Here is a 62,661-nt window from a genome sequence, read left to right on the forward strand (position 1 = left end):
TCTGTTTTGTACTGAATCTTACTATACTTGATATGATGTAGCATTGTAATGTAAATCCAAGGCAGGTACATATGAAATCTATTCAGGATTTCTCACCTCAGGAAGAAAGGACCCACTTTAAATTTCAGATCTTTATTGATAAATTGTTTCTTTTTTTCTGCACTTGATAAATTCATGACTAGTTTGTACTTTTTTTTTTTAATATTCCTTCTACCAATTCATTGTTTTTCAAATAAGGAGGAGTTTTATCTAGAGGAAGGAAGACTATGGCTATGGAACCTTGCATATGGAATTGGACTTAATATATGTGTTAATTCAGTAGAACTTTCCTTTCAATTATCCATATAAAGAATGTCTCTTTAGCAAGGGATGGAGGCAGGGATATATTGGGAAAAGTAGTTTATGTAAAATTTACAAAAGAGTCTTTTTTTTTTTTTTTTAAGCAATTGGGGTTAAATAACTTGCTCAAGGTTACACGGCCAGTTATTTCTGGGTGTGGTACTGAGTATCTGAGCCCGGATTTGATCCAGGTCATCCCAACACTGGAGCTGGTGCTCTTACTCCCTGAGCCACCTGGCTGCCCCTAAGCAATTGGGGTTAAGTAACTTGCTCAAGGTTACACGGTCAGGTGTTTCTGGGTGGGTGCTAAGTGTCTGAGCCTGGGATTTGATCTCCAGGTCTTCTCAACACTGGAGCTGGTGCTCTTACTCGCTGTGCTACCTGGCTGCCCCAAGAGTCTTTTTTTTCAAAAGGGAGTGGGAAATATAAAAAATATTGGTTTTACTTAATTATTTTTAAAATCATGTATTCCATTTGATTCAGCAATATCATTAGTATTTCTGTATCTGAAATAGACTTTTTTGAAAAGGAAAAGGACCTCTTTGTACAAAAATATTTAGAGCAGCTCTTTTTTTTGTGGTGGCAAAGAAGTGGAAATTGAGGGGATGTCCATCAGTTGGGAAATGGCTGACCAAGTTGTTTATGGTTGTGATGGAATAGTGCTATAAGAAATGATGAACAGGATGCTCTTCTAAAAATCTGGAAACACTTGCATGAACTGATATAAAGATAAAAGAGAAGAACCAGGGTGGCACTGTACCAAGGAACAGCATTATTACCTGGTGTTCTACTATGAATACCTTACCTATTCTCAGCAATATGGCAATCCATGATATTTCCAAAGGTCTCATGATGAAAAATGCTATACACTTCTCAAGAAAGAGCTAATGGAATATGAATGCAGATTGAAGCATGCTATTTTTCATATTCTACATTTTTTATTGTTTCTTCTTTTGGGGGAACTTGTATTTTCTTTCTTAACATGATATATTTAATATTTTTTGCATGATTGCACATGTATAACATATCAAACAGCTTACTGTTTCAGGGAAGGGTGATGAGGGAAAGAGGGAGAGAATTTGTAGTACAAAATTAAAAAAAATCAATGTTAGGGGCGGCCAGGTGGCTCAGCGAGTAAGAGCACCGGTTCCAGTGTTGGGATGACCTGGAGATCGAATCCCGGGCTCAGACACTCAGCACCACACCCAGAAATACCTGGCCGTGTAACCTTGAGCAAGTTACTTAACCCCAATTGCTTAAAAAAAATCAATGTTAAAGTTGTTTTTATACATAATTGGGAAAAATGAAATATTAAGAGATTTAAAAATAATTTTTCTTAACATTTTTCCTGTCTTTTAGTTGAGCAGTGGAAGAAAACAGATGAACTTGAGAACCCAAAATGAATCCATGTTTCATGTCTCTGTTTGTGATAAAGCAACAGGCTTAAGAGAACATCCATTTTACCTTAAATTGCTTGTCTTTTCCCAGTGTTGCAATAAACAATAAAGAAAAGCATAATAATTATGGCAACTGTCTAGGAGTGATCTTTTTGCGGTATGGGAAGATTACTTGGGCCAGAGCATGTTACCCTCCTAGATCTGCTGGTGCCTGAATTAGACTCTCTCATGCCTTAAGCGGTTTTCCCCAAAGATCCCCAACTCCATCTTGGTGAATTCATGAACATCGGTATTAATTCTGCATAGGTTATAAGCATATGAATTTTGCATTCTTCTTTATTTTTAATTTTATAATATGTCTAAAAATATTGGGGTGAGTCCTGGGACTTGGATGGTCAGTAGGCAAGTGCTAGTTGCTACATATACGAACAAGTCAATGGAAAATTTGGCCAATGTGTAAGGTCATGGAATGAATATTGCAGCTGAATAATTAGGGCCAGGTTGGATTTGGGTTTGAGTTTGAGACCCATACTAAGAGATCCAAGCTGAAGTTATGGGAACAATTAGTCAGAGAGGGAGACATAATGATGGGGGCTAAGCCTGTTCATTTCAGGAGGTAAATCAAATTGTTAAAAAGGAGAGGAAGTTAGGTGATACAGTGGATAGAGCCCTAGTTCGGGAGTGAGGAAGAGTTGATTTCAAATCTGGTCTCAGATGTTTATTAGATGGGTCACCCTGGCCAAGTCATTCAACCTCATATGGCCTTGATTTATTCCATTGTAAGATGGGGATAATAACAACACCTATCTTCCAGGATTTTTGTGAGGACCAAGTGTCAATAAAATTAAAAAGTACTTATCACAGTTCCTGACATATTGTAAGCACTACATCAATGTTTTTAGTTATTATTATTATCATTGTAGTATAGTAGTTGTAGTAGTAGTGATGAAGTTTTTTGATGTAAGCATTTAGAGACATAAATTTCCCTCTGATTACTACTTTTGCTGTATCTCATAGCAAATGATATGTTGTCTCATTATTGTCATTCTTTCTAATGACATTATTGATCTAGAATCTACACTTTGTTCTTTAACCCACTCATTCTTTATGGTTAGATTGTTTATCTCCAATTAATTTTTAATCTATGTTTCTGTGGTCCCTTATTAAATATAATTTTTATTGTATTGTTATCTGAAAATGATGCTTTTAATATTTCTGGTTTTAGCTATAAAATTTTTTTATGTCCTATTACGTGGTTAATCATTGTAAAGTCATCATAAACTGCCAAGAAAAGGTGTATTCTTTCTATTTCTATTCAATCTTTTCCAGATATCTATCATATCTAGTTTGTCTTCAAATTCTATTTACTTCCTTGATGTTTTTCTGTCTTTTTTCTGTTAGTGTTATCTAGTTCTGAGAGGGGAAGATTAAAGTCCCCCACTGTTATGGTACTACTATTCATTTCTACCTATAATTCATTTAATTTTTATTTTAAAAATTTAGATGCTATAGTATGTGGTACATATAGTTTCAGTATTAATTTTGCTTCATTGTCTATGGTACTTTTTATCAAAATGTAGTTATTCTGTTTATCTCTTTTAATTAAACCTATTTTAGCCATAACATTGTCTGAGGTCATACTTGCTACCCCTGCCTTTTTTTTACATCAGCTGAAGCATGTTAAATTCTATTCTAAACCCCCATTTTAACTCTGTGTGTATCTCTCATTCTTAAATGTGCTTCTTGTCAATGACATATTGTTGGATTCTGATTTTTAATCCATTCTTCTGTTTCTGTTTTATGGATGAGTTCATCCCATTCACATTCAAAGTTATAGTTACTGTTTGTGAATTTCCTTCCATTTTATTTTTATTCACTATTGTCCTCCTTTGTTTCTGTTTTTTACATTATCCCAGTTGTCTTATCCTTTCCCTTTACCCTCCTATTTCTTATTTTATCCACCCCTAAGAATCCCTCTCTTATCCTTGCCCTGCTGCTCCTACATTTTAATCTACATTCCAAAAGTCTCTTACTCTCCCTGTCCTCATCCTCTTCTCTCTCTACAAGTCCAGAAGATTTCTACTCCTCTTCATTACTCTTTTTTACCTTTTCCTATCTAATTTTGTTTTTTAGAATCACTCCATCATACACAACACAGCCTCAAATTTTCTTTCAAACAATAGCTAGCTATAATGACAGTCTTAAGAATACTGATAACATTTTTATATATAAGAAGTAAACAATTTGACTGTAATGAGTCCCTTATAATTCATCTGTAACATTTTCCTTATATTTCTCCTAGATCTTTTAAATTGAATTTTCCATTGAGTTCTGGTATTTTTTGTTACAAATGCCTGAAAGTCTTTCAGCTTGTCAAATGTCCATTTTTTTTTTCCATTCAGAATTATATTCAACTTTGATTGGTAAGTTATTCTTCATTGCAACCCCAGCTCTTTCCCTCATCACATTAGTGTTCCAAGACAAATCTTTTACTGTAGAAGATGCTAGGTCTTGTTAAATCCTGATTGTATCTCTGCAGTATTTACATAGTTTTTTTTTTTTTTCTTGTTGCTTGAGATATTTTCTTCTTAACCTGGGAGTTTTGAAACTTGGCTATAACATTCTTGTAAGTTTACCTTTAGGGATTACTTTTAGTCATGAATGGTGGATTTTTCTTTCTATTTCTACTTTACCATCTTGTTCTAGAATTTTAGGCCAATTATCCATAATAATTTCTTGTAATATATCAAAAATTTTACCAAAACTTTCAGGTAGTCTAACAATTCTTATATTGTCATTTCTCAACCTGTTCTCCAGATCAGTTGTTTTTCTAATGAGGTATTCCAGATTCTCCTCTATTTTTCTAGTTTTATTATTTCTTGGTGTTTTATAACATCATTCAATTCCTCTTGACAAATTCTAGTTTTCAAGGAGTTATTTTCTTCCTTAAGATTTTGAACAGATTGCAACATACTTAAAAAAAAAAACCTTTATTTTTTAGAGAGATTTTTGTCTATATTTTCTTTCACAACATCAACATTTTCATTGTTTCAACAACAATCAACATTTTCTTTCAAACATATGGATGTGTTTTACATGACTGCACATGTATAACCTGTATCAAATTGTTTGCCTTCTCAATGGAGGGGGATGAGGAGGGAGAAAGGGAGAGAATTTGGAAATCAAGGTTTTAAAAATGAATGTCAGAAGTTATTTTTACATGTAACTGAGGAAAAATAAGATACTAAGAAAAAAGATTTTGAACTTTTCCCTACTTGGTTAACTTTCTTTTCATAATTTTCTTGGATTGATTTTGTTTTCTCCCTGATTTTTCCTTGATATCTCTTATTTGATTTTTGAATTCCTTTTTAAGTTCTTCCAAGAATTTTTTTTGGTTTGTGACTGTTTAATATTACTCTTTGGGGTAGGAGTGGCTTTTTTTTAACCTCACTATCTTTCCCTGAATTTAAGATCTTTTTAACACCATAGTAGTTATCTATGATTGAGGTTTTTTCCTTTGCTTACTTATTTTTATTTTGTTTTATTTATTTATTTCGAGCAGTTTATTGTTGTAATCAGGATTTAATCCAAATTGTGGATAATGGTGGCCAGGCCTCAGATACTCCTTATTATTGTTTTCTGAATTCTGTGTTAAGGCTCAACCTCTTCTCTTTCCCCACACTGCAGGTAGGGTCCCAGCTCTGTTGTCCTGAAAATGTCATTGCTCCCAATGGCACTGCACTCACTGGGCATGGGTTCACTCTTCCTCCTACAGAGCCACAGTCTGGTATCATGTCTTGTTAGCACCACAAAACCTGGTTTCCAGAAACAGTATGGGAAGGAAGGGGGCATCCTTCAATCTTCCCTTCCTCAGCCATCTTTGTGAGCTGAAAATTCCAGAGGTGAAAGTTCCTGAGGCCCTGAAAGTTTGTGCTAGAAGCCTGGTCTGCTTCCTCTGAATTGCCCTTAGGCCTGCTGCTTGTTGATTCAGTGGTGTCAGGGCCTGGAGGTGTTTACACTTCACTCAAGCCAAACGTTAGCCCTAGGAGGTTGTGTCTTTCCTGAGGTCCTCTCAAGTAGTCTTAAGAGGATAACTGATTTGCCCCTTTATTTTTGCTCCTCTATGCTCATCTTTGTGGTGATTTTCTGGCCATTTGTGCAGGAAATTTAGAGAGCTTGGAAATTTCTTACCTACTCTGCCATCTTCCCAGAATGCCTCATGTTTTCAGATCTTAATGGATAATACTTACAGAACCCCCTTTCAGAGACCTTCTGCTTGGGCCCTCTGGAATCTTTTTCACACAGTTGTAATTTCTTTGCATGTAGGGTCCTGAACTGTTTGCTTCAGCTCAAGGCACGAGATGGACAAGTCATAACTAGCATTTCAGGTCAATCTCTTTGAGTGGCAATAGGTTGATCTGTCAAGTATCTAAAGATGACAACTTAGTGGGACCACCCTTCAGAGACACATTATAGAGCTGATGGATACTTCAATCTTAGTTGAGTTTCAGTGACTTGCTCATAGAGAGATGATAAGTATCAGAGGTGGGGTACCAATGCAAATCTTCTTGGCTCAAAGTCTGTCACTATGTCCTGTGCCATGCTGCCTGGCATATGGGCAATACTGAAGCCTGACCTTAACTCTGTACCACTGAGCTGCCTTAGTCAAAAGGCCTGGTGGTCCTAGAAAAATTCTCCCTCTTAGGATGGAGGCTGAACAGGATCTGTTTTCTATTGAATCCTACTCTAGCTGACATGATGTACCATTGTAATGTGTACCTAAGGGAGGTACCTATGAAACCTATTCAGGAAGAAAGGACCCACTTTAAATTTCAGATCTTTATAGATAACTGTTTTCTTTGCACTTGCTGAATTCATTACTGCTCTTTAGTTTGCTTTTGAGTCAGCTAACCAATCCATAGTCTTTTAAATTAGGAGAGGCCTCTTTACCAAGGAAGGGCAAGTATGGGCATTGAACTTCCATATATAATTGGATTTAGTAGATGTGTTAATTTAATTAAATTTCTTCTTTTAATTACCTACATAAAGAATGTTTCTCAAGGAAAGGGTGGAGGGGGGGGATATACTGGGAAATGTAGGTGATGTAAAAACAAAAAAAATCAGTATTTTTTTTCAAAAGGGAGGGAAAAATATCAAACTATGCTTTTTGTTTAATCATTTAAAAAATCACCTTTATCACCCCCCACATTTTATATATGTGTATATATATGCACACACATATGTATGTATATATTCAGACACACACACACACACATATATATATACATACACATATGTATGTATGTATGTAATATTCTAGTTGACCAGTGGAAGAAGACACAGAATTGAGGAAACCAAGTCATCTGTTTTATTTCTCTATTGATGTCAAACTAGTAGAGTTAAGAAAGCATTAATTTTACCTTAATCTTTTTTATCCTTCTCCAGTGTTGCAATAAATAACAAAAAAAAGCATAAACTATCATGGCAGTGCTCTAGCACTGATCTTTCTGTGGTGTGGGATGATCACTTGCACAAGAGGATGGATGTTACTTTCCTAGATCTATTGGTGACTTTCTTTCCTACCTTAAAGCAGCTTTCTCCAGACCAAGATCTTCAACTTCATATTTGGGAATTCATGATCATCAGCATTAATTTTTAATGTGTTACTTGGGTTCCTTTTTCTTTTAAATTTATGATATATCTGAAAAAAAACATCAAGGTGAGAGTCTCATGACCAGGATGGTCAAAGGCAAGTTCTAGTCACAAGGAGAGATAAGGTTTTCTTAAATGAGCAATGCAAAGAAACAGAAGAAAATAATAAAATGGGAAAGACAAAGACTCTCTTCAAGAAAATGAGAGATATCAAAGGAAAGTTTTATGTAAAAATGGGAATGATAAAAGATAAAAATGGTAGGAATTTAATAGAAGCAGAAGAGATTAAGAAAAGATGGCAAGAATACATAAAACAGCAATGAAGAAAGATTTTAACATTGCTGATGTGTGGTTACTTATCCAGAGCCTGACATCTTGGAGAATGAAGTCAAGTGGGCCTTAGTAACAATTGGTAACAATAAAGCTAGTGGAGATGATGGAATTCCAGTTAAGCTATTTAAAACTTAAAAGATGCTAAATCAGAACAAAAGGGAAAAACCATGAGAAAAAAAATAACAACAATAAAAAAGAAAAAGTAGTATGTTTCGATCTGCATTCAGATTCCATAGTTCTTTCTCTGGATGTGGATAGCACTTTCCATCATGAGACTTCTGGAATTTTCTTAGATCATTGTATTGCTGAGAAGAGCTAACTAAGTCTATCAGAGTTGATCACTGTATAATGTTGCTGTAACTGTGTACAATATTCTTCTGGTTCTGCTCCCTTCACTCAACATCAGTTCATATAAGCCCAGGTTTTTCTGAAATCTGTCTGCTCATCATATCTTATAGTACAATATTTACTACATTACAACCATACGCCACAACTTGTTTAGCTATTCCCCAATTGATGGGCATTCCCTCTTTCCAATTTTTTGCAACCACAAAAAGAGTTGCTATAAATATTTTTGTACATGTGGGTTATTTTTCATGATCTCCCAAATGGATTTTGTAACATTGTATATATAACAGCAATATTGCCTTGAGTGACAAAGTCATTTTTACTATTATGAATATTCAAATTAACTCCAAAAGACCAATGAAGGAAGATGCTATCTATATCCAGAGAAAGAACTGATAAATTGAAGTATGTATAGAATGGTTTTACATACATACATACATACATCTCTATATATTTGTGCCTAATGGTACCCATCTCTAGGAAGGGAGGAAGAAAAAAACTTACATGATAACTTTTTTATATATTTAAAAGCAGTAGCAAGTTGTACACACTAGATTTGTAGTTTCATACGTAATCATCTTTTTTTTTTCTATTTGACTACGTTATGAAAATTTTTGTTTTTTGTCTTAAGTTGAGAATAAAATAAATTAATTAACAAAAAAAGACATTGTTAAGGTACTGCAATCATGCTGCAAGTTTGGGAAACACAACCAGAGGTCACTGGATTGGAAAGATCAGTTTATGCTGCAATCCTAAAGAGTGTCAGTGCCAAGGAACATTCAAATCATTGAATAATCATGCTCATTTCACATGCCAGCAAGGTGATGCTTAATATTCTTCAAGCAGTATGCAAACTGAGAATTACTAAAAGAGCAGATTGGTTTGTGAAGAGGCGAAGGGACTAGAAACCACCTGACAAGATTCATGGGCTTCTGGGGAAAGCAAGGGAGTTCCAGAAACAAACACATCTCCCTTCTGCTTTCTGGAGTATCCTAAAGACCCGGATTGTGTGGATCCGTAGTGTTAATGGGATCTAAGATCCTCCCTGCCCATTAATAGCCTCACTTGGAGCCCATTAAGAGGAGCTTGCTTAGGGGGAAGGCTTGTAGGAAGGCTGTCATACCTTTTGCTAATTTCTAATTAGGCACTGACTCTTGAGCATTGTGATGCCTTTTGGCTCTGAGAAGTGTCAGGGCTGGCTTATGAGAAAGATCTTGTGATTCCCTGGTCAAGATTCTGAGTGGCTATATGTTCCCCAACTGTTAAGATGTAAAGGCTCGCTGATCCAGGTATCAGTGTATAGCAATATTGTAATAGTGTAAAGTGTATAGCAATATTGCTTTGAGTCAGGCAATCAGAGCCCCATCTGTTGGACTTTATTTCTCTGCTTGTATTTTCTCTGAAGTTCTGGGTGCTGACTTTTCCCATGAACTAGTGGTTGTAATTAAAAAAGATTGTTGACCCCTTAAACAGTTATCTTTCCTGATAAAGCAGATCTAAGAACCTGTGCTAGCAGCCATCCTGTGTATGCCAGTGGGGTTTCTGCTATAGGATCAAAACAAAATGTGGTAAACTCTCAAAGAAATGAGAGTACCAGATCATCTTGTCTCCTGAGGAACCTGTACATGGGTCAAAAAGCAACTATCAGAACTGAACATGGAATAATTGATTGGTTTATGGTTGGAAAAGTGTAAGAAGACTACATATCGACACCTTATTTGACTTATATGCAGCATATATCATGCAAAATTCTAGGCTGGATGAATTTAAAAATCAGAATTAAGGTTGCTGGGAGTAATATCAACAATCTCAGATATATAGATGATATCACTCAGTTGGCAGAAAGTGAAGAGGAATTAAGTCTCTTAATGAGGGTGAAAGGCTAGAATGTAAAAGCTGACTTGAAGCTTAACACAAAACAAAAAACTCAAATCTTGGCAACTGGTTCCATCACTTCCTGGGAAGTGGAGGGAGAAGAAATGGAAGCAGTATCAAATTTTATATTCTTGGGCTCAAAGATCACTGCAGATGGCAATAGCAATCATGAAATTAAAAGAGGCTTGGTCCTTGGAAGGAAAACTGTTATGTGTCCTTTTCTCAAAGAGGACCAATGACATCAGGAGGGTGACATCTTGGCTTAAAAGTGGATTTGATTTAAGTGAGCAAAGCTATGTAAAGTCAATCAACCTCACTCTCTCCTCCATCATCATTAATCTGCATTATTAAGAATTTACCCATCACTTTCTTAGGTCTACTCAACAAAATAATAAACCAACCCTGATTTTCGTTTAATCATTTCCAAGGTGCCAATGTTCACACTGAAAATTTAACAATTGACTCTTTTAACTCACTGTGAGCTGATTCTAGGACACACCTAGATGGGGTGGGACACTGGATGAATGGCAGAGATGGGATGGTGTCCCTGTGAAGGGAAGGTGGGATTGGGAGGCGGGATGGGCAGTCACCCACTGTTTGGGGACAGGCCATGGGAAGAAGAAATGCCCAGCTCTGACTTCTCCCATTCTCCAGTACAGTGCTGGGCTAGTCCCAATTGGAGGGGGTGGGGAGACTCCTGCACCCTTGGAGGCTACATTATAGGTCTCCTGATTCACAGTCTGAGGAGGGGAGGCATTCCATCATGCTCAACTGGTGAGACTGTAGCTGTGGCACACTCCAGTAAAAACATCTCACAGACAAGCTAAAGCAGGTTGAAGGTAACTGACAGGCCTCCCCATCTGTGAGTTAGATGGATGTATTGCTTTGCTGGGTTTGGGGCATAAATAAGTACTTTGTCAAAACCTCCATTGAGATACTCATGCAGTTTGGGGTGGCTTGTTTTTATACAATTAAATAGGTTACTTATTTTCCTAATATTCTATCATTACGTTCTTACTGTAAAATCTAGCTGGATCATGGTGAATAATTATTTTTTGATAAAATGATTTTGGCTCTGATTTTATTCACAATTTTAAAATCAATATTCATTACTGATTCATCTATAGTCCTCTTTCTTTGTTTTAACCTTCTCTAGTTTGGGTATTACGAGTATATTGTAACATAAAAGGAGTTGAGTGGCGTTTTCTCAAAATCTGAGAATTTGTGAAGCATCACCATCATTGAATCTGTAAACATTTGATAGATTTCATGTGTAATGGAGAAGGCTCTCTCCCACTCCCCCCATTGCTCACTTCTTTACAACTATCTCAATTTCATTTTCTGAAATGAGGTTTACATTTTCATTTCATGTTCTGTTAATTTGGGTATTAGATTTTTATAGTCATCTGAATTCTTAGCTTAACTGGCATATAATGGTGTCTGGCAGGTTCTTCTTTTTACTCTAGTGTGATTTCATCTAATTGTTTTTAATTTTTGGTTATTTGATTTTTTCCTCCCTCCTCTTTTTAATTAGCTGAGATAGAAATTATAATACGTTTACACTTTAACTTTAATATAATATGCTTACACTTCATTGCATCTTTAGGAAATACAGACAGTTTCCTCCATCGATTCAAAGGAATGGTAGGAGAGTTAACCATTTCATGACTGGAGGATCAGCCATGTTCCTTAATGGGTTTTCTTAATCCAACCTTCTTTACAGACATGATATCCTTGAAGGCGTCATCTGAGAGAGGATCTCTGGCAGTCAAGAAGGGAGTCCAGTTATAGAGTGGAACCGTGAAAAGAAGCAGGCCCAAAGCAGACTAACATCCCCAGCAAATAAACCTTAACCCAGTGGGGAGGGGAGTGATTATATTATGGAAAGATAAGAGACATTAGGGCTCTGTAGCATTGGAGGCTTGTGTGGCCCTGGTCATGTGTATTTCCTAAGTGTTCTCTATTAATATAGTCTTTATATGTGCCCATTCATTCTAGCAATTTTTGTTTGTGTTTATAATAAAGTGTATCTCAAATGTATGGGGAGAGACCTTTGCTACAGTTTTTCCTATAGTATCCCAGTAAATACTTTGCTTGAAGATAATTGTGTCAGGTTAATAATTAAAAGTGAACAAACCTATTGGTGGGGGCTTATGAGATTAGTTTTAGGAGATTAGTTTTTATGAGATAGTTTTAGGAGTGCATTCCCACAGGGTATGGACCTGGTGTAGTTATGCCCCAGGAGACCCAACCTAGCAGAGTAAGTTGGGAGGGTAGCATGGAATGGCCACTTTCCAAAGCTAAATATCAAGAATATGAGAAGTCAAGATTAGGAATAGTGTAGTAAAATGGTGATTTGGGGCATAGAAGCTGCCAAATACTGTAAGGGATCTAAAAGTAGCTAAGGTCTTATAGTAGTTTTACTCATAACCAAATGCAGAATAGCAATATATTTTTCTTTTCTGAACACACCTAAATATAAATATCCTAAACCTAGAAAAAGCTGCCATCACTTGTGTGACAGTATGCATATGTGAATTATCTTCCCAGAGCTAAAAACAAAATGGGGTGGTAATGAACAAGCAACTTCTCTTTCCTTCTAACATCTGGGTGGGGTACACACTCTCTTCTATTGGCTTAGTTCCTGAGGAGTTTGGGCTCAAATTGAACAGACTTTCTACATTGCATTTGCCCTCCCTCTTCACTTCTAAATGCACCATAGCCCATAGATAGCAGTAGCCTGTTAGCACTAGGTTGGGCAAAACAGATCTCTTGAGACTTGAATCCACACAGTCTGGCTCCCAGAAGATCCCAGCATGGACTTTGGCTCCCAGAAGATCCCAGCATGGACTTGGGCTCCCAGAGGATCCCAGCATCGACTTGGGCTCCCAGAGGATCTCAGCATGGACTTGGGCTCCCAGAGGATCCCAACATGGTCTTGGGCTCCCAGAGGATCCCAGCATCGACTTGGGCTCCCAGATTTCTGGTAGCTTATCATTCCAACCTTCTAAAAGCTCACATGATCATTGCTCTCTAATACTTCTTGCTCTAAAGGCAGAAAGAAAAAATACAGGACAGAAGAGGTTAAGGATGACAAGGCAGGTAGGTGGTGAAGTGCACAGAGCAGTGGATGTGGCGTGAGGAAGACTTGAATTCAAATTTGACCTCAGACACTTACTAGTTGTGTGACTCTGGGCAAGTCACTTAAGCACAGTCTACCTGAGTTTCCTCCTCTGTAAAATTGGGGTAAAAATAATGCCTACTTCCCAGGGCTTTTGTGGTGATGAAATTAGATAATATTTGAAAATTGCTTAGACCAGTTCCTGGCACATCATAGGAGCTTAATACATCTTTTTTTTTTTTAAGAGGGCTTTTGGGTAAAGAATCCCCAGTGCTACTTTACATGAGTCTGGACAAAGGAGGGTTAGCTCAAAATTCTCCCCTTGTGAAGCTCATCCTGCTATTATTTGCTGCAAGGGCTTAACCATGTTAGGTCAAAGGATAAATTAGTTATGCTATCTACTTATATGTACTTTTATTTATGAGGCACTTACCTAGGGGTATGAACGTAGTATATCTCTCTTGCTTGTCAGAAATCCAACAAGATCAGTATCAAATTCTCCTCCAGTCCCTTGGCTTTTACCAAAGGAGGGATGGTCTCTTTCTCATTAAAACAGGGATTTCTGGCCTGGGGGTCCACAGATGCCCAAGGCATATGTGGAAAGATTTCAGGGGGTCCATGAACTTGGAAAAAAAAGTTGCATCTTTACTTTTACATTCTAACTAAAATTTAGCTTTTCCTTCAATTGTGAATTAAACAATCACCACTAAAAACAGCAACATTCTGAGAAAGGGTCTTCAGGTTTCACCAGGCTGCCAAAGGGACCCAGAATATAAGAGTTTAAGAAGCCTTGTTTTAGGATCAAAGAATCAAAACCTCCTCCTAATTTTCTTTGTGTAATGGCATTAAGCATACAAGTGTGCAGGTGATTTAAAAACAACTTTGTTCTGTCACATACAAAGACATATATGATAAAGAGAAAGGTTGGAAGGTAAAAGAATAAAAGAGCTGTGGCCCCCTTTGGTCAACAGGTAGGACAGTGAGACTTCTGTCTCTCCTTTTGTCTCATCTTCCCCTAACTGAACAGGAAGTATAGGGAATGTACCCTCTGTTCCAATTACCATGGTCTTGCAACAGCAATCCACTAGAAAGCAGGAGGAAGAACACAGGGAAGTGGGCATCCAGAAACCACATGCAATGCTTGACTCTGCTGGCTGTCTTTCCTCTTACATATAATGCAAGATGTGTGATTCCTCACAGGTTCTCTCTTCCACAAATCTCCAAAGACAAATTCAAGAAAAATTCCCCAACTGGTGAACCCTGAAACAGTCCATTCACCATTATTTCTGGAGTCTGACTTCTTTCTGGAAACATTTTCCTGGTAGTAGCCTGGGAGCTGTGGACCCACATTTGTCCATTGATTGATTGAATAGGAATATAAAATGCAAATAACAAAAGGAGACAAGAGCACAATAGCCATCACAAGATAGGACCCCTTTAGTTTTCTAGTGAGTAGCAGACACATGAGGTAAACCATAGTGCAAGGCATCAGGAAGGTTTTTGAAGGTTTTTGCTTTATATTTGGGAACTGTTCCAAAAGTTTACTAGGTTTCATGATATTAGTTGGTCAATATTTTCTTGGAAATGGGCAAAAAATGAATAACTATCCCTCACTTTTCTTGGAAAAGCAGTTACTTACTTGCTTTCATGTGTGGGTTTTAAGGGAGGTGCACATCTTGTTTTGATTTTAGTGGGACCTTGCCCTGGTAGAAATTCATTATCGACTTACTAGAAATAATGAAAGCATTTTGTTAGTAGGCAAGGAGTGAGAGGAAAAATTTCAGAAAAAGATCCAGCACCTCGGTTGTGCTAAGGAAAGTAAGTGATGGCCAGCAATCACCAAGCAAAGATCTCACATCATTCATTGATGAGGGCAGGGGTGGGGGAAACCTACCCACAAGAGCTCTGGACTCAGTCATGTTCAGTCTTCAAGATGACTGATCCTAAAGAGAGATTATGTTTTTCTCATGTTCATTGGTTCCCACCCATAGTTCCAGGGACAAAAAATTCAAATCCTACATTTGCTCATATCTAGGATTTCCCCAAAATGGATCATCTGGGTCCTTTCTAGAAAAGTTACTCAAAATAATTCAAAAGACAGTTATTTAATTGCCTCCCTCATGAAAGAAATACCAAAGCCAGGTGCTTCATAAATGCAAATTAATGCATACTTGAAATAAGCTACAATCCATCATCTCTGTTATACTCTCCTAGGAGGTTGTCTCCCAGGGATTGTTTAGATCTTGTGAAAAGGGGGGCCCTAGCCCAGTATAGTCCTATAGTCTGGACATGACTGCACTCTTCTGCTGAAGAGATTTTACTTTCATCTCAGTCTGCATTGTCTGAGCAGCAACCCAAATTCCAGATCTTCTGGCCAGTCCGGGCATGGAACCTCATGCTCCTAGCAGCAGCCATTTTCTCACCTGATAAGGGTGTAGCTTCAGGAAGCACCACCCACTGGGCAACCAGAGCTGAAGTTAGATGACTACTCTATTCTGGGTTCTGAAAGCTGTGGCTTCTAACACAAAGCTTTCAACATCTCCATTCAGACCACAGTCAAGTCTTTGTTCTAGACTTGATGCCTCCCTGAGGGGAGTGACTTCTCCTTGCCCTGGGTGCTGTTTGAATCATTGATAACATATTTGAACCATTAGAAATGACTGGTTTTTGTCTTGTTCCAGCATCTGGGCTACTCTCTTGTACCAGGATTTTAATAAAGGGAGTTAGATAGATAGATAATAGTTGAGAGTCACTGGGAAGGGAAAGGTGATGCATGAAGATTTGGCCTCATAGCCTGCCCTTGAAGAAGAATCATTCTTTTCTTCAAGGGTCTCCCCAGGAGAGGAGAAAACACATGGCACCAGCAGATAAGAAACCACATGGCTCCAAGGAAAGGAGGGACCACATGATACTAAGAAATAAGAGTAGCCAGAGGCAGTGGTAGAAGGATGAGACCAAGCCAAAAGCTGTAGGGACATGAAGGAGTAGAGTGGCAATAAAGAAGGAGTTAATGGACCATGTAGAATCTAGAGTCATGGAGCATTGAGGAATAGAACCATAATATGGAAGAGTAGTCTTATACCATGGCTATTTCAACTCATAGTGCAATTATGAGTTTCATGGACCCTGCAGGCTGGGAAAGGGAGCAGACTTTCTGAATCCTGATTGAGGGTGGAGGGATATTGGAGTACAAAGTAGTAAAATAAATCTGGAGGCCTGTTTAGTTACCTGGAAATATGGGGCTTCTGGAAAGGGGGATCCTTAGCCAAGGTAGCACTATAAGACTGGACATTCGAAGTTAGGGAATACCTGGAAAGGGAAATTGCTTAACTCACTAGTAAACCTGAATGACTCTCCTTCTTTTAAGAAGGGGACAGGGTAGGTGAGGGTAGTATCAAGGTAGTATGGAGGTAGGTGGTCCCTAGGAATTGGGGACAACAGACACAACTCTTTAGTGAGTCAGAGTGCTTTCTTCTTTGGAGGAAGAATCTAAATCAATGAAGCGATGTAAGTGAGTCTCTAGAAGATGGAAAGGTCTACTGGATGTAATGATGATGGGTAGTTGTTTTTGAATTTTCATGGGCTTGGATATCAGTCCTGTGTTTTTTCACTTTAATTGAGTTAAATAAGGTCTATGCTTATAGGATTAGCTGAAAGGAAATTTAGAAGGCATTAACTCAAATCCTCTCATTTACAAGATAGGAAACAGAGTCAAATAGAAAGAAGTGGTCTAAAGAGAAAGTGACATGACAATGGTTATACAGGTAATAAGTGTTCTGAGGCAGGATTTGAACAAAAGGTTTCTTAGCTTCAAATCCAGGGCTATTTTCTATACCAAATGGCCTCTTATATCTGATTTATTGCTATTTTGAATGTTTGCATGTGAGTTGAGCAGTCTTTCCTTTCCCCCCTTTCCTTTTTTCCTAAGAGATCCAGACATGAACCAAAACCTGCTGTTTCCAAAGAAAACCCTGTGTTTGTGTAGAGGAATGAGTCAAAAAGATATTTGTTAGAGAGGCCACCAAGTTTGAACCTTGTCTGTGTAAACACATGGTCTTCAGTTCTGGGCCATAGGTTAAATGTAAAGAAATGATAGTAAGTTGTCACTTAGGTGCTTACTTGCTTCAAAATATCAGTTACTTAAAACACCTGGTAAGTTTTTTTTTAACAAACCACATAAATTAAAAAACTACATGTTGAACAATCCAACAAATTAGGAGCAGATAAATTGGGTGCTTCATTCAACAGCAAAAAGATGTATACTGTGTGCCTATAAATATTACTTAATCACATTTCTCCAAGATTGAGTTCCATACCAACAGTTGAACAAATAAAATGGTCTTGTGAGATGCTTGGCAATTCAGAATTTTGAGGAGGTAAATAAATTTTGCTATTTAGACTTCATTCACAATCTTGCATCTCTCAAATACACCATGTACTATCTTTTCAGTATCTTTGCAAAAAAAAAATGGGTTACTAAGCACTTTAGGCAAAAGTCAGGTCTTCTGAGAATAGGACCATTCCCTTTAAAAGAAAGGCAAGACCAATATCTATTTAAATATTATGTGGTGTGATGAGAATATTTGTTGATATTCTAAAAATTGAATGGATTTTTCAAGGTCTTTTTTTTTGCCAAGAAGAGGCCTTTGTCCTTGAAAATAACATGCAAATAATAGTTAGGCTGTTAATTATTGTCATATTGTCCAATTTTCAACCAACAGGCTAAGAAAAAAAAGACGTCTAGGCTAACAAATTGTTAATGGTTAACAGGCATTGCTTCTGAAGAGTATAAAAGGATTTCGGGTTGACTTTCAATGAAGCAGCAAGTCCTCTGGGAGGAACAATTAACATCATGGAGTGGGGAACTTCTATTCTCTTGCTTGTTCTATTAGGTTTTGCTGAATCAAAAATACTACACACGAGTGTAGGTAAGTCACCATTTTGGGGGCATATTTGATTGTTTTTTTTTTTTTTGAGCAGAATTAGCTTCAAGTAATAAGGAAGCTTAAGCAAGATTTGTAATTTTAGATCTTACAGGTACAGTTACTACTCAGTTTAGAATGATGAAAATGTAACAACCCATTCTTGGAATTAGAGGGATATTTTACATAAGAGCATCTGGAGCATTTATGGTTTATGATCTTTTTTCTCCTCTGTAAAATGAACAAACATTATGATGAAATGACTCAAGACATTTAGAGCAACATGATGCAGCTGATAGAGAGTTGGTCTCAAAGCCAGAGAGACCTGGGTTGAAGTCCTGCCCCAACATACATTGGCTGTGGAAGCCTGGAAAAGTTACTTAACTTCTCAGTGCCCCACGTAACTCTCTAAGAATGGAAATGGCAGAGAAGGTGCTGACCAGCATTGGAAGAGAGATTTTCCTCACTCAGGGAGTACCAATGAGATCAATAGGATCACTATATCTATCTATCACTATAATGCAATGCCACTTAAATCCCTGGGTAACCATGGCCAAGTTATTCAATCGAGTTGTTCAGTCAAACTGACTTTCTTCACCTGTAAAAATGAGCCTAGTAAGACTTTTGCTTCTGTAATAGCTTGCATTTATATGGTGCTTTAAGGTTTGTGAAGTACTTAACATGTATTATCCCATTTGGTTTAGTAACCTCAGGATTTCTCCCAATCCTTTGTAAACTTTCTATTAATACAGAAATGTTACATTAGAAATGTAAGTTACTATCAACTGTGACTATGACCTTTAAGGTCACTTGCACCTTCAGAGTTCTGTGACTCTTTTTATCCTGGGTGCAAACTGCAGCCATTTAAATGTGTGAGCATAACAGAAAAAAATAATCATTCAGATGTGAATGCATTCAGAGAGCTACTAAGTATTTTCCTTGTGTTTGCTGGAAATTTATAACACCATAAACTCTGGAAATGATTTATGATAATTATGAAGCTGGGTTCACAATAGATTTCATGTTGATCCTATCTCAAACACATCATGAATCTATAGTTGGTAGGGACTATAGAAGCTATTTAGACCAACCATCTCATTTTACAAATGAGTAAGCTGAGGCCAAGGAATTGGCTGGCCCAGGGTAAGGTAGGCTCTAGGTGTTAGAAGTAGAATTTGAACCCAGTTTCAAATTCTGATTCCAGATCCAGTGTTTTTTCTCAGAGTTTTCTTTTAAGAGAAACCCTCTCTTCCTTCCTGACCCAGCTCAAATACCACTTTCTACATGAAATTTTTAAAATTACTTCTAGTGTCTTCCCTTGCAAATGCTCTTGGATTTAATCACTTTGCATTGATTTTTCTTTATTCTCTTTATATCACTTCTGAATGTGTGTGTGTGTATGTATTGACTCATCTGTTAAAAGCTCCTTGAGAGAACACATTGTTTCATTCTTTGTATCCCCAAAGCCTAGCACTATAGAGTAGGTACATAATAAAATCTCATTGGCTGGTTATTTAATTGATAGAATGCTCCCTCTTTGGGAATCATATCAAACTTGTCAATGAAAAATTCCAGCTTTTTGTTGTTGTTAACTGAGCCCTCAGATCAGTATAATCATCAGTAACAGCAACTCTTGAGTTGTATAGAACTTTGGAATCTTGACGTTGGAGGGCATCTTTGAGATTATCTCGGCCAATCCTGCACATTATGTAATTTAATGAATGTTTGCTGTGTGTCTTTTTTTATGTCAGGGACTGGTGTAACTTAGGACAATCACACTTTGAGTTTATTCTATCCTTGTGGAAGGATATCTGCTTGAATATTTCTAGCAACCCTGGCCCCATGTAAGTGAATTTACATATCTGGGGAAAAAAACCCAGGAACCATGACTTAAAGAGTCTCAGAAAGTTTTCTAGTCCTCTTTTGGATGAAAACCATGGAATTTTATTTTATTATTTAAAATTTTTATTTTATTTTTAGCTTATGGAATAAAAACGAGCATTTCCATAACAGTATAATAGAAAAATGATTACTCATGAAACTGCAAGTCTATTATGTACAACCTGCTATTCTTTTAAATATATAATAAAGTTGTCATGTAGATTTCTTTTCCCCCTCTTTTCTTCCTGTCCCCACTTAAATACATTCCTTAGGGGTAGGTGAAATTCTCTAGCTAAATATGGGGAAACCAAAAGTTGAAACCAGGGGCATGTGTATACGGGGGGAGGGGAGGAGAGACAATAATGAGAATAGAGAAGAAGGGGAAACTAGAGAGGAGGGAAAAAAGAAAGAAGGCAACTAGGGAAACGCAGCATAGCCAACACCATTGTCCCGTTCCTCTATTTCCTGTGGATCTTAAAGATAAAGCTGGTAAGGGAAGCAGCAGTAGGATGTGGCCCTACATTGAAAGGTATGACTTTTACCTGTGGTAGGAAAAGTTCAGTGGAGAGGATCTCAACTCTGTCACTCACTAACTATTCATAGGATAATCGATGGAGATATGGACAGAACTACTTCCATCTTACAGATGAGGAAACTCAGGCTTAAGATCTTATCCAGGGTCCCTCAAGTAGTAAGTGGCCAAGGTGGGGTTTGAACCCAACTCTTCTTACTCCATATTCAGTGCTCTCTCTCCTGTCTCACTAGCTGTGTTAGTCAAGTAAGAACCTCTCTGGGTCTTGGTTTCTTCCTCTATTAAGTGAAGGGATAGGGCTAAAGGAACCCCAGGGGCCTTTCCAACTCTCAGTCTTTCCTCAAAGAGCTGTGAATTCTCCTGTCCAAAAAGGCACCAGAAATTGTTTTTTGAGTATTCATTCTTCATGGATATTAGGATAGTTTAATATTGGTCTAGACCTTGGGGACCTGGCTTCTAGACTCTTCCACTAATTTTCTGTGTGCTTTTGGACAAATCCTTCATGTCCCTAGGCCCAAGTTCCCTCATTTATAAAATGAGTGGGTTTAGATTGGATGAGCTCTAACATTTTATTCTTGCATATTTGTTTATAACTAATACTGTTTTCCTACTTTCAGTGTGATGTCTAAAAATGCCATTTTATACAACTTCAAATAAATCTTGTTTTTCAGCTTCAACTTCAAGTTCTTCCCAATGCACAACAGAAGGAAACTTGGTTGACATGTGAGTTTTGTTCATATTAATTTAAATGCACTATATCCCTATGAATTATCAATATACAGAATGTCCCCAAAGTCTTGGTACAGTTTAAATTGACTAAGGCTGTTACTTGATGTCCTTTTTAAGGCTTAAAACTAAACTGAGACTTTTAAAGCATCCTGTTTGACTGGTTTGCAAAACACAGGTGCCTAATGTGGCAGCAAGCACCCCAAGCACGTCCTCAGGGTTTGCTGCCCATACAGGTTCTTGGATCTGCTTTGTTAAAGGAAAGCAACTCAAAATGGGTTAACAAGCTTACTTTAATCAGTCAGGCATATATCGTTTACCTTGTTCAGGGGAAAAGGTCATCACCCCGAACTTCAAAGTATACAGGCAGAATTATCAAGACAGAAACAGATCAAGTAGACAGATTTCCAAACTGTCCAACCATTACATCCATACCCAGTCAACATCTGGGCACATCTGGGTTTTTTAAAGCGGGGGGGGGGGGCCTGGACAATGGCTTCCCAGAATATAGATCAAATCACAGAATACTTCTCAAAGTGAGCCCCCAAAACAAAGCTACACATCAGGGCTTATATAGCCTTCTCCTGGCTCAGAGAATGTAACAACCTTATTGACTCACTGGCCAATCAAGAAGTATCTACTGAAAAACAAGCCTCCCACCCCAGGCTTCAGGTGCACTTTAGCCTAGGGGCAGGGAAGATCTTCCAAATTTGCATTCCCATTACACCTAACTACAGAGTTTCATAAGAATTTAGCATTGAACTTCAAATTAAATGGTCATGCAAAAGGTCACTCGCTGGTTCTTGCTTCAGATGTCAGACTTCTTGAAACTCAAGTTTAAGGCACCCTTGACTAGGCTAAATGACCCTTGTAGTCAGTTAAATACCATTCAATTGTTTGTATTGTAGATGACTTCAATTTAATTATAAAAATTCAAGACCACTGAATGCCTAATCAACTGTGACTTACTAGGTGAATAATTAGGAGTTTTTGGCACCTAATTCAATTGTATGACAATAGCCATATTCTTTCTTTATAGACATTTAAAAATTCAGGAGTAATTTTCAAAGGAAATGAGATGCCATTTCCTATTACTTGGAATTAATAAATTACTCTTTTGGTTGCTGGCCCCCATTTCAGGGAGGTGGGAGGGGAACGTCCTAATTATTTCCTATGCTCTCCAGGAATTTTCTTAAGACAATTAACACTCTACACCTGACCCAGGAAGTTCACCTGGCATTGACCAAGTCACTTTTTCAGAGGACTGAATTTGGACCCATTCTTGATAGATATTGCTAAGGATTTAATTTCAGGGGCCAACTGAATCAAAGGTAGAAGGAAACCTGGGGAAGTAGGGCACAAAAGAGTGACCGATCTTCACTATGTTCATTTTGTATTTTAGCAAAAGGCTCATTGGGAGTAAGGCAGAGAAGTTTTGTTTTGTTTTGTTTTTGGAGACCTAGAGATTATCATTGACCTGAGGTGACCTAACTGCGCAGGTCTGCAGGTCATTAGAAAGTCAGGCATCTTGAGAAAGCAGAAGCTTTATTCTTTTATCTCTTTGACCTTGTGTTTTTTGTTTCAGCGCCACCATCTTTTTTGCCCAGTTTATTCCAGGAGCCACTTACCAGGAAACAGGAAAACTGGTTACAGATTTCTTAGCTGATTTTGAAAAAATTGTGGCTGAGAAGCCCAAAGACTGTTTAGAAAAACAGGTAGGTATGACATACGGTGTCTTCCTGCTGAATAAAGGAAGGGTGAAAAATTCCAAGTACCTCCTTCGTTCCTAACAAGAGTGCCTTTCTATTTCTCTTCTGTATTAATTTTCTCCCCTTAGTCTCAAGTCTAGTCAAAAGTCTTTAGGTTTTTTTTTTTTACCAGAAATCAAGATTTTTTAAATCAAACTACCTTTTGGTGGTGATATTACTAGGCATGTGTAAGTCTGTGATGCAAGATGGAAAAGAGTCATGATTCATATCCTGCTTCACATCCAATTGCTTTTCTAAGTGAACTTGGAAAATCTCTTCAATTCTCTGTGCCTTAGTTTCCACATAGAGAAAATGAAGAGATTGACATAGATGAGTTCAAAGGTATTTTTCTTCCTATGAGTCTATGATCTTTGGTGCTAGCTAGTTTTCCTGTCTATATATTCAGTTTCATATTATCTTTAGTATGGTATCTTCAGTAACATGTTATCTTTAAAAATACTATTGATGTCTTTTGTTTTTACAACACTCATTTCTAGATATACCTTTCTCCTACCTAATGAGCCATCTTTGTTTGATAATTAATTAAAAAAAGAGAGAGAAGGAAAAAAAGTTCAGCAAAACCATCCAAAAGATCTATGGTAGTGTTAGGGAACCTGCAGCCTTGAGGCCACATAGTCCTCTAGGTCCTCAAGTAAGGGACTTTGACTGAATCCAAACTAAGAAGATTCTGCACCCCTGATCTCTAGTGTCTGAGAGTATACACAATATTTCCATGCCTATAGTCTCTAATCTCTTCAAAGAGAAGAAGATAGTCATATCTTATTTCTTCTTTTGATTGATTTTTGACATTCTTTTTAAAATTTTGAGTTCCAAATTCTCTCCCTCCCTCTAGCCCCTCCTCCCCCATGGAGAAGGCAAGCAATTCCCATTATATAATCGCATATCTTTTCAAAGTCAATCCCAATTGTCCCTTTCTTCTCCCTCCCTCTTCTTTTTGAGCCCCAGGAAAAGTTGCTTACTCTTTCTAAATCCCTACTGCTCCTTCCTCATCTTTGGTTGGAGTTCTTTCACTTTGAAAGGAACTGGCCATGAATGTGGAATGTTGTATGCAGGGGGCCACAGGCATCACTCCTAGGCCCCCAGCAATCACTCAGGGGCATAGGTAGCTGCACTGAAGTGGTGATTCCAGACCTATAAACCATTCCTTCCCCTGTCCCCACCTCCCCACCCCTCCTCATCTGGTCTCTCTAAGCTCAGTCACACCTGTGCCTGAACAGGTAGGTAGAGAGAAAACCAACAGATTGGAATGCCCACAACTCCTTTTTATCTCGAGATATTTTCCCATTCTCATTTGTTTGGGGAGGCAGGAGGCAGGTGGTATATAGGTTTTTAATGAGCTTTATAAAATATCCACTTAAAGATGCTTCTCTCCCTATCTCCCCCCCCCTTTAATTATACAAGCTACCTGCCTTCTTGAAAGAAATTTGTCATGATAAAGACATCTCTGAAAAGCATGGACTTGCTGGCTGCTGCAGCAAAGCTGGAAGTGACAGATTAGAGTGTTTGCTGGCTCACAAAAGGAGGGGCAATGCAGCATCCATCCCGGAATTCCAAGTTCCAGAATCTACCCAGAGCTGTAAGGCACACCAAGAGAATCCAGTGACTTTCATGAACAGGTGAGAAGCCCAGGTCTGGTCACTTACAGAGATGTTGGTGAGTTCTCTGGGAAAGGCAAACTGCTGTGCTTGGCATGTGGGACTCACCCCAAATTATTTCACCCTTGCTCAAAGTGAAGTCAGCAGCAAGGCAATCATCTCACACTAGAATATTATGATGGGTCTTTGTTTTACCAGCCTCTGCATAATACACCAGATGTTAAAACATTAGGGAGGGCTATTTCCTTAGAGGGGCAAATTGGTCTGAAGTCAGGAAGACCTAATTTTCTTTAGGCTTTGGCCATTTATTTACTAAGTAACTCTGGGTGAGTTGGGTGGCCTCTCTGAGGTTCGGTCCCCTCGTTTCTAAAGCAGGGATAAATCAAGTCTAATCAATAGTCAACTGCTACATTCCCAGCACTGTGCTAATCACCGAGAATACAGAGAAAGTTAAAATAAAAAACCAAATCAACATAAAACAAGCAATGATTCCCATGTTCCAAGAAGCTTACAGTGTAGTGGGGGAGATAGTGTGCAAAAAAACTGTACAAACAAGACATAGGATGAATTAGAGATAATGTCAGAGGGAAAGCCTTAAGATTAAGGAGAATTGGAAAAAAAAGCATCTTGCAGAAAGTGAAATTTTTGCTGAGATTTGCAGGAATCAGGAAAAGCCAGGAGGTGGAGATGAAGAGGGACAGAGGTGCAGGAATGACAGAAAGCAAGAGAAAATCCCAGAAATGAGATTTGGAGTGTCTTAAGTGAGAAATAGCAAGGAGGTCTCTGGATTGCACCTACCTCACAGGGTTGGTGTGAGGCTCAAATGAAGAAAGCACTTGCAAGCTATAAAGACACATGATAAAGTGAGCTAAAATGGCCACCCTCCATTTTTCCTTCTTGTTTTTAGACACCAACACTAAGATTCCATAAAAATAATTCAGGCAATTAATAAGTACTTCTGAAAAGCCAACTCTCTACCAGGACCTGTCTGAGGTGCTAGGGATAGGAAGGGAAAACTTAAGAATTGAATCACGGATCAGCTTTGTGTCCAAAAATTGCTCACAAAAGGAAAAATATGATATAATGTATAAATAATAGCAATGTAGCAACAAATAATAAAATAATAAAAACAAATATATTAATAACGAAATATAAAAATAATAAATATAAAATTTAAAAATATAAATAAATGAGGTGCTAGAGATGTAATAGCATTAAATTAACCTTCTGGGGTCAATGAAATGTCAGTCTGTCAACAAGCATTTATTAAGCACCTATTGTATTTCAGGCACCAGGCTAAGAATTGAGGATACAAAAAAGGCAAAAAAAATCCTTGTTCTCAAGGAGCTCAGAGTTTAATGGGTGAGACAGCATGCAAACAAGTTAGTAGAAACAATAAATTGGAGAAGTTCAACAGAGGGAATGCATTAGAATTAAGGTACAACAGGAAAAGCTTCTGGGAGCAGGTGAAGAAATGGCTCTTTATTAAATTTATTCATTCAACAAATGTTTATTGATCATCTACATACAAGACACTGCAGGGGGCAGGATATTAATGGATGTAAAAAATCTTAAGTTGGGCACTTTGTCCTTCCACACTAGTGGAGAAGATGAAATAGATTCCCAATAATTGTCATACTAAATGTAAGGGGAGATTATGCCAGGGAATTCGAAGAAAAAGGGGTTGCTTTTGGTAGGGGGCCTTTGATTTATTGATTTCAGTTTGATAGACACTTATTATTTGACCTTCTATAGTATGGACCAGGCACTATTAGGTACTGGGAGCATAAAGAAAAAAAAAAACCAAGGCAGTTTCTGCCCCCAAGTGGCTTGCATTCTAAGTGAGGGAAGCAAGAGGGCAGGCAACATATACTCTGATAACTAAAGACACTATGTATACAAATGTATTATAAACATATATATTTACACACATATGTGTGTATGTGTACATATATACATATATTTAGGGAAAGTTATACAGTGGATAGAGTACTGAACTTGGAATCAGGGTGATTGATCTTTCTGAGATAAAATACAGCCTCAGATACTTTTTAGCTGTGTTACCCTGGGCAAGTCACTTAACTCTGCCTCAGTTCCTCACCTGTAAAAGTAAGCTGGAGAAGGAAATGGGAAACCACTGCAGTATCTTTGCCAAGAAAACCACAAAATGTGATCACAATGAGCCAGACAACTGAAATGACTGAATAATAACTACAACTCTACATATCGATCTCTATCCATATGGAGAGGGAAGATAAGGAAGGCATCTACAATAGCTAAACCTCAAAGGGAGCCAGGGCTTCTAAGAAGAGGTAGAGAGAGTTTCCTGGGGAACTTTGGAGCCAAACTTCGAAGGGGATAGGAGAAATTCAGTACTCTAGGCTTTGTGGGCATGGAGGGAAGGGTCCTATTAGGTAGGGGAATGGGATTCTAGGCAAAGGGATCAATGTGAACTGAAAGTGAACTGGGCATGGATAGTGAATGGTAAATAGTTCAGTTGGACAGTAGTGTTGAATCATGAAGAGAAACAGTGACATTTAAGAATGAAAAAGTAGGTTGGAGCTCCTCTGTGGTGGCCCTGAATGCAAGTCCAACTACCAATTTTTGTTAAGAATGCCTACTGCAGGGTGGCTAGGTGGCACAGTGAATAGAGCACTGGCCCTGGAGTCAGGAGGACTTGAGTTCAAATCCCGTCTTAGATACTTAACACTTACTAGCCATGTGACCTTGGGCAAGTCACTTAACTCCAATTGCCCTGCCCTCCCTCCTCCAAAGATAAAAACAAAATAAAAAGAATGCCTAGTGCATTCAGATAGGTACCACAAGACTGGGTCTGACTTATAGCCATCATCATGGCTTGTTTCCCCAGTTCCATTATAACTGGGGGCTTAAGCAGCACAAACCAAGGATTGATATAGATGACTGTGGGTACCTTCTCCTACCAGACACCCTACACTATGGTCTGGCACAACCCCCTTCTCAGACTTTCTTTCTCAATCAGTTTTGTCTAGCTCTCATTTTCACCCAATGCTCTTCCACTACCATCATGATTGATCTCTACTGGATGCCAGACTACCCCCACTGTCCTTTACTCTCTGGTGCGCTCAGATTGCATAGAGGAGGGTCCTATGCTATGAATGAATGAGGCATTTATTAAGCATTTACTGTATGTAGAGCACTGTGCTAAGGGTTGGAGACCCAAGAAGAAAAGAAAGGCAGTCCTTCATCCCAAGGAATTCTCATTCTATAAACTCATTACAGTAGTTGTTTCTTGGCTTCGGTGAAAGTCAGGGATTCTTAACTTTTTTTTTTTGTCATCTGATAAAGCCTACATAATCTTCTTAAAATCATTGTAAAAATGTACAAAATAAGATACATAAGGTAACAAAGGAAGAAAATTATATTGAAATGGTTATCAAAATATTTAAGAACAACCCCACCCCCCAAACCAGTTCAGAGACACAGGTTAAGAATTCTTGGGATTAGTGCTCTAAGCGGGTGAGCCTCCCCCAGGCTATGCTTTGTACTTATGCCTGCCTCCCAGCCTCACATAGTCCTATCTCTGGACAAGCTAGATAGTCACATCCTGTACTGAACATGCCAATTCAACTCTTTATTTCTTTACCAGAAGCCTGAATTTGGTGAACCATGAAGAATGTTCCAAAGCCTTCCTACAGAGAGTGATGTAGTTAGCGACAACCATCTTGCCTATGCAGGGCTCACATAGAACTTAATCTTACATTCTCTATTTTACTGGTTGGCTGCTCTTACATATTATTGGTTGTTATTCAGTCATGTCTGACTCTATGCAACCCTATGGACAAAGTTCATGGGTTTTCTTGGCAAATATGATGGAGTGGTTTGCTATTTCCTTCTCCAGTGTGTCTCCATTTTACAGATGAGGAACTGAGGCAAATAGTAGCTAGATGTCTAGCCCAGGATTACACAGCTAGTAAGTGTTTGAGGCAGAATTTGAACTCAGATCTTCTTGACCCAGTCAAGGTGTTCTATCTGCTGTAGCACCTAGCTGCCCATTATGTATTATAGTTATTGATATTTGAGTCTTATTTCCCCCTCTTCACACCAGACTGTGAACTCTAAAAGTCTAGCATCTACTACACAAATAGTAGATGTTTAATATTTTTGAATGAATAAGAAACAATCTGAATTTTTAAGTTATTTTGCTTTTATTAAAAAGATATCAGGGAACAAAATCCTACAGGTGGGATCTAGAGAGAGAATAAGCTTGTTTCTTCCAGAGTTCCATGATAGGCATTAAAGTTGAAATTATCTATATTTCTGGATCAGAAACTTTAAAACAAATCCCAGAATTGACTGAATTCACCTTTCCCTTTCACATGTGATTGTAAATCTTGTTGGCATGTGTGCTTGATTACAGATATATCTATGAAATATCCAGAAGGCACCCATTCCTCTATGCACCCACAATCCTTTCTCTGGCCTCCCGATATGACAAGATAATCTCCAATTGTTGCCAAGCTGAAAATCCAGTTGAATGCTTCCATAGCAAGGTATGGTTTTGTTGTGTCTATATTAACTCGATACTGTGTTGATGAAAGTCCCTGGCTTGATATTATCAAAGAGGAGTTCAAAGATAAAATTAGAACACTACTTTCACTCTCTAGGAGTCATGTCTTGTTCCAGCAGCCAGATTCTCATTCTCTCTCTCAAAGACAGAGAGTTTGAGAGATTACAGAGAGTGGAAGGGATAAGTAAGAAAAGAGAAGGAAGGAGAATGGAGCCTAAGAGGAGATGGGGAAGGAGAAGGAAAGGGAGATTTAGGGAAAGAGGGAGGGAGAGAGAGACAGAGATGAAGAGGAGAGAGGGGAGAGTGAAAGAGATTGAGGAAGAGAGAGAGAGAGAGAGAGAGAGAGAGAGAGAGAGAGAGAGAGAGAGAGAGAGAGAGAGAGAGAGAGAGAGAGAGAGAGAGAGAGAGAGAGAGAGAGAGAGAGAGAGAGAGAGAAAGAGAGAGAGAGAGAAGAAAGAAGAGAGAAGATAAGAGAATAGAGAGACAGAGAGAACAGAAGAACATGAGAACAACATATACAGGCAGAAGTTAGAGACAGTGGGTATTCATGGACTACAGTGTTATGGTCATAGACTGAATAGCTCAGACATCACTGGTAGCATTCTTTTCCTACTCTTATTTTCACATTCTGATGCCTCCTTGGAGTGTCAGACTCTGACCCTTGTCTTCAGCAGGTTTAAAGGGGATTTAATGTAAGTTAACTAGACATATATGGAAATAATTGCTAGATTTAGATTTGTCCTGAAGATGCGTCAGTTCTCTCATCTATAAAATAAGGGGTTAGGCCAGACAGTGAGTGTAGAATCAGGAAGAACTGAGTTCAAATCCAACCTCAGATACCTAGTAGCTGTGTGACTCTGGGCAAGTCACTTAACCGTTTTCTGCCTCAGTTTCCTCATCAGTAAAAATGTGGATAGCAATAACACCAACATCACAGGGTTGTTGTGAATATCAAATGAAAGAATATTTGTAAAGAATTTAGCATGGTGCCTGACACATAGTAGGCACTTACTTTGTTTTTTCCTTTCCTCTCCCCCTTCTAAGGTCAAAATTCTACAGCTCTGTTTATTTATATCTGTGTATATATCATTGTTTTTCTCTGAATCCCAGCAGCAATTAAAAAACACCCAACATTAACCATGAAGGTTAATGATCTTATTAATTAAAAATTATTCTAAACAATGCTATGTACTTAGTGTCCCAAAAGTCTTAGAGCAGTTTTAAGCTATTAAAACTTTAAAGTTTTGAGGAGGAAGAAAGTGGGGTTCAAGCAGGCTGATGATAATAATGGTTAATCTTTATATAGCACCTACTATGTGCCAGGCACTGTGTTAAATACTTTATAAATGTCATTTCATTTGATCCTCACAACAACCCTGCAAGGTAGACACTATTGTTACCCCCTCCTATTTTACAGCTTAGGAAACTGAGGCAAATGGGGTTAAGTGACTTGCCAGGGTCACATAGCTGCTAAGTGTCTGGGGCTGAATTGAACCTTGTGACTCCAGGACCAGTGCTCTAAACCACTGCACCATCCAGCTGCCTAGCTGATGACCTGGGAAGGTAGGCCCAGGCTATGGAGTGACTAGAGATTTGGTGAGGACATTTTCAGCTGGAGGGAAATGTAGAATTATTAAAGCTTAAAAGTGCTCTAAGACTTTTGGGTCATCTTGTACACATGGAAGAATAATAACATTAATAATTACTAGCCAAAGAGGTACCCGAGTGGTGGTGGTGACTGAGCCAGCTTTAAAGCCAGGAAGACCTTGGCTTAGTGCCAGCCTCTGACACACACACTCTGGGCATGTATGTGTGGATGAAAAAAGAGGAGGGTGTGCTGATTGTAGGAGATGAGGAAGTGATAATGAGGGGGTCAAGGAGTCCCCTGTGCCCTCTGCTGGTCCAGTATGTGTGTGAATATGTGTATGTGAGTGTGTATGCACGTGTGCATGCATGTGTATGTGCATATGTGTGTGCACGAGTGTATATGTGTATGTGTGTATGCATGTGTGCATTGTGTGCATGCGGGTGTATGTGTGTGAGTGTGTCTATGCACACACGTGTGCAAGAGTGTATGTGTGCACATGATTATGTATGTGTGTGAGTGTGTATGTGTGTGTGTGTGTGTGTGTGTGTGTGTGTGTAGGGAAGGTAAAGAGGGAAGGGAAGAATGAGAGAAGGTACATTCCATATTGTAGAAAGTAGCCAACAGCGCAGTATCTTCAGAGCAGTGCCAGTTTTCTGAGACTGTGAGGAGATGGGCAGATTGTCAGAAGAAGGGGCACTAATGTGAAGGACTGGATTAGTGTTACAGGTGGGATGTTCCTTCCCTTGTTATCAAGGCCACCGAAAGGATCTGTGGTCTTCAGTGTGTCTCCAGACCTGTTCATAGGAGCAGCAAAGAAGAAGTGGATAAGAAAAGGTTGAAAATGAGAGAGAGACAGAGACAGAGACATACAGAGACACTGAGAGAGGAGATAATAGAAAGATCAAGCTCCTGGAAGAGATGGGGGAAGAGGAGTTGGAGGGCACAAGTAGATGGGTTGTCATTGGCAGCCTCGTCCTCTGAGCCTGAGGCAAAGCAGGGAAAGATGTAGGGGATAATGCTTCAATGATTCAAAGTGTGGAACTGGGGAGTAGTGGGAGCTGACACTGGGGTGGCTTCAGACCTTTTCAGTGAAGTATGAAGGTCCAGGGATGAGATCCAGATAGGGACCAGGAACAGAGAGGGTTTGTATAGGTGGGGGCTTTCAGCATTGAATGACTGAAAAATAATTCCCCAAACATTTTCTCCTTCCAGGTCTACCTGTGTCTCAATCCTACCAAATCTGTTCTCACTGCAGCCTCCAATCATTTCTACTCTGGGCAACTTTCCTCCTTCCAAAATCTTGAACCCTTGGTTAACCAGTTCAATTGCATACTGTTCTTAACCGTAGGATTCCTTATCTCCTTGTCCTACCACTACTCATTCCTTTCAAACATGTCTTATTTCCACCATTCACCTTCTTGATGTCTGCTTCCCCGAAGCTAAACACAGCTGGAAAAAAAATCACTTAAGAAGTTGACCCATCACAATTCTCCATTATCTGGTCTCAGTTGGAGCCTCAGTAATGAACACTGATGTGTTTCCCCTTCCCTGACTGTTGCTCTATAGCATGCCTCAACTGCTGTTCCAAACCTGCTCTTTTCTCAGGTCACCCACACCAACTCTCGCTATTCTTGGACCTTACCTTATACTTCATTGAAAAGAATCTGAAGCCATCCAAACATTCCTCCCTTCCCCAGTTCCATGGTTTGAATTACCCATCCTTCATGCCCCAACCCCCAATCCTTTCCTGTTTTGCTCTAGTCTCAGAGGAGAAAGTTGCCACTGACAATCTATCTACTCTTGCTTTCCATGCCATCTTCTTCTACTTCTTCCAGGAACTTGTCCTTTCTATCATCCCTTATCCATCCCCAATATTCAACCTTTTCTTATTCATGGGCTCCTCTGCTGCCCACAGATATGCCCAGATCTTCCCAACTTTTTAAAACACCTTTGCTCTACTCTTTTGCTTTCATAAGTAAACTCCTTGAAAAATCTGTCTACACCTGTTTCCTCCACTTTTTCTTACCTCCCATTCACTTCTCAATCCTTTGCAGTCTAGATTCTGTCCCCCATCACTTGACTGAATCTCTTCTCTCTAAAATCACTGATGGTCCCATTATTGTTAAATCCTATGGTGTTTTTTAGTCTTCTTCATTCTTAAATTTTCTATAGTACTTAACCACTCTTTTCTTCCATTTCTTGGATAAAACTTCTCCCTTATGGTTAATTTTTTGCTTGTCAGACCTGTCTTTCTTGACCAGTTTGGAGTTGAGAATGCTTGTCCAACCCTCTTTTATGTAGCTCATGGCTCTGCACCAGGTCCTCTCTTCTTCTTTTTCTCTATTCCCTCTTTCTGTGATCTCATCAGATTCCATGGGTTCAATGATCATCTCTGTGCATATGAATCCAAGATCAGTATAGCCCCTATTTCCCTCCAGCATCATTGACTCTCTGATGGATATGTCCACTTGCATATCCAATAGACACTTAAACTCAACATATCCAAACAGAATTCCTGATTTTTTTCTCCTGAACCCATTCCTGCTCCTGACATACCTATGTTTGTTGAGAACATTGCCATTATTCCAGTCATTTGGTTCACAACCTAGAATCATCCTCATGTCTTCATTCTCACTAACATTAATCATTTGGCAAGTTTTGTCAATCCCTCCCCTTCAATATATTCTATTACCTGTTCCCTTCACTCATACTCACTACCTTCACCTCAGCCCTCAACATCTCTCACCTAGATAAAGGCAATTATCTTTTAATAGGTCTCCCTGTATCTGTTCCCTCCTGTCTCTGAACCTCTACCAAATCAATATTCATAAAACATAGGTCTCACCATACCACTCCCCTGATCAAGAAGATTCCATGGCTCCCTATTGTCTTCAGGAAAAATACAAACTTCTTTGTCTGTCATTCAGAACCCTTCATAGTTTGGTTCCATCTCCTTTCAGGCTGATCATACCTTATTTCTCTAGGCACTCTCTCCAAACCTGTCCATGGCATACTATATCTCTACTCTTTGTGCTTTTGTACAGGTTGCCTCCGATGCCATGGTTATGCCATCTTCTTATTATCTATGGCCTGAAAGCTCTAACTCCTTTCAAGGTTTAGCCAGGGCCCATTTCTTTCTTTCAATAGCCTTTTTCTGATTCTTTTCAGTTTTTGGTCCTCCCCTTCCCTCTCTGCTCCTCTGTCATTATATATTTATTTTGTACATATTTTTATATTAGCTGTAACTTTATTTTCTTATTGTGCAGAATGTGAAGAATAAGAGTACTGACCTCATAGAGCTGTTATAAAGGTCAAATGTGATAAAATAGAAAAAAGCATTTTGCAAAATTTAAGCCCTATATTCATACTAGCTATGAGTACTATGTTATTGATGTTGTTAGAACACAAGCTCATTTAGGGCAAGGTTTTTCCTCACTCTTGATAGGCCCTTAATAAGTGTTTAGTGATTGATTGAATGACACCCCCAAGGGGGCCTTAGCAAAGGGCAGGACAGGGCTAAAATCAGGGATGTTCTTAGATCTGGTTCTCTCACATTGGCATACTGCTCTTCGGGCCAGAGGGGTGCAGTGAGTGTATAATTGTCTTTTAAGAGGGTACTTCCAGCACTGCATGCATGGTCACTCCCAACTCTTCCTGGGACTGCCGGGTTCATTCATGCTCCTGGGCCACTCAAGTGTTAGATCAGGAAAACTGGGTTCCTGCTCAGATCGGCCTGAGTGACCTTCCATCTCTGAGATCAAAGGCAAGGAGAGAGCAGTCAGCTCTGGGGGTGAGACAGGAGGGAGAACAGACAAGAAGGGTCTGACACAGAAGGGAGGGTCATAGAGCAGGGATACTTTGTCAAAATGAGACAGATTGGGTCTGAAAGAAAACATAGAGTTTGTTTTTATTTTTAGTCGAAATACTTTTCAATTGAGTGATTGATGGCAACTGACCCATTAGGTGTATGCATCATGAATCAGAAATGCTTATTAAAGGATTAACTTTGTCCCCATGACCATTTTATAACAGATTTTCAGTTTAAATCTAGGTCATTAACTTATAAAGGGCAGGGAGGTGTGGATGGAGTGCCAGACTTGGAGTCAGGAAAACTCCTCTTCCTGGGTTCAAATTCAGTCTCAGACACTTAGCAGATGTGTGACCCTGAACAAATCCCTTAACGCTGCTTGTCTCAGTTTCCTCATCTGTAAAAGGAGCTGGAGAAGGAAATGGTAAAGCGCTCCAGCATCTCTGCCAGTCACCAAGAGTCAGACTCACCTGAACAACAAACAGCAACATAAGCTTCTAAGCAGTCAGTCAATCAGTGTAATTCCTAGGTATGAGGGACCTTAGGGAGGAGGTGGTGCAGCCCCCCAATAACTGAAGCCCAGAGGGATTTGCATCAATGCCATCTTACTCTAGTCAACACTTTTTTGGGGAATGGGCTGGGGTGGGATTAGTTTTATTCATCACTTTAAGTTTTGCAAAGCACTTTACAAACCCTGTGAGGGAGGTGCTATTGTTATACCCATTTTAAGAATGAGGAAACTGAAGGGGCAGGTAGGTGGCACAGTAGATAGACCAGCGGCCCTGAAGTCAGAAGGGATCTGAGTTCAAATCCGGCCTCAGACACTTACTAGCTATGTGATCCTGGGCTAGTCACTTTAACCCTCATTGCCTCCAAAACAAACAAAACAAGAATAGGGAAACTGAGGCAAACCCAGGGTCACAGAATTAATAAATGTCTGAGGCTAGATTTGAACTTGGGACTTCTTGAGTGTCCACTGAGCCACTCAGTCCCCTTTGCCCACTGTGCCATGCTACATTCCTATAACAATAGTATTTTAATTTAAAAAATAATTTACAAAATGGACACACTAGTTGTTTTTCTGCATAAACCTCCATATTTTAAAATGTGATTCCTTGTTAGCTTGTTATTCTTGTCCTTGAAAATGTGTTCCTTTGACATCTGATGTCTTTTGAATCCAGGCAGCCCCGGTCACAAAAGAATTAAGAGAAAGCAGTTCTGTCAGCCAGCACATATGTGGAGTCCTGAGGAAATTTGGAGAACGGACTTTCAAAGCCATGTGAGTTTCTAGCTCCTATTTCTGAATAGGAAAGAATGGATTCTTCACTGATTGCCTATTGAAAGTTAAATCTTTGGTTGTCACATAGTATAGGAATTCTAGTTACTCTGCTGACTGCCAATTTTTTAGGCTAGAATCATTCCCTTCATCTTTCAGTTTTCAGTCATGTCTGACTCTTTGTGACCCCATTTGGGGTTTTCTTAGGAAAGATGCTGGAGTGGTTTGTCATTTCCTTTTACAGCTCATTTTTTTTAAGCAATTGGGGTTAAGTAACTTGCTCAAGGTTACACGGCCAGTTATTTCTGGGTGTGGTGATGAGTGTCTGAGCCCGGGATTCAATCTCCAGGTTGTCCCAACGCTGGAGCCGGTGCTCTTACTCACTGAGCCCCCTGGCTTCCCCTTACAGCTCATTTTTACAGATGAAGAAACTGAGGCAAACAGGGTTAAGTGACTTGTACAGGGTCATACAGCTAGTAAATGTCTGAGGCCGGATTCTAACTCAATTCTTCCTCAATTCAGGGCCAGTGTTCTATGCAGTGCACCACTTTGCTGCCTCTGGAGTAAGAAATAAGTCCAAATTTGGCCTCAGTTGCTAGTTGTATGGTTCTGGGGGAGTCATTTACCCCATCTGTCTCAGTTTTCTGGACTGTAATATGGAGATAATAATAAAACCTACCTCTCAAGTTTGTTGTAAGGGTAAAAAGATCCTATCCATAAATTGCTTAGCACAGTGCCTGGGACATTGTAGGCCCTTAATAAATGCTTCTTGCTTTCCTTCTCTCCCTTCCCCTTGCTAAAGTGGGGGACATGTATGCATTTCCTAAATGCTTATTAATTGATTGGTTGATTAATGATAATTAACTAATTGGGAACACACACACAAAATCAGAAATACTTATCAGGACTGTTCTTATGCCCTTTCTATAATGAATTTTTAATTCAGAGGAACATATTTGCATAATATTTTAAATATTACTACTACCAGTGGCACAATTAGGTGGTACAGTAGATAGAGTGTCAGGCCTGTCATCTTCCTGAGTTTAAATCTGGTCTCAGACTCCAGCTGTGTGACCCTGGGCAAGTCACTTAACCCTGCGTGACTCAATTTCCTCATCTGTCAAATAAGCTGGAGAAGGAAATAGCAAACCACTCCAGTATCTCTGTCAAGAAAACCCCAAATGGGGTCACAAAGAGTTGAACATGACTGAAAGGACTCACTACCAACTATTGCAAATAGCTGTCATTTATATGGCCCTCTAAGGTTTGCAAAGTACAGGATGTATGTCTATATCTATATATGTATATATGTGTAGATGTGTAATCTGTCTCTCTATATATCTATATAACTATATCTATTCTCATTTTATCACCCCAATAACCCCAAGAGATAGGGGTTATTATTTCCATTTGATGATGCCATGATATATCTTCAGAGAAGTCCAAACAGAGACCCTTGAGAATAGAGAGATGGTTTATAGTTAAGAGAATCAGGAAATGCTTTCTGGTAAAAGGGATGTCTGAGCTGGGTTTCAAAGAGTAGATTTCAGTAGACAGAGATGGGAAAGGAGTGCATTTGGCAGAGTCAATTAATATGCATTTATTAAACTCCTGCTGTATTCTTCGTACTGTGCTAAGTGCTGGACATATAAAAAGAAGTAAGACAGTTGCTGCCCTCAAGGAATTTACATTCTAATGGCAGAGAAAACCTGCAAGCAAATCTATACAGGGCAAGCTATATACAGGATATATAGGAAATTAGGAGAGGGGAGGCCCTACAATTAAGAGGGATTGGGAAGAACTTCCTGTAGAAAGTAGGATTTTAGCTGGGACTTTAAGGGAGGCAGGGAAGCCAGGAGGTGAGATGAAGAGGTAGGGCATTTCCTGAATGAGGGGCCACCAGAGAAAATTGTGAGATGACACATTTTGTGCAAGGAGGAAGGCCAAGGGGACAGGGTCACCAGATCACACAGCGGTAGGGTGTAAGGTATAAGAAGATCGAAAGGTGTATGGGGGAGATGTTGGTTATGAAGAGCTTTGAAGGCCTGACAGAGGATTTTAGATTGGATCCTGGAATCTACAGGGAGCCACTGGAGTTTATTGTGTAGGGGTGGGTGAGGGGGTGATATGGTTGGACCTGCAACTAAAGAAAATCACTTCTGGGGCTGAGTGGGGAAAGACTACTGCAGCAGGCAGATTTCCCCCTCCCCCAGCAGTTATTGCAGTAGCCCTGGTGAGAGGTAATGAGGAGCTGCCTCTGAGTATCCAAGGACTGAAGCGGGTGTTTGAGAATGGTTAGGAAAGTCAAATCCACAGGCCTTGGCAACAGATTCGATATGGGGAGGTAATGAGAAAACAAGGCATGGAAGATGACATCTAGCTTCCAAGCCCAGGGAGTGGGGGATAGTGACATCCTCGATTGATATAGGGAAGTTTGGAAGGGGGCAGAATTTTTTGGGGAAAGGTAATGGGTTCAATTCTGGACATGTTGAGTTTATAATGACCACAGGACATCTAGTTTAAGGTAGCTGGAGATGTGAGACTAGAGGTCAGCAGAGAGCTAAGAGCTTGGGAGGAACATAAAATAAGAAAGAAAGGATCCAGATTGAGAAGACCGATGTGTTGATAATTGTTCATGAAGATGATGGATCTGAACAGTGGGGCCCTTGGACTGATTCCAAGTTTGGCCTCAAGGCCCTGCCTAGTTCCACACATGGCTTACTACCAAAAACCTACCGATCCAACACTATCCCTTATGTAGTATCAAGCTGAGTTCCAGTTAGCCATTTAGGAGAGACATAGCCCATATGTCAACAGTAGGAAAAACACTCTGGGCTTGGTTGGAAGCCTGGTTATACTTGGATAATAGAACATTGCCTTGAAAGAAATATATGTGATCAGGTTGCTTACCATCTCAAGGAGAGGGGAGGGAAGGGAGGAAAGGATAGCACCTGGAACTCAAAATCTTAAAAAAGCCCAGATGTCAAAAACGATTTTAATATGTAATTGGGGGAAAATAAAATACTAAAAAAAGAAATGTATATGTATCCTCCCCAAACCGCATAAGACATTACATTTTTGTTAGGCTGTGGAAATAGTTAACTGCAAATACTATTGAATTCTGAGAAATGAATGTTCTTTGTTGTTGATTCTTTCTTTCCAGAATACTTACCAAGTTGAGTCAAAAGTTCCCGAAGGCCAACTTTACCGTAATTCAGAATCTGGTGTTGGATGGTTCTCATGCCCACATGGAATGTTGTAATGGCAATGTCCCAGAGTGTGTGCAGGACAGGGTAGGTAGTCATGCTGTCCATGGATGGTGGTATGAAGATTCACAATTTCCCCATTGTGGGGGAACTCCACATTCACAGTCTACCAACTGACCACTAGTTTATGACCCAGGAGATAAATGTTATAGGACTGTGTGAAGTCCCCTTAGCCAAGAATAGGACAGTAATGAGCAGGAGAACTGGGTTTCTAGACTTATTACAAGATAGCTGAATTTCTGAACCAAGTTGAGAGACAAAGAATTATGACTTAGGCAGTTATGGGACAAAATCAATCAACTCTAAACAGCATCAATAAAAAGAGACACAGATTCATTTTATTATTTCACTGAAGACTACTTAAGCAAAGGCTGAAGTGACTTGTCCAGAGAACCATAGCTAGTGTCAGAGTCAGGAACAGAACCCAAGCCTTTTTGGCTTCAAGACCAGCAATGTAGCCATTACACCATCTTGCCTCAGAGGCAGCTGGGTGGTGCCTGGAGGCAGGAACCTGGTTTGGTCTAGGTTATTTCTGTATTTTTTGTTGTTTTTTTGCTTTTTGGAAGACAGAGGGCAGGGAAATTGGGGTTAAGTGATTTGCCCAAGGGTCACATGGCTAATAAGTGTTAAGTGCCTGAGGTCAGATTTGAACTCAGGTCCTCCTGACTCCAGAGCCTATGCTCTATTCACTGCACCACCTAGCTGCCCCTCTAGGTTATTTCTGAAAAGAGAATGTTCAAGAATTAGCTGAATGGAGATAGTCTAATTATATTGTGGGACCTGAGTTTGAATCCAGCCTTAGATATTTATGAGCTGTGTAATTCTGGGCAAATCACTTGAACTCTGTCTGCCTCAGTTTTCCCAACTGTAAAATGGAGATAATAATAGCATCTACCTCACAGGGTTTTTGTGAAAATGGGGTGAGATGATATTGGAAAGTGTTTAGCCCAGTGAGTGAATTCCTCCATTAGACTGTGAGCTCCTTGAAGGCAGGGACTATCTTTGGTCTCTTTTTGTATCTCCAGTGCTTAGTTCAGGGTCTGGCACTTAACAAATGTTTTTTGATTGATTGGCACATAGTAGGCTCTAAATAAATGTTAGTTTCCTTTTTGCCTTCCTCTCCATTGTCTAAGCGCTGTGCTTAACATATTTGACTAAACCGATTTCTGCAGTCGACACTACAAATTTATCTGGTATCTCTAAGCGGGGATACCTAGGCTGAAGGTAATGAGAAATAGAATGATACATTGGAAAGATTCTAGGTTTTTAGCCATAGGACTTGGGTTCAAATCCTGGTTTGGTTACTTACAAGTAATGAATCCTTGAGTAAGACACTCAATCTCTGCTTAATTTCCTCACCAGAAAATGAGGCTTTTGGACCAGATGACTGATTGTTTCCACCTCCAGCTATAGTCATTAAGCACATGCCAGGCACTGTGTTAGGAGCTGGGGGTACAAAGGAAGGAAAAAACCCCCACCAGTACTTGCCCTCAAGGAGCTTACAATTTGAATGGGGAAGACAATTATGTACAAACAAGATAGAGACAGGACAAATTGGACATAATCAATAGAGGGAAGGCACTAGCTTTAATGGGACCTATGGGGCTTTTACATACTTAGACTACATTCATCCATCTAATTCTTGACCACATTCTTTTCAGTAATAATTTAGGCTATGTAGCTTTTACCTGCTTGTAGCTAGCTTCCATTTGGGGATGTAATAAATAGATTGTTTCTTTCAGATTTTTCAGTCATATGCCATCATACCATCTATTGGAGAGAACCACTGGGCCCGTGGTTCCAGGCATAGAGCGAGGTTTATATTCTGCCTCCTAGTCACCAGTGCCATGCCCATTGGAAAGTTGACTTTGCCTCTTTGGAGATTCTCACCTGTAAAGTGAAAGGATGAATCTACCGGAGCTTCAAATCCCAAGATCTTCTCTGGGTCTTAGCTTGAATGGGGCAATGTCATCTGGAAGTGGCTCCTTCAGCAGCATGTTAGGATGTCTTGGTGTGTCAGGCTAGCTAGCGGATACCTTGGGTCGAGGTGGAAGACAGGTCATATCCCATGGGAACTGGGCATGGGGGTGGCTCATACATAACATGTTTACCTGAGGGAACCAACCAGAGCAGGCAAGCCTAGGCAGCTGCAGCTGGATGAATTAGGGATGAACCAGACAACTGGAAAATGAGGTGAGAACACACAAGGCAAGCTCTGTTACTTCTTAGCTTTGCCCAAGACTAATCTTGTCCCATTTTTGCAAACTAGGAATTTAAAAAGTGAACTGCCCATATGAACATTGCTTCATTATTTCCTGGGGATTAGGAAGAGCCAATCAAGTCAAGTCAACAGGCATTTATTAAGGGCTTACTATGTGCCAGAGAATGTGCTAAGCACTGGGGGTATAAATACCAACAGAAAGAAAGACATTCCCCACCCTCAAAGAACTTACACTCTAATGTAGGGAGAACCCTGCATTGTGGAAGCTGAAATGTAGAGTGGGATGGGTAGGAGGTAAGAAAGAGATGAAGGTACCTGATGTGAAGGGCAATGTAGAGATAGTCCAGGGAGAGTCAGGAGTGGTGCCTGGAGACAAATGGTTCTCTTCAAAATGGAGTTTTTAGGAGGAGCCAACCAATCACAGGGCAGGCCCCCAGGGAAGGGGACACTTCCAGAGTATGAAGTCCAGGGTAGAGCAGAGGCCATCATTTTATTCTATTTTCTAGTCAGATATGTTCCTCATATTCTGATTTGATGTCTTGGATATTTTTGTACTTTTTCCAGTTTTTGGTGAATGTAGTGAAGTTGTTATTTTCATATCTTCCAGGTTGTAAATTTCTTTTCCAGGGATACCCATTTCAAGGTTCCATTTTCTTGCTCTGTTTATTTAGTTCACCACATGAACCAACAAATGTTTATTTATTGAGCATGCCTCAGGTACTCAGCTCTGGGCACTCTTATGACCAAAGAGGTTTATTGAAACTTTTTCTATATCAAAGCCAAAAATTGACTATGACAGTTTTCTGATGTTAGGGAAAAAGAATGTTTGTTGGAACTGTGATTTGAGGTTAACTAAGCTACTATATAGATGTGGACATATAGATATAGATATCTATCTATATATCTCCATAATCAGAGGAATTAATGGATAGGGAATCCAATTCATCTTTTCCCTTTATGGTGCTTGAAATTCTACAATTAGAGATTCATTTGTTGGGAATGAATGACTTTGTTAATACTAACCCTTAATAATGATCTTATGGAATTGCAAATAACCATATGAGGGGGTCACCCCTTGGGTTAGCAATCAATACTTTTACAAGGTTTAGTTGATTACCAGATAAAAGAAAGCAGAGGGCAAAATGTAAATTCCTGGTAGAGTGGGACCAAAAAAGGAGGAAAGAGGAATAGAGGGTATACCAAAACTGATTCAAAATCACAGAATATTAATACCACAAGGCATCATGGAGACCAGCTAGACCAACTCCCCCATTTTACTGATGTGTAAATTGGAATTCAAAGAGTATTCTATAGGTAGCATCTATAGAGAACTTACTGAAAAGGTTTGTGAAAGTGCTTTATGTGTATTATTTCATTTTATCCTCACAACCACCCTGGGAAATAGGTACTATTATTACCCCATTTTGCAGATGAGGAAACTGAGGTTGAGAAAAGTAAATTGATTGGTCCAGGGTCACATACTTATGGAATGTCTGACATGGAATTTGAAGGGGTTTTTCATCACCTATTTACTTGAATAGTATAATCCAGGTCTCCTGATTTCTGATGCAGTGCCTTCTAACCACACTGTTTCCCTCCTCAGGCTGACCTAGAGAATAGATATTGCCATGGAAAATGTGAAAACTGATGTCATTTTATCTTTTACAGAATGAAATTATGTCCTACATCTGTTCTCAAAAAGATAGCTTGTCAAGTAAAATCCAAGAATGCTGTACATTGCCTTTACAAGAACAGGGTGAATGCATAGTTAGAGCAGAAAATGATGACCCACCAGAAGGCTTATCTCCTGACTTGAGAAGATTTTTAGGAGAAAGAAAGTTCCACCTGTATTCTTCAGATGAAAAAGATCTCTTCCTGGCAAGGTAGCATGCTTTATGAATATATTTTCATTTTAATGAGGCAAGTTTGATTTGATGACCTTGAAGCCTTGGTATTGGGGAGCAAGCACTGGACTTCATATATTTATAGGTTCAGCCAACATTGCTGTTCTTTGTAAGAGCTTTGACATTCAGGTGTTCTACAAAATAGAAGAGTGGTGGCTGTAATTTTAGGGTGAATCACCAAGGGGTGCTGTTAGAATATAATTTGCCCAAGTTGATTTGGGCAGGAGCTCTGAGACAAAAGGAAGAATAAGCTTTTTGTTGCTCTCTGTTGTGTTTAGGGAACTATGGAGCTTATGAAGGAGCACTACTTTGGTTTCTTTTATACTGGAATTGGGGGACATTAGGAACAGTTCCATACTTGGTACATAGATTATAAGCTCCTTTATTAGACTATAAATTCCCTGAAGGCAGGGACTTTTTTTGGTCTCTTTTTATATCCCTAGCACTTAGCACAGGTCCTAACACATAGTAGGTGATTGATAAAGGTTTATAGATCAATAGCAGATTGCCTGGCACATACTAGGTGCTTAATAAATGTTTATCAATTGATAGAAGCAGGTAGTTTGCAAATTTGCATATCAAGCAACCAGTAAATATTTACTAAGTGCCTCCTGGGTACTCTGCTCCCTCTGAGGAATGCAAATCCAAAAGGCAGAGCACATATATTTACAGACATTTGACAGACAGAACTCCGTTATAAATCTAGTTGCTGGACCAGATTCTTGCTGTGTAATTTTAATTTGATTTCTCATGTTGCACAAATTAATAAGAACATTGGGACAATATCTAGCAACCCCTCCCCATTATTATAATACAAATAGGCATTCACATATTTTATACACTCTTGAATATAATTAAATAGCATATATGGAGTTTAATAGGAACAAAGGCTAGAGTTAATATTAATAAAAGTAATAGGTTACATTTCTCTCTTGCTTTACAAAGCACTTTTGTCAAAATATCTCAATGTTATAGGTAATTGAAATGCTGCCATCCTATTTTCATAGACGGGATAGAGTTCAGAGGCATCAGATATTTATCTGGGATCAGAGTAAGTGGTCAAGTTGAGAACCCTGGTTTCTGATTTCAGGTCCAGCAATGTTTCTATGACACCAAGTTTCTGACCAGTTAGATATGACAAACATTCACAGTCAATGTGCCAGTACGACATGTGACAGTATCAGAGCCGTAGCTAAAGATGAATAATTAGTTCCTTAAATGGGGAAGAACAATTAGCAAATCTTCAATCACCCAACAAGTATTAATTAAGCACCTAGCCAATGCCAGGCACTCTATTAGCCATTGAGGAATACACAGACAAAAATGAAATGGTCTTTACCTTCGAGGAGTTTGTATTCTGTGGAGTGAGACAAAATTTACACAGAGAAATACACTAGATGTAATTAAAGGGAGTAGCTGGATGGAACAGTAGATACAGTGCTAGGGCTTCAGGCAGGAAGACTCATCTTCCTGAGTTCAAATGTGACCTCAAGCACTTACTGGCTGTGTAACTCTGGACAAGTCACTTAACCATGTTTGCCTCAGTTCTGCATGTGTAAAAATGATCTGGAGAAGGACATGGCAAACCCCTCTAGTATCTTTACCAAGGAACCCCGAATGAAGTCATAAAAAGTCATACAGGACAGAACCTACTCAGTAATAACAAGAAAGATGAAAAACAAATGCACGGTAATAATTTTTGTTCTGTTTACACTTTAATTTTCAAAGCTGATTGTTTAATTTGAAGCATCTGCCTAGGTCATAGGCATTTAGTGGCAATGAATATGTGGAAGACCATTTGGGTTTCCCATATATATTTTCACTCACAAGTTAACAAATTTTATGTGAGGAAGTCAAGTTTAATCAGCACTTCCACATCTTAAGGCTTGTGATCAAGGCATAAAGCATGGTGGACAAATCCCTTTGAATAGAAAAGTGAAATTTATTTAGTTTAATAAATTTAGTATTTATATAATAAATGCATGAAGTAATCAATCCAGAAACAATTGTATGATGGTTCCATCCTAAGCATTCAGGGTCCTTGCCTTTAATATGCCCATAATCTAGATGGGAAGAGAAGACACGTGCTTCAAAAGATAACTGGCAAAACAATAAATCATAAATTCTAAGATAGTGGCTATCCAGTAAGTATTAGAGGGAGAAATCACTTTAGAATAGTACTTGGGAGATGGTTAGATGATGTGGTGGATAGGGTACTGGACTTGGAGTCAGGGAGGCCAACATACAAATCCTGCCTATTCATCGTGTGACTCTGGGCAAGTCACTTTCCCTTTTTAGTTTCAGTCTCCTCATTTGTAAAATGGGTATAATAATAGCACCTACCTCACAGGGTTGTTGTATCAAATTTAAGTGTTTTGCAAGCCTAGAAGCACTGTGTAACTTAACAATGATGATGATGATGATAGGAAGAGAAGGCTTCCTAGAAGTGATAGAGTTTGAGTTGAGTCTTGAAGGAAGAGTCAAGTTCATATGCGTTTGGGAGAACCAATGTAGCACACTGCCTGTCCATCTGCACCCCTTTACTCTTACCTCAAGGGTGAGAAACAAGGTGTGCAGAATTCTATATGAAGAGATATCTACACATTTTATTTTCATTACTTAGAAAGGATCACATTTGTCTAAGCTGATTGTCCTTCTCTGGAATGAGTGGTACGAATGCCTCTCATTTCTGAAGATGTAGACAGTGTTAAGTCATGTCTAAATGGCTATCTCAAATTGACGCACCACTTGTTAGAAGTCTATCTGGGATGATCTCAACACACCACCCAATAAACTGTTTCCAGGGGACGTCATTGTACTTCATTTGTATGCTGGTGGGTTCTTACATTTCCTATGAGATCCTCTCGCATGCTGCTCATTAAAATGCACAGAAGAAACATGGCGGCCAGATAAACAATCGTAATTCAGCTCTAAGTCAATGTCACTTTCTGGGCATTTAGGTTTGTGTATGAATATGCAAGAAGACACCAGGAGCTCGCCGTCCCAGTGATTTTGAGGGTTGCAAAAGGATACCAGGAAGCTCTGGAACAGTGCTCCAAAACTGAGAGTCCTTTGGAGTGTCAGGACAAAGAGGTATGGCGTCTTACATCTGGATGCAGTAACAAAAATATTCCCAATGTCTCCGTTAGATTACAAGCTCCTTAAGGACTGGGACTATCTTTCGCATCTTTTCATATTCCCAGCACTTAGCAAAATGACTGGAAAATAGTAGGCACTTAATAAATGTTTATTTCTTGATTGATTTCAGTGACGGAGGCTGTTTACATATGTATGCAATTTTTCTCATGTTCATTTTCTAATTTTTGAATTTCTGGTTGAAAAGCATACTGAAACATACTGGCCAAGGTATATTGTGTCTATGTATACGGAGACATTAAACAACCTTAGGGAAGCAGCATTGATGTGCAGAATGAAAGCAACAATTAGCACAATATTTGGCATATACTAGGAATTTAATAAATTCTTGTTGACTGACTGACTTGTTGTAAACTAAATGTTGGGTTTTATATGGAAACAGTTTTTGACTCCTAAAGTTTAAACATAATCCCACTATATTTTGATTTGATTTTCAGTCTAACATAAAATGTAAACAGGTAGTGTAGTGTAATAATGGAAAAAGGCCTGGATCTGGGGTTTAAAGAGACCTAGGTTTGCACCTCTCTTTTGACTCCTTATTGTGTGACTTTGGACAAGTCACTTCCCCTTGGTTTTCTCATCTGTAAAAGGAGGATTAAAAAATGCCTGCAAAATAAACCTCATAGTTGTGAGGATTGTGAAGATCAATTTGTATGTTCTTTGCAAGCTTTAAGACAGTCTATAAATGTCAGTAAAAGAAGCCTTGGGTTCCCTGGCCAAGTCACAACCTCTCAGAACTTTGGTCACCATGACTCTAAACCGCCATAGGAGGGAGTTAGGTAGTACAGTGGTTAGAAGGTTGGGTCTGGAGACAGCAAAATCTGAATTCAAATCTATTCTCAGATGCTTAGTACCTGTGTGAAGTTGGGCAAATTGCTTAACCTCTATTTGCCTCAGTTTCCTCAGCTATAAAATGGAGATAATGATAGCACAGGCTTCCAGGGTTGTGAGGTTTAATGAGATAATATTTGTTAAGTTATATAGTGCCCAATATGTACTAGGCACTTAATAAATGCTAGCCATTTTTAACTATACATTGGTAGAGGGGATTTCCTCATCCCTATGCCAATGAGATCATAGATTCAGACCCAATCTCGATCCCCTATTCCTAAGATGATTTTCATAGTAGTATGGAATAGAATTGTTTGATGTTGTACAAAAGATGAACTATTCAAGGAGAAAAAATAATCTATATGATACTTTCTACCTTTTCAGGAAGAAGAACTAAACAAACATGTTCAGGACAGCCAAGCACTGGCCAAGCGGAGCTGTGGGCTCTTCCAGAAATTGGGAGAATATCACTTGCAAAATGTGTATGTTTCTGAGAGCTATTTTTCAGGGTCTGACAATAACATGAGGGATGAAAGTAAAGCTTATCTTATTAATCAGAATCCAAGTCTAATATTGGCAAAATTGGGAACCATAGTTTAGAATGGAAATGTTCCCCATTCCCTTTACATATCTACCCTCTAGGGGGAGGGAATGAACACTGATTAAGAGCCTACTATGTTCCAGCTCCATGCTAAGCACTTTACATATATCATCTGTATATTTTTCTTCCAATTCCTTTCTGATCCCCTCCTCCCAGGGATGTTGTGAGGAGAAAAGGATACGATATTTCTAAAACACTATATAAATGCTAGCTTTTCTTATTCTTATTGTTATCTTATTGTTATTATTATCCCCATTTTCCTTGACCTCTCTGCAGCTTCTGTCACTGTTGATTGCTTTCTCCTCCTTGATGCTGTCTTCTTTCCAGGTTCTTGGGACACCCTTCTCTCCTGGTTTTCCTCCTTCCTCTATGACTGCTCCTTCTCAGTCTTTGCTGGATCCTCATCCAAATCATGGCTTCTAACCATAGGTGTCCCTCAGGGTTCTGTCCTGGGTCCTCTTCTCTGCTCCCTCTATACTCCTTCACTTGGTTATCTCATCAGCTCCCATGGATTTAATGATCATTTCTATGCTGAGATTCTCAAATCTACCTTTCCTGCCCCCATACATCTGCTGACCTCTAATCTCAAATCTCCTACTGCCTTCCAGACAGCTTGATGTGGATGGCCCATAGACATTATTTTCCTTCCTAATCCTGTCCCCTCCTGCCCTCCTGTTACTGTAGAGGACGACAGCATCGTCCCCATTCCGAAGGCTCACAGCTCAGGACGCTTTCTGGACTCCGCACTATCTCTCACCTTACATACCCAATCTGTTCCCAAGTTCCATTGGTCCTCTGCAACATCGCTCGTCTATTTTCCATTCCATCCTCTGACATTGCCACCACTCTAGTGCAGACTCTCATTACCACACACCTGGATTATTGTATTAGCCCGTTGGTGGATCTGCTTGCCTCAAGTCTCTCCCCACTCCAATCCATCCTCCATTCAGTCATTTTCCTAAAGACACATCTAACCATCACTCCATCACTCAACTTACTGAATAACTTCTTTGTTTACCTGTCATCTCTAGAGACAAAATACAAAATGCTCTGTTTGACATTCAAAGACTTTTATAATTTGGCCTCTTCCTATCTTTCCAGTCTTTATACATCTTACTCCCTGACACATTTTCTTTGATCCAAGTGACACCAGCCTTTTGGCTGTTCTACCAACAAGACACTCCATCTCTCAGCTTGGGGCATTTTATCTATCTGTACCTCATGCCTGAAATGTTTTACCTCTTCAAATTCACCTCTGGACTTCCCTGGCTTCCTTTAAGTCCCAACTACAATCTCACTTTCCACAGGAAGCTTTCCCCAAACCCCTTCTTAGGCAATTGGGGGTTAAGTGACTTGCCCAGGGAAACACAACTAGTAAGTGTCCAAGGTTGGATTTGAACTCAGGTCCTTATGATTCCAGGGTTGGTGCTCTATCTACTGAACCACCTAACTACCCCCTCCCAAACCCTCATAATTATAGTGCCTTCCTTGTTAATTATTTCCTATCTATCCTGTATAGAGTTAGTATATATTTGTTTGCATGTTGTCTCCCCCATTAGATTTTGAGCTCTTTTAGGACAGGGACTGTCTTCTGACTCTTTTGTATCCCCAGCACTTAGCTCAGTGTGTCATATAGTAGATGCTTAATAAATGTTTGTTGATTGATTATTTATAATGGTACCCATAATTCAAATGTTATCATTGTTGTAGCTGGCAAGGAGGGTCTTTGAGGAAGAGCAAGTCATAGAAACATCCACGAGTAATCAGGACAATCATTGAGAATGCTTTTCCCCCTCCAGGTTTCTCGTGGCTTACACCAAGAAAGCCCCACAGCTGACCTCTCAAGAGCTGATTGGCTACACCAAGAAAATGGCAGCTACTGCGTCTTTATGTTGCCAGCTCAGTGAGGAAAAACAACTAGCCTGTGGGGAGGGGGCGGTGAGTGGCCAATTTAATTTTTTCCTATCATTTCTGCTCAGATTTCTTATTCCTGCAACAGGCAGACAGCCATGCAATTTTCACTTAGGGGATTTCAGGGTTTACCCAACTGCTAAAAGCAGAAAAACTTTGTTGAAATTGGCCCCCACAGGAGGCACAAGGTCAGAACTAGAGGCCAGCTTTCTCCATCCCTGTCTGGAGTCTTCTGCATGAGGCCCTAATTTCAGTCCTTTCAGAATGCCTGATGAGAGCATTAGGTTACTTATAAACACCCCAATATGTGTATACCAGTTCTCCATTCATCAACAACAATGTAGTCTAACAGACTGGCCAACAAAATATTCATTTCATGACCTATTTTTTTATGTTCTCCAAATATTTATTTTAATATTTGAAAGAAATCCTGTTTTATCTTAACAGAAGTAAAACAGTCCTTGTGTTTTCAGTCATACTTACTTTCTTTTTTCTTCCTTCTGGGCTTCAGTTCTAATAACACATTTTCCCACTCATGCTATTACAATTGCATTGACTCCCTTACCATTAGTTCTGAGATTCAGCAAGGCACTCATTCTTAAGAGTCCTGTGCTCTTTTACAATAATAATTAATAAAAGCGAACATTTCTATGGCCACTTAAGATTTGTAGAACTCTTTATCTCATTTTATCCTCGTAAAAATCCTGTGAGGAAGGTGCCTTAATAAAAAAATCCTCATTTTACTGATGAGGACACTGAACCTAAGGGAGCTCAAGTGACTTGCCCAGGGTCACACATTTGATAAGTGTCTCAAGTAGGATTTGAACTCAGGTTTTCCTTACTCCAGGTCCAACTCTATCCATTGTACCATTTAGCTGTCTCAATTTAGAAGTGTATAACCTCCTTCCTATATATTAGCACTAATTTTGTGAATATGCATTTACATGGAAAGGCACAGCTGAAAGTTCCAATTCTGACCTCCTCCTCCCCCAAGGCAAAGTGGGTTTCTTTTTCCTATACATCTTTTCCTTCTTTCCTCTGACACATGAAAATGAGTTATTGAGTAGTCTTCATGTAGTCTTGCAGACCTCCATGACTGAAGGCACTCCTTGTCTGGTCCAGTCTGTATTTGGAGCAAAGCTCTTTAATATTCTGTGCAGATGGGCAGGTGCATGCATGCAATTCTTTTTGATTCTGAAACATTCATGGCTCCCCGACTTCCCAAAGTGATAGGGGAAGTTCATTCCCATGATCCCCATGGAAAGGAAGACATGACCTTCATTAATTGCTTTCTGTAGAAAAAGACCCATTTTACATATAAAAATCTCTAATTGTGATGGGGAAAATACATAATGCTTGAAGACATGATATTATTTGGGCAACACAACAATACTATGAGTTAAGTACTCTAGCTATTATTTTTAGCTCAGAAAAAGGAGATCTAGGGTAAGGGTTCTTAAACTTGGGTTCATAGACCCTTAAGGAATTCATGGAGAGATTTCAGGTGGAAAATGAGAACGACTGAGAAAAAAATTATACTCTTATTTTCAGAAACCTCTAGGTGAAAATTAGTTTTTCTTTCAATTTCAAAAACATGACTCTGAAAGCAGGGTCTCATGCAGAAGACTCAGAGCAGGGACTGAGAAGCCTGGTCTCTAGTTCTGACCTTGTGCCTCTTGTGGGGACCAACCTGGGCAAAGTTTTTCTGGTTTTACCTTTTCTGTAAACCATGAAATCCCCTAAGTGAAGTCCCCAGGCTTCACTGGAGTGCCAAAGGATGTCCATGATACAAAGTACAGATGAAGGCTTTTGTCAGGAGGTGGAATGACTTGTTTTATGGACCAAATTTTGGGACGATTGGAGACAGAATTTGAACCCAGCTCTCTGCTGACTACAAGGCCAGGGGTGTTTTCACTATCCCATTCCACATCTCCATTCTTTGCAAGGTCATTTTACAAAGGAGGATTATCTGAAAGAAATAATCCATAATCACATATGATGTCTCTAAAATGAAGGAAAATTGAGGTAATTCTGAAACATGTGGATTAGCAGTGAATTTCTTGGAATGGAAAGACATGAAGACACATCAAGAAATCCAAACAAATTTTACTTAATTCCTTTTCTTTTGCTTTTTTGGAGGGGCAATTGGGGTTAAGTGACTTGCCCAAGGTCACATGGCTAGTTTTTTGTGTTAAGTGTCTGAGGATGGATTTGAACTCAGGGCCTCCTTACTCGAGGGCCAGTTGTCTATTCACTGCGCCACCTAGCCACACCTGAATTTTATTTCATTTCAATAGACAGTTATTAAACAACTCTAGGGACTGGAAATGATTAGAATTAAATAAAACCCAGTCCCTGCCCACAAGGGGCTCCTAGTCTACTAGAAGAAATAAGATACAAGCACAAATTGCTAAATCACACATACATATACAAATACATTATGTGTATAGGTGAAATTCTTAGAAATTAATTAGAAAATTTGAATTCTGGTTGCTATTTTTCTGGCAAATGGTATCACTTTTGAGACCGAATGTACAATATCTCCTTGTTTTTCTTATCTTTCCTTCTGGTCTCATTCTCTCTTCCAGGCTGACCTGATTATTGGCCAGTTATGTGCAAGGCATGAGGTACAGCCCATAAACGATGGTGTGGGCCATTGTTGTGATTCTTCCTATGCCCACAGGAGACCCTGTTTCAGCAACTTGGTGAAGGATGAAAAATATGTTCCTCCCCCATTCTCTCATGAACAATTCGAGTTCTGTCAAGATCTCTGCCAGGCTAAAGGGGAAGAGCTTCAGAAGAAGAAGCAAGAGTAAGCAATTACTAAGGCTTATGTAGGGAAAAGCCACAACCCAAATGATGAAGTACAGGTCATCCTTCATGGACTTCTCTTATTCCCCCATGGAACTGTTGTGCTTGTGAATAGAGCATTTGTCTTCCAAAATGCCCTCAGATCCCTTGTTTATATTTGTCTAGTTGTCTTCACAGCATCCTTGTGAAGAGACCATTTTTGGGGGGTGGGAAAGTCAGTGAATAATGATTCCTGGTATTACGTTGCTGCCTACTTTATACCAGGTCTAAACATATCCATCTATTCTGGTATAAAGTATAGAGAAAGGGACAGGGTTTCTTACTCTGGGTTCACAGTCAGTGCCAGGGTGGAGAGGGCCATATGCTATCTTCTTCTACAAGGATAAAGGAATGCCCTGACTCATCAATAAGGTAGTGATGTAGGTTAAAAAAAAAAGCCTAATTCTGGTATGGCCACACCATCACCATCAACATGACTTATTGAGTCCATGAAGACCCGATACAAAGTGCTGAGGATAGTAAGATGCTTAAGACATGGTTTTTTGTCCTCAGAGATTCAGGTGGGAAGACAGAACCTCTGTGCATAAAATCATTAAGAATACAAGTTAGCTCATGATAGTGATAGCTCACATTTGGATTGCACTGTAAGGTTTACAAAATGTATCCCTCATTCCTTCCTTGTGAGGTAGATGGTACAGATTTGACTCTTGACTAGCTGACTGCTGCAGTATAGGTATTATTGTCCTCAGTTTACAGATGAAGGAACAGTGGTTCCATCTGGTAAAGTGACTTGCTCAAGGTCACATAGCTAGTAAGGGCCAAGATTGGAATGTAGGCTTGGCCACCTAGGTGGCATGGTGGATAGAGTACCAGCCCTGGAGTCAGGGAGACTCCTCTTTTTGAGTTCAAATCTGACCTTAGATTCTTACTAGTTATGTGACCCTGGGCAAGTCACTTAACTCTGTCTACCTCAGTTTCCTTGTCTGTAAAATGAGCTGTAAAAGGAAATGTCAAACCATTCCAGTATCTTGGCCAAGAAAACCCCAAATGGGGTCATGGAGAGTCATAAATGACCGAACAGAACCAACAACAACTACAACAAAAATTGGAATCTGAAGCCTGATTTGTTGATTCAAAGTCCAGTTTGCTTTCTCCTACACACTCATGACTGATGTAGACAAAACCCTTCTCCTTGGAAGTCTTAATGAAGAGGCTATGGACCACTGGTTGAGAAAGTTGTGTAGGGAATGAATTCTTAGGGAATGGACTAGAACCAGATGACTTGTGAATTCCTTCCAACTTTGATATTCTAGAATTCTCTGATTCTGCATGCTATAAGCATTTCAGAGGAAGGGAACTGGAATGATTTGGAGAGGCTTCACAAAGGAAATTGGACTTGAAGTGTAGAAGGAAAGAAGGGGGAGGATATTTCAGCTGGGGAAGGGGAAAGGGCATCTGTCCTTCAAAGTGCCCATCACCCATAGTCAGACCATAGAATGTAAGATCTTTTAGGTAATCAACTAATTATAGTGAGCACTTGGCCAAGTCAGTGGTTTACTGGGTGTTATTTATACCTAGAGCAATCTTGATCCAATAGGCTCACAGTTACTGATTTAGATCCAAGATCCAATGTCAGACAAGGACAGAAGAAAGTTGCATGAATATAGCTTACTATTATCTAGGGAGATTTCAGAAGATGAAATAATTCCTAACACTTAGTGGATTTATTTTGGTTATAGGTTTCTGATTAATCTTGTCAAGCAAAAACCACACATAACTGAGGAACAACTGAAAGCAGTCACTGCAGACTTCACGGGCCTATTGGAGAAGTGCTGTAAAGGAAAACCAGAAATCTGTTTTGCAGAAGAGGTATGTCTATGAGGCTCCCTCTTATCCTGACTAGTTGGGTGTTTTATGATATGAAAATAAAGGCAACATGGCAGTACAGGGGAGCATGAAAGCAGATCAGGTGGCTTTAAAAAAATCCCTTGTATTTTATTTCCAATTAAAACAAAGACTGATCATTTTGTTTCTTACTAACCACAAATTTTCCCCCAGGAAAATGTAGAAAATAGGGAGTAGGAAGAAAAAAAATCGAATAATAGGAAGAACAATTCAAAATGATCAATTAATGAAGTCAGCATTATCATTATTATTTTGGTGGAAAATATTATGAGATAAACACGTATGTATGTATGTGTGTATGTATGTATGTATACTCACACAGTGGTTTCTCATACACATCACTTTTTCATCCTCTGTGCTGGCTCCATTCCTCCAAACTGTCCTCACATTGGCAGGGATAGGTTCCCAGAGAAGGATCACCACCCCTCAGTTACATTCAAACTCTCTTAGCATTCTAGGGTTAACCCTATTAAGAGACAATGTATTTCCCCCATCTGTTCCTTTTGCTCTTTAGCCCCTTAAACACAATCAGCCTTTACAAGGATTCTTTTTGATCTTACACTTGACCTTTTACTTACCAATAAGGCAAAAAAAGCATCACAGGTACTTGTGGATCACATTGCCTTACCAATACACTCAGTTTCGAAGGAGAAAAATTAGCTCACATTTACAGGAAGCTGGTAGGTATGCACATGAGGAAACAAACTCATATACTCAGGGCAACTCACAATTCTGACCTACAGGCTTTGATGGTCCATTCAGGAACATTTGCTCCACATGAAACTATTTTTCTGCTAACTACTTAGATTTTTATCATCATTTTCTATCTAGGAAAATCCTTTCCTCTTCTCAAACTGAATTAGGATTTTCAAATGCTTTCAACTTATAATCACCCTTAAAAGTATATTGCATTTTAATTTGGAAAGCAGTGCCCTTAAGTCAGAAAACCAAAAAGTCTACTAGGCTGGGTAGTATAGACCAGACCAGTCAAGCGATTCACTCACCAGGATCCTGTGTTGGCCAATCAGATTATAGCAAACAGAGCTCTCAGTATAACAGCTCAGGTTGACTCTTTGGGCAAGGCAAACAAACCTAGACTTCACTCACCAGTATGTTGCATGATCCAATTAGACCTTAGCATCTCTTCTTATTATGGAAAATAGGTGCCCAACCCCTTTCCTCTTTCTGCTTTCCCTGTCACACCAGAAGGGGGCAGCAACAAGCAACAGGAATTTCTCAGAAGCTTTCCCTCTCTTAAGCTCTAGGTGGTGCTAAAGGGCAATGGCTGGAATGGAAGTTATCTTCCATCTTTATTCAGCCAACAGGAAATTAGCAGCTATATGCTTGTTAGTTGACAGCACCTGCTAATGGTTTCTTCCAGAAGGGGGCAGCAAAGCTGATTTTTGCATTTCTTCAATTTCTCCACCATTAATTACATCTTTTTAGCTGAGCCTCTGAGTCTATACTCTCAATGCCTTAAAAATGCCTGGGATTCATTAACTCATCTTTCACTTGTAAGTGGAGGCACCTAGTTTAACCACTTCTTATCTCCTGTCCTGAGTTGTTCCATGCAGACTGAAGTGTTCAAGGACTAGCATCATTCAACAATTCCCACCATTGTACAGATATTTAGTGTGCTAGTCATAAATTCTTCCTAGCTAATAAAAATGAGATAATCCACCAACCAAAACCACTCTGCTCATTACCATTCTGAAAGCACAGATCTGCTCTCCCACCCAGTCAACTGATTTAAATCAATAGATTTAAAGAAATTGGGATGAAAGAAAGAAAACACCAATGGCTTATAGTACTGCCCCTAAGACATGAGAACCCTAGACTAAGAACTCTAGAAATTGGGGAGGGATATGGCACTATGAGGAAAGACACAGCTCTGTACTGGGCCCTCTTCTCTCACCTGGTGCTCTTATTAGCTCCCATGGATTCAATGATCATTTCTCAACATCTATAGATCATCTCTGTTCTCACTGCTGAGCCCTAATCCTGTATCACCCACTGTCATTAGGACATTTTGATTAGGATGCTCCATAGATGTCACAAATTCAAAGTGTCTCAAATTGAATGCATTGTTTTCTCTTTAATGCATCCCTTTCCTCAACTTTCCTATCACTGTCAAGAAACCACCATCTTCTTATCCAACCAAACTTATGAGATGGGTATCCCCTTTAACTCCTCATTCTCACTCCTCCCACTCATTCAATCTGTTGTTGCCTTGTTATTTTTATTTTCTTAAATGTTCCCTTCTCTCCTCCAACACTGCTGCCACTCTAGCACTCCCTTGAACTCTTTCAGTAGCTTTCTGGTGGTTCTGCCTGCCTCAAGTCTCTCCCCACTTCAATCCATCTTCCACTAAGCTGCCAAGTGATTGCAGGTTCAACTATGTTGCCCCTTGGCCCCCAACTCAATACACTCTAGTGGTTCCCTTTGACTTCCAGGATCAAATATAAAAGCTTTTCACAACCTGTGTCCTTCTTAACTTTTTAATTTTCTTATGCTTTTCTCCCCTCTATGCACTCTTCCTACACTGGCCTACTGGAGTTGTTTTACATACCACAATCTATCTCTTGACTTCATGTCTTTTTCTTACTTGGAGTTATGCCCCCTACACACACACCTTTTACCTCTACTTCCTGTTTCCCTCAAACTTGGCTTTAATTTAATTTTCCCCAAAAGGTCTTTCCTGGTTTCCCCAGCTTCTAGTCCCTTCCCTTTTGATTACTGTATCTTATACCTTCATATTTATTTACATGTTACCTCCCTGCTTCAGATGTAAACTCCTTGAGAAGAGAGACGTTCTTATTGTCTTTCTTGGGGTCCCCAGTTGTTACCACAGTGCTAGTTACATTAAAGAATGCTTGTTGAGTTACTAGCATGAAATGGGGAATCATATACTCTGTATCTTGTACAAGGTGATGTCAGCTTATATATTTATACCCCAGTTCATCTTTTATCCCAAACTACTAAATCTCATCTGGAAACTGTGGCTTTTATAAATATATTTTAAGTTTCTTTTTAAAATGAGGTCAAAGTTCTTTTCCTACTCTTTTTAGGCATCAAACAGTCTTCTATAAAAGAGGCAAGAGTTGACATCCTTTAGCAGGGGATATAACACTTTTTCTTTATACAAAAGTACTTTTTAATGTTTTTTTCAAGAGAAACTTCTTTTGAAAAGGCAGTACCTTAAAGATAAACAATAAATGCTTATTCATTTGAATTTTGGACACGAAGTTTGAATATTCAAATAATTATAATAATTTCATTGATGTACCGGAGTTGTCAACCTTTGTAAGACTTTGGAGAAGGATTTGTTAAACAAATGAACCCTGTAACTAAACCAGGATTATTATGGAGAGGGGTATGGTAGTTGTTCATCTCACTTTAGGCAACAAAAGTTTTCTAGCTTTTCTGGAGAATACTTTTGTACGCAAAAAGCATACAAATTGCCAGTGACCACAGATAGTTAAAACTTGAAATTTCTAATCTGAATACTGGACTTGGAGTCAGAAGACCTGTGTTCAGATCTCACTCAAGGCTCTGATTAGAAATCACTTTCCCTCAGTTTCCTCATCTGTAAAATAAAGGGTCTGATCATTCAAGCAAACTACAGGACTCTTTCCATTCCAGATCTTGAAACCTTTGATGATTCTTTGAAGATGCTCAAAATTCAGTGTATTTCTGGAAAAGTGGCTTTTAATTATTGTTATTTTTACCAATTAGACTTTAATGGGTGTAGTTTAGGAGGCTTTAAAAAATGTAAATCATAGCTCTAGACGTGGGAGGAAACCTAGGCAGTGGATAGTCTAATACCCTCATTTTATAGATGTGGAAAGAGTCCCAAAGGGATTAAGTGAGTTGTCCAAGGCTATACACAGCCTTTGTTACTCTAAACTCTGCATCAATTAATTGATAAACATTTATTAAGGGCCTACTATGAACCCTGTGTTTTTTTAGGGGCTTGCTAGGGATACAAATACAAAGTGAGATAATCCTTACCCTCATTATATTGTACATATGAACTAAAAATATGCACAAATTTGTCTCTGTGTACTTCAAAAGGAACACTTTCCAGGCTTCTGTTGTTGACAAAATCACTCATTCCCTTCCATGATTCCTTTTCATATATATTTCTGTTCTTTCTTTCCAGGGTCCAAAATTGATTGCAAAAACCCAAGGGGCTTTGGGAGCTTAAGCTACTTCAGGTAATTTCAACTTTGATAGTAAGAGAACCAGATAAGAGAAAATTCCCATTGATACCTACCAGATGTTAATTAGTTGCCATCAGGAGACTCATTATCATTTAGTAGATTCAAATCCTACCTCTCAATACCAGTTGTGGGATGCTAGGAAAATTACTTTGCTTTTGAGCCTCAGTTCCCCGTCTGTAAAATGGGGGAGGTGGACTAGATCCCTCCTGCTTCTAAATCTGTTTTCTGTAGATAAGAATAGAAACCAAATTATTTCCTGGGTGCTAAGTGTAATAAGTTATCTAACTCCTTATGTCTCAAAGGACCCAGTAGCTCCATTGAATCTCATTATTAAAAAAAAAATCAAGCCTAGAATGTATCAGATCCACTCAGAACTTAGTCTTTGAGTAGCTCTGGTGTTTTTGCTTTTTAAAAAAATCTGTTGGGTTTTTCCTGATAGTTCAGAGAAAATTATAATGTCTCTATAATATGCTTAGAGAGAAAACAATAAGTTTCTACAGTTGTTTATCTGTTTGGTGTTTATCATTTTTCTAATTTTGTCCCTTTGTTGCAGGGGGCAAGAGATGAAGAAGAGATGAAATCACTATGATGTATTATTTCTTTCTCCATATATCTTAGATAGTCATGATTATTTTAGTGATATTTTCATATTGTCAGTTAAAGAAAGAGTATTTTTTTCTGTGAAATTTCTGTATGGAAATAAAGCATTCCTCAAATTCTCTCTTCTCCTAGTCTATTTTAAAAACAAAAACAAAAAATGGCCCTTTACACTTGCCTAGAGACAATTTTCTTTCTTTTTTAAATTTTATTTTAATTTATTATTAGTTTTCAACATTCATTTCCACAATATTTTGAGTTACAAATTTTCTCCCTATCTTTCCCCTACCCAATGCCCCAAAATAGAGATCCTACTGAATACCCCTTCCCCCAATATGCTCTCTCTTAAATCCTACCCATCCCCCCTCTGACTTTCTAGTAGGGCAAGATGGATTTCTATACCCCAATGCCTGTATATCTTATTTCCCAGTTGCATGTAAATATATATATATATATATACATACATACATACATATATATATATATATATATTTAACATTTGATTTTAAAACTTTGATTTCCAGATTTTTCCCTTCTTCCCTCATCAATCACCCCTACTGGGAGGAAAAGCAATTCAATATAGGTTATACATGTGTAATTATGCAAAACATTTCCATAGTAGATATATTGTGAAAGAATGATCATATATTCCTCCATCCTATCCCGCCCCTCACTTATTCTATTTTCTACTTTGACCCTGTCCCTTTTCTTAAATTTTTTTTTTTTGCTTTTTTTTGGAGGGCAATTGGGGTTGTGACTTGCCCAAGGTCACATGGCTAGTTTTTTTTTTTTTTTTGTGTTAAGTGTCTGAGGCTGGATCAGAACCCAGGTCCTCCTGACTCCAGGGCCGGTGCTCTATTCACTGTGCCACCTAGCCACCCCGACCCTCTCCCTTTTCAAAAGTGTGTACTTCTAACTACCCTCCCTGCAATCTACCCTTCCTTCCATCATCCCCCTCTCATCCCTTTCCCCTCTATTTTCCTGTAGGGTAAGATACCCAATTTGATGTGTATGTTATTCCCTCCTCAAGCCAAATTCAATTGGGATAAGGTTGACCCATTCCCTTTTGCCTTCCTATTCTTCCTCTCCATTGCAACAATTTTCTCTTGCCTCTTTTATATGAGGTAGTTTACCCTATTCTGTCTATCCCGATCTCCTCTCATTATATTCCTCTCTCACCTCTTAATTTTATTTTTTAGATATCATCCCTTCCTATTCAACTGATTCTGTGCCCTCTATGTATAAATGTACACATATATACAGATACTCACATATGAACTTACATGCACATATACCCTCCTATGTATGTATACATATATTCATATATATTCCCTTCAACTATCCTCATACTGAACAAAGTCTCATGAGTTAACAATTATCATTTTACCATGTAGGAATGCAAATAGTTCAATTTTAATAAGTTCTTTATTATTTCTTTTCCCTGTTTACCTTCTCATGCTTCTTGTATTTGAAAGTCAAATTTTCTATTCAACTGTTTTTTTCATCAAGAATGCTTGAAAGTCCTCTGTTCCATTGAATGACCATATTTTCTTTCCCCTAAAATATTATACTTAGTTTTGCTGGGTAGGTTATTCTTGGTTTTAGTCCTAGCTTCTTTGACCTCTGTAATATCATATTCCAAGCCCTTTGATCCCTTAATGTAGAAGCTGCTAGATCTTGTGTTATCCTGATTGTGTTTCCACAATACTCAAATTGTTTCTTCCTGGCTGCTTGTAATATTTTCTCCTTGACCTGGGAACTTTGGAATTTGGCAATAATATTCCTAGGAGTTTTCTTTTTGGGATATTTTTCTTTTTTTTAATTTTTTTAAAAGCAATTGGGGTTAAGTAACTTGTCAAGGTTACACTGTCAGGTGTTTCTAGGTTGGTGCTAAGTGTCTGAGCCTGGATTTGATCCCCAGGTCATCCCGACACTGGGGCCAGTGCTCTTACTCACTGTACTACCTGGCTGCCCCATTGGGATCTTTTTCAAGAGGTGTTTGGTTAATTCTTTCAATTTCTATTTTGTCTTCTGGTTCTAAAATATCAGGATAATTTTCCTTGAGAATTTCTTGAAGGATGATTTCTAGGTTCTTTTTTTGATCATGGCTTTCAGGTAGTCCAATATATTTTAAATTATCTCTCCTGGCTCTATTTTACAGGTCAGTGGTTTTCCCAATGAGATATTTCACATTACCTTCTATTTTTTTTGGATCTGTTTTATAGTATCTTTGTTTCTCATAAAATCATTAGCTTCCATTTGCTCCAGTCTAATTCTGAAGGAATTATTCTCTTCAGTGAACTTGAAATTCCTTTTCCACCTGGCAAATTCAGCTTTTCAAGGCATTCTTCTCCTCATTGACTTTATGGGCCTCTTTCACCATTTGAGTTAGTCTATTTTTTAAGGTGTTATTTTCTTCCGTCAGGTTTCATAGTTATCTTACATCATTCTCATTTCTCTTCCTAGTTTTTCCTCCACTTCTCTTACTTGATTTTCAAAATCCTTTTTGAGTTCCTCTATGGCCTGTAATCAGTTCATATTTTTCTTGGAAGCTTTTGATGCAGGAGTTCTGACTTCATTGTCCTTCTCCTGTTCCATGCTTTGATCCTTTTAGTCCCCAAAAAAGGATTCTATGATCTGTTCGTGCTTCCTCTGCTTGTTCATATTGCCAGTCAATGACTTCACATTTGAACTCTTTGCACCAGTAGAACTCTGCTTCCAGAGAGGATAGATTTGTCCCAAATGGCTGGGGTTTTCACAAATTTTGTAAGAGGTCTGATGAGGGTGCCCTCTCTGTAGACACCACACTGGCAAACTGGCATTTCTCACCCCAGGACCACCACCCAAGAGAGCGACCCAGATCCAAACAGGTCAAAGCAAAAGGGATTACCCTTGGAATGGTTGCTTGGTCCCCCCTATGATCTGTAGGCCAAGAACTCCTGAGGGAGCCATGTGGCAGCCACTGCAGCCACTCTGCCTCTGTCACCTCTAACCATGGGGGCCCTGCCCTTCCTTTCCAACAGAGTTCCTACTGACATTTTACTTTCTTTTTGGAATTTATGGGTTGAAAAGTCTGGAAACCACCACAGCTGTTGGTGATTCACTCTCCTGAAGTCTGCTTTGGCTGCTGCTGCCTCTGTGGCTAAACCCTGTGGCTCATGTGGGACTGCACTGGGTTCCCAGTGGGCTGTGATGAACCCTTCCTGCCAGCCTACCAGGCTGCCTTCAATGGGAGATTTGTTTCTCTCCATCACTTTGTGGGTTCTGTAGCTCTAAAATTTGTTTGGAGTCATATTTTATAGGTATTGTGGTTGTGGTGGTGTGGGGGGACTTGTGGGGTGGTCATGGGGAGAGGTCATGGAATTTCCTGCTTCTACTCTGCCATCTTGGCTCTGCCTCTCAAGAAAGCCTAGAGACAATTTTCTGTCCTTGTGTGTTAACAGCTTCTCTCTCTCTCTCTCTCTCTCTCTCTCTCTCTCTCTCTCTCTCTCTCTCTCTCTCTCTCTCTATCTCTCTCTCTCTCA

At 39.2% G+C, this 62,661-nt stretch overlaps 1 protein-coding gene across 2 annotated transcripts; it reads left to right on the top strand.

The window, feature by feature from the left end:
* Window positions 1-10,613: 10,613 nt before the first annotated feature.
* On the top strand, window positions 10,614-59,259 carry AFP (alpha fetoprotein). 2 transcript variants are annotated; one of them, XM_069091713.1, is made up of 16 exons: window positions 10,614-10,806; window positions 17,836-17,993; window positions 21,072-21,123; window positions 22,712-22,841; window positions 24,297-24,511; window positions 28,890-29,022; window positions 35,617-35,714; window positions 38,875-39,004; window positions 42,867-43,081; window positions 46,063-46,195; window positions 47,474-47,571; window positions 49,490-49,628; window positions 52,190-52,413; window positions 54,152-54,281; window positions 58,480-58,534; window positions 59,094-59,259. In XM_069091713.1, the coding sequence occupies exons 2-15, from the start codon at window positions 17,918-17,920 to the stop codon at window positions 58,522-58,524; spliced, it is 1,818 nt and encodes a 605-aa protein (XP_068947814.1). In that variant the 5' UTR covers window positions 10,614-10,806; window positions 17,836-17,917; the 3' UTR covers window positions 58,525-58,534; window positions 59,094-59,259. The 2 variants fall into 2 exon arrangements, with proteins under 2 accessions (XP_068947814.1, XP_068947812.1); XM_069091711.1 differs by having other exon boundaries at window positions 10,615-10,783.
* The last annotated feature ends 3,402 nt before the right edge of the window (window positions 59,260-62,661 follow it).

This window comes from Petaurus breviceps, unplaced genomic scaffold (assembly GCF_028583685.1).
Source record: "Petaurus breviceps papuanus isolate PSGF00001 unplaced genomic scaffold, PetGlider_PUasm1.0 126, whole genome shotgun sequence".
In the NCBI taxonomy this organism is placed as follows: Eukaryota; Metazoa; Chordata; class Mammalia; order Diprotodontia; family Petauridae; genus Petaurus; species Petaurus breviceps.

Coding starts and splice junctions, on each gene's coding strand:
- AFP (XM_069091713.1), top strand. CDS start 17,918: ATGGAGTGGGGAACTTCTATTCTCTTGCTTGTTCTATTAGGTTTTGCT. Junction 46,196..47,473: donor TGGAGTGTCAGGACAAAGAG/GTATGGCGTCTT, acceptor CTACCTTTTCAG/GAAGAAGAACTAAACAAACA. Junction 54,282..58,479: donor AAATCTGTTTTGCAGAAGAG/GTATGTCTATGA, acceptor CTTTCTTTCCAG/GGTCCAAAATTGATTGCAAA.